At 39.2% G+C, this 72089-nt stretch overlaps 2 protein-coding genes across 4 annotated transcripts; both read right to left on the bottom strand.

The window, feature by feature from the left end:
* Positions 1-16911: 16911 nt before the first annotated feature.
* Positions 16912-21359, bottom strand: LOC307267010 (ras-related protein Rab-5C-like). Of its 3 annotated transcripts, none has more exons than XM_080049178.1 (6): positions 21222-21359; positions 20036-20358; positions 19503-19654; positions 19177-19299; positions 18941-19034; positions 16912-17878 (listed from the first exon to the last, which is right to left on the bottom strand). In XM_080049178.1, the coding sequence occupies exons 2-6, from the start codon at positions 20202-20204 to the stop codon at positions 17751-17753; spliced, it is 666 nt and encodes a 221-aa protein (XP_079905304.1). In that variant the 5' UTR covers positions 20205-20358; positions 21222-21359; the 3' UTR covers positions 16912-17750. The 3 variants fall into 3 exon arrangements, with proteins under 3 accessions (XP_079905304.1, XP_079905306.1, XP_079905305.1); XM_080049180.1 differs by having other exon boundaries at positions 20036-20354; positions 21222-21357; XM_080049179.1 differs by having other exon boundaries at positions 21208-21347.
* A 14399-nt stretch (positions 21360-35758) lies between these two features.
* On the bottom strand, positions 35759-70036 carry kcnh4b (potassium voltage-gated channel, subfamily H (eag-related), member 4b; the record flags this gene model as incomplete). The annotated part of the gene is made up of 15 exons (XM_080049740.1): positions 35759-36457; positions 37205-37266; positions 38431-38684; positions 39745-40067; positions 43958-44172; positions 44269-44518; positions 44812-45011; positions 47047-47241; positions 48620-48821; positions 50889-51046; positions 51645-51885; positions 58774-58898; positions 59266-59397; positions 60693-60926; positions 69961-70036. 15 exons carry the CDS (start codon positions 70034-70036, stop codon positions 35759-35761), a joined length of 3366 nt encoding a protein of 1121 aa, XP_079905866.1.
* Between the last annotated feature and the right edge of the window lie 2053 nt (positions 70037-72089).

The raw sequence follows: 72089 nt of genomic DNA, 5'->3' as shown, positions 1-72089 counted from the left end.
AAGAGGAGGCTACCACCACAATCACTGTGTTTACAGTTTTTCATTCAGCTTGATAGAGAACTGTGATTGCACTGGGCAGGTTTGTAATCGAAAATGGCTTCCCTCAGATGCGTGTCACTGAAAAAGGATTACCAAGTCTTTTCTTTGACTTAGTGAATGTGGCTATAATCAATACTTCACAACAACGTATTAAGTGACAGTGTGAAACAAATGTGACAACATGTCGCTCGCAGCGATGAACCTACAGAGAATGATCACTTGAATCTACAGCTCTACTCGGTTTTAAGGAGCTTTACATAAAGTTTCAGCTTATTGTAGCCTATGTCCTGTACATTTACTCTTTAATGCATTTTCTGCTACAGCAAGCAGCTGTTTTCAGTTAAAAATATCTAAAAACCCACTATACACTGCGAAATAGCCATACAAGTGTCCAAATATTAAGAGCAAGTTGATAGCGACAGTTCCTGCACTTAAAAAGCATAGTGTTATATCTGCTATATTTCCGTCGTATTTTTCCGATTATGAGCCAATATGAAGCTGATGCCCTGAAGACCAAAATGTCCATCAATCCCTGAGCTATTATGCTCCACAGGGAACAGCAGCAGGCTTCACTTCTTGCAGAATTTGATACACATACAACGTATCCTCTTATATGCACAGGTAAAAAGAATATACTTCAGTAAATGAAGCAAAAAATACATAAATCATAATTAACATGAGAATTATTCATTTAAGATGAAATTTTTTGTTTTTATGTATATGAGCAGTCCAGTGGCTTCACCATCAGCTGCCTCAGACTCTGTCAGGATTGAAGCAGACTGCACCATACAAAAGCCATGCCGTAATGGCTCCTTCAATTAACGACCATTTAATTTGGCCTGCTTGACTGGCCTTCTGTGTTCAGCAGTAATAGCCATTAGAGCGAATGTAACGCACCATTAAATGGAGGAACAAAGAGCAAAATCATTTCAGAATAAGAGACTGCATGACAAATCACGTGCGCGTCAAAGCAATTTGATCGGAGGGAAACCGAGGAGAGAAATGGTTTCAAAATGGCTGGGGGCGTGAGGGCTTTCCCCCACTATGTCTGGAGGAAATGTAAACCATTTCATCGTCTCAAAAAAAGCAGGTTGTCGTATCGTATGCATTTCTATTTGAGAGCAAGGTGCAAAAATCTCCAAAACATTCAGCATTAATAACTGTTTCGCACACACACACACACACACGCACGCACGCACAAAATGTTGATAAAATGAATGGTTTATTAAGATGCCTAAAGCTTCCATGGGTTCTTAAAGGAAATTGTTAAGCAGAGGTTGTAAACCATCAATGTGACCATGCAACCCGTCTCCAGATCAACCTTTAAGTCAAAATCATTCTTACTGATAAAATCGAGCAAAATCATATAAGTATACAATATGCTGCTTCTGAGGAATTGTGTATCATGTGGGTATTTTATTTTCCCTGTGGCCATGTCAAAGTCATGCATCTTCATAACTGAAGACGCCAACACACACACACACACACACATATCGGTGTACACACCTATATACACACACACACAAATCTGCCTGCTGTGCTGAATCTGAGCGAGCAATACAGCCACAGGGGAATTGAGAGGTAATGGACCGTACAAAAATTTGACTTCCCACACAGCCCCCAAGGTGTCCATCCCTTTGTCCACATGACAGGGACTCAAAAGAGCAGCTATTCATCAATGCCGTTACGTCGCACATTTTTGTTGTTGATTTTCTCATGATGTTATTTTTCGTAACATTAAAATGTGAAATGCAAAACACAATGTTCGGGAGACACTACAAGCATTTTGGAAAAATACTCTGGCAGCCTCACGTTTGTCATTAAAAGGAACAGAAAAAAAGTTAAGAGACTATCTGTTCTATTTAGTGTACACTTTAGCATCTTGTGCATTCATAATACATGACACGATGAAAGTAGACAGTTTTTTTGTTCCTCTGCACCGGAGGCATTATGTTTTCAGGTGGTTCGTCCGTCCGTCCGTATGTATAGGTACGTCCAGGCCACTCCTGAGAGCGCAATATCTCATGAACACTTTGAGGTATATTCTACAAACTTTGCACAATCATCCCCTCTAAATAAAGGATGAATTTATAAGCTTTTGGAGGTCAAAGGTCAAGGTTACGGTGACATCATCCCTCATGAACGCAATTTCTCAAGAATGCTTTGAGGGATTTTTGTCAAATTTGGCCCAAACAACACTTTGGTTAGAGGATAAACTGCAGTGAATGTGTACAATATTGTAGCTTCTTAGGAGCTTTGCCTTTGTTAAGACATTGCCTACCAACACAACTGTACTTTCACTGTTCGGCAATTGTATGTCTCGCAGGTGGTATTTCTAGTTCTGTTTTTGTTTTGTTGTCCTTGTTGTGTGTGTGAGGAAGAAGAAAGACAGTGCATGTGTTAAGCTTGTGCATTGTAGGGATCAATGTATCTTTGTGAGTATCTTTCCTAACAGCAAACATTCATGTTGTTTTAATCTCCTGATAGATTTAGATTCCTTCACTAGTCCAGCACGGATCAAAAAGCTTTCATGTGTTTCCCAACGGGGAAGCAAATGATCCGACCTCATGAACAACCGTTCATGCTGTGAATGCAGTGATATAGCCTATGAGCTGTAAAAACGACCTAAAGTGCGTTTAACCAAGCATTTAATTTATAGACAGAAAGTCTGTCTCTCTACAGTTTATTACTGCCCTTTGTGGGCATTTTAACATTTTCAAAGCACCTTGAAGGGTTGTTTTTTCCCCATTTGCCTTCAGCCAACCGAGATTACTTTGGTGGGGCTGGGGGAATCAGAAGAAACTAAGGAAGGTGGTTTTATCCCAGAGTATTTGTATCTAGCCAGTCAAATAAAGATCCCAGTTATCAGTCCGGTTCAAGCTGCCACTGTTTGAAGGAGACCGTCATCTGACTTGTAATGACAAGAGCCCGAGAGCCATTATGTCTTTGATAGGAGACTTAAGCAGAAATCCATTATGTGAGGTGAGGGGGTGAGGGGGGGTGGGGGTTAGCAAAAGCAATCTGTTGTAAAAAGGTGTAAACTACAAATCTACTGGTGGAAACCGTGGTTTATAATTTCACCGACAGTTTATAATTAAAATAAATGCTAAAGGTTTTTTTTCAGGTTAGTCACACGGAAGTATTTAGTCAAACATTTGTTGTTTTAATTGTCACCACTTCCATGCTACTATCAGACAGCTGCAGAGGAAATGTGTGTTGACAACACAGGCAGGGGGTGCAACAATTCACTCCTGGGTAGAAAATGGCTGCTTTTCGAGCACTCAGAGACCACAGTATTCTGACTTCAATAGTACTGATCATAAGCAGCCTTTTTCTGCAGCTACATTTTCAATCACTCTCATTTTTATATATCCGAAAAGGATAAAAGGGTTCAATAGAAAGAATTATTTGACCAAGAAAATGAATTGGGAGTTATCAAGGCAATTGATTAAGGTCTCATTTTATAGTCTTAGCCTCTCAAAATCATTTTTTTTCTGTCTTTCTCTGTTGTATTTAATTAATATTTAAAATATTTGCGTCGGTCAGTTATATTAACAATTTGGAGAACATAATCAAAATATTATTAATTTAAAGATAATAATCTTAGTTGCAGGGACATATTACATTTATTATATTATATTACACTTTCCACATTACATATAATTATTTTGAAGTTGGAACTTGATCAAATTATAGGGCCTTTAATAAAATAGTCAGTTCATCTAATAACCATTCAATTTGGTCTTACAGCCAACATACTGAGGTTGCTTTGGCGAGGAGTTTCCTGCCTCCTATTGGTACGACTGCCCTGACTGACTGAAGACCAATGGTCCTTGATGCCACTAAGCAGGTGGTAAACTCTATCTGGAAACAACCCTGTTTTAAGCAACATCTAGAGTAAATAGTACTTCAACATAGATGAATACCTCAGACATGATGACTGTATCTGTAATGGATAGCTGTTGTTGAATTAACTGCCACACAGTAACAGTGAAAAAACATGGTCATACATTTATAACTAAGACTGAGCCTGTTTTACTGTTACACATATTTAAAAGAGATAAGCGGCACAAACATAAACGGATGAATAATTTATTTTTACAGCTTTAAACTGGCTTGTTTCAATACATTGTGTCACTGAAGTGTTAATTACTTGCATTTAGAAGGCAGAACTTCATATGTGCCATTCGAACTGCATTGTAATTGTATTGGCGTTACTGACCTGCGACCATGATGAAGTCCATTCTCTGTAATTTGGTTTGCATTACATTGGATGTAAAGAAAGATGTTATGACAGTGTGAAAATAAGAGGTTGTATAATATTCCAAACATATTATTTCTACAGGGACTTTAAATGGATGTGTGGGATCAACACATTACATTTGACCTCTTAAACTCTTTTATATCAAATATAATATACGTTATTCAAATGGCTGATAATTTGATTATTATTCTTTACTCTTAAAATTGCGCATTCTATATACGGAGATATAATTATATATGATAAAATACTTCTCATGGGATTTCAGTGCAATGCCATCGTTGGGCTTGTTTCATTTTTATGGTTTATTTTCCTAGTTGAATTGCATTTTAACTTTCCAGAGGCTCCCCTTGGATAATTATTGTAAATAAAAACAAAAAAACAAAGCTTAGTTAGGTCATGCCCATGACAAAAAGCAATATTCCTCAAACATCAACAGAAAATTATTTTGTGGGTGATTGTTCTGTCCTTGGTGGAGTTTATCAGCAGGAGTCATGAGTCCGTAGACAGTGAAGCCGGGCTGGAGCTCAAGCTGCTCCCATCCCAATCTCGTTCCACATGATTATTCTCAATTTCACAGCTGATGGCTTTTACTGAGACAGAGGGCAGACGGCAGCCAAATGCCAGAGTACAGAGGAGAATGCTCAGAGGTGGGAGAAAAAAAGACAGGCTGGTCACTCAACTTCAACACCATGTGTTTGGGATAGAAGTAACCAGTGAATGTGACCTATTGCCAGGTGAAGGACAAAGGCTGCTGCTAGATCATGGGTCAGACACTATACAAGCCTGGCTTCATGTGAACCTGAAGAACTAGAGGAAAACACACACAAATGCACACCTATAACCCTAACCCTCAGAACTACAAGGAAGCAATGTTCTCATCTACAGATCAATGTTTGGATTCAGCTGTGAATCTACAGCATTTGAAATAAAACCGTTCCACAGATATACCGTGACGTCATGATTGAAGAGAGCTTTCTTTCCATCATTCTAGAGATTACAGTGAGCTTGGTACTGTATGTTATATTGAGTCAATATCGATACACACATCATCCTGTGGCTAAAAATAACTATAGCATCATATTCACAGGTGAAAACAGTCACCAACGAACATGCTATTTACTCCTGTTCAAAAAATATTTGCTGAAAAACTACAGTGCCCAGCTGCATAAGGGAATTGTTTGTCCTTTTTGAAAACAAATTAAGTATTCATGACCCGTTGTTTCAATATGAACTTTGAAATTAAGTATAGGCTGACAGCAAACATGAGTTTTTTTAGGGATGGGCCGAAAATACAAATATAATGTATCATCAACAAAAGTTTTCTTGATACAATTTATAAAGAGCGAGTGCAGACTAAAAGAAACATTTGCTAAAAAACAACGATTATCAAAACTCTTTGAACCGAGACCAAAGCCCAGTTAAAGGAATGAAGTGAAAATATTGACATTTCACCAAATTTACAACGTACCATTTTGACACATTGAATGAATCAAAAAGCAACTCAAATAGAACTGAAACTAACCATTATTTAACCATAGAATAATATTTTGGATTAATCAATTAATGTTTGGTTTATTGAATGCCAGAAAAAATGCTTGTTACAATTTCCTAAAACCAAAGGTGGTGTTTTTAATAGTTGTTTTGTTTAACCAACAGTCTAAAATCCAAAGATATTCAGTTTACAATCCCATGAAACAATGATAATTAGAAAATCCTCACAATTTTAAGGCAGAACATCAAGGATTGTTTGTATTGCATTTAAAAACATCAAGTGATTCCTTCATTTAAAAAAAAATGTAAGTATATTTTGATAAACTGGTTGACTCATTAACTAATTATTTCAGCCTCACAGTACATTTGCAATAGGCGCGTAAGCAGCCCTGCTCAAAATATTAGCCACTGAATATTTAAACTCTGGGCAGGGGGCAGGTATGACAGGTAAGGTTGGCTTATTTCTAGGCAGAGTTGTTCTCAAGTGCTCTATTTGGAATGGCCTTCAAGAATACATTTTTGTCCTCAAAGCACTTTGTGGCGTAGCACCACAATTTGTTGCCCCCTGCTGAAAAATCTATGAGTTAGCCGACATAGCCGGTCATTGGGCACTGGTCTGGTGAAACTGAATTTCTGATGCTGACATGATCTATAGGGTATAGATGTGCTCATTAATTTAAATAGCATCAAAGCAATTACCCTTTGCTTTTCTATTCAGTAGGTACTGTTGTTTTCTTTCTTTCATATTTCTAATTTGATGTCTATTTAACATCAGGCACTATAAGTACATATCATTATTATATTAACTGATGTGTACTTTGACACTCATGTGTTTTTTGTATGTTTCACATTATTTATTGGCTTACTGTCCTGTCTTTCTGTAACTTTATGTTGTCCTGCTGTTGTCTAACAGGTCTCTCTTGAGAATGAGACCCTGTGTCTCAATGAGATTACCTGAATAATAAAGGACCAGTCGGTTAAATTTAATAATGTTTTTAAATTATTTGGATTTATTTGAAATAAAAAAAGTGAGCTTTACCTTTCTCAAGGTGAATATGAGTCTTGATGCTGCGAATGCTTTAGCCCAACAGAATCACAAAGTTTAAAAAAACACACACAACAAACTCTTGGGGCCTCGCACAGGGGGGATGTGCTATAGTGAAAATTACAGCATCACCCTGGAGAGTGGGCAGTAGGAGGTGCGGGATTTGATGAATCAAGGACCTTTTGTTCACAGCGAAAATGACTGCTCACATGCAGTTGGAGGGAACATCTCTCAATGCGGTGCCGCTTGGCAGGCAGGCGAGCGGGTGGGAGTCATTTGGAGCCATTTAGGTTTGATGCTTACGCAGAGGGGGACGGAGGAAAGCAAGGTCATTTAAGAGGATGCAGAAGATGATGATGTGGCCAGTGCGGGGTGTTTAAGTGGGTCTACTCTGCTTGAATTGAGAAAGCAGCTGAATATGCCATGGCAACCCTCACAGCAACGACAGTGAGGGACACACATAACTGAACTGAAATACGACAAGCAAGGCTGACACATAATATGTAGTATGAATATGCACATGTGTATACTTGAGACTATAAGTCGATTGACTTGATTAAGTAATCAATAGAAAATGTATTAGTAACAACTTTAATAAACTAAGTGGCAATCACATTTGGCAAAATGCCAAATACTAAGGGATCCCATCCTCTGATATGTGAATAATTGTTGTCATCATTGAAAGAAAAAGTGAATACGATTTGGTTTAAAATCTTGAAAGTAGGGCTGAATGATTAGTCAATTTAAATCTGCAACTTAAAAACAATGGGATATACATATATATATATATATATATAGGATACATTTGTCAATTGTAAATGGCAAATTCATACAATCCTCCTCATATACCAGCCATGCTAACCAATCAGAAGAGGCCCAGGGCATGAATACTCCAATCATCAACGAGTACGTGAAAGATAAGGAAAACGTTTCATTTGTGGTGCAGAAAAATTACCTGAAGCTGTTGGAGAATTTGTGACTGTCATTATGCACTACCTAGCAAAATACATGATGTCTATCAACACTGTGACAAAGTGAATATTGACTTGAAGCTTGACTCTAGACAATTATATTGTATATCTGTCAAAATAAAATTCCTATTATATATTTTTGCCTCAATGCTCAGCCCATGGAAGTAGGTTGAATTGTGCCAGAAATCCATACTCCCACCACCACCTCCACACACACACACACATATATTCACAGGGAGTAATTTGGGGGTTAGTCTTGCTCAAAGAGAATCGAACCACCAACCCATGCGAATAATGAGCAACGCGCTCCACCACCTGAGATACAGCCCATCTAGTCCTTCAAGAAAAAAGCAGTAAAGGACTATGGATATTTGATGGGGCTCTTGTAAAAATATAAAGACAAAATGTCCCTTACTCACTAGAAAGGGGAAAAACACTGAAAACTGGTAAGACAGGGCAATATTTGTCAAAAGTACACAGAGAAAACTGCCTGCAGTATCTTTTACAGTTAAGTTTTTTCTTATTTGTGATCAACCTGCCTCTCTTTAATTTCAAACTTCTTTCGCATCTGCACACACACACACACACACACACACACACACACACACACACACACACACACAAAAGGCTACAGTGTGAACATGTTCACAGGGACACAAACAGGCCGTAACACCTTGACTGAGACTTCTGTAGGCAGAGACAACAGATCCTTGAAACCCCTAGGTTTTATATAATTACTCAATTCATTAACGTGGTTAACAACATTAGACCTTCATAAGGAAAAAATACATATTTTGAAAACACCAAAATAAATTCTCTGAAACTCTTCTTTTTCTGCTAGAAATGTTTTATATTGAAGACAACAAAAGTTGCTTGTAACTTAACTCAAAAGAACAAAATTTTGCCATCCAGTCACAAGCATTTCGATGACCACATTATTGAAAACATAAAAAGTAGGGTAGCCTACCTATATGTTGTCAATATATATAAGACGCACTGCCGTGTAGGGATAAATTAAGGATATTAGATATTTTGTTCACACTTTGGTGTAGAAATATTTAGCATATTTGATAGTTTTTGACAGCTTTAGCCAAAATAACTGCAGTTTTACATCAAAAAGACAAAGAGAGACATATTGTAGAAACATTTAGTCGACAGCCAAGAGTAAACCGAACGTCCCCAAAATGAAATACAAGTAGAAACAGCTTCGACATGGAAAAATTAAAAACGCTTTCCGACCTGTGCAAGAAGGTTTCACGGCTCCTCCGTTGTTGCTGTCCATAACCCGCGGTCACAGATTACAGCGCGAGCTCAGCTGCAGGCGTTTCAGTCCCGCGAGTGAGTCAAGGAAAGATAAACCACCACGCGGATAATGTGCGCGCGCGCTGTGTGCCACTGCCGTCTGCGCGACAGAGATACCAAATCACTGCGCGCGAGGATGAGAGAAAGGGACAGTACAAATGGAATCAATTAAAAGCAACGGAAGCCAAATATGAAACTGATTTAAATGTAAAGAAAAAAAAGATATTCTTAAACCAACATGACTAACTTTTTAAAGCTGCATAAAGGACTGTAGCCTGCATGGCTGCGGTCCAGTCACAGCAGTGATGTGAATAGAAAATGTATAGGATAATGCAGCATTTCAAAGAGTTTTCAAGATTTATTTTTCATCCAGTACATTTCAATTTGTTATACTCAATAAACATGGATTTAGTGTTTTAGTGTCTTTAACATGGTTATAATATACACAAAAAGAGACAGCAGTTAGACCCTGAGTGCACCAGTATTATTATTATTTAGTACAAATAATCAGATTTAAACAAACATGTTGATAAGGATTCCTTATATCCCTGTGAGTGGGATATAAACGTGTCAGTGTAATCTTTCATGAACAAACAATTTGACATGTGGAATGTATGAATACATATAAGGCCTTTCTTGTTACAAATCAGACTGATACGCCAACACCAAAATATCTACAACAAACTTATATTAGCCAATCTGCAGGGCTGATCTGAGCTCTAGTCTACTTAATAGTGTAAAAGATTTAAAGAGCAAGTTTAGTATGCTTCAGGGATTTAGCATTGCAGCGCCATAAAGATGGGAAGAACATTTGAAATTGATGCAGGAGAGACTGAGATATCAGGAGTTTTTAGTCCCTATGATGGATCCTACATTTCCCACAATGCAACTTGATAGTTTTTGTTAGAACCTCATAGACATGACAAGAAAACTAGTCAAATCTGTGGAGAAGCCTTTAAAAAGAGCCTTTTGAAAATGTAGCTCTTAGTTTATAAGTAAAGATATAGCTTTTCTGTTATTTACTCATTTTGTAAAGTGTAATTATATGTTAAGTCACTTTTAGGTCAAGGCTATGTAGGACAACTACTGGCATTCCAAAGCCGTGAAACAATGCTAATGTTTATCCGTAAACTGTTTTTTTTTAAACCATCTACCACATAAATGCCACTTGCAAGAAGATAAACTGAGTGTGGGGTCAAAGGAAAATGTTGTATCAGTCTGACATGTCAAATCCTCTCTACCTTTAAGCCCTGTTTGTGTGCTGGGTGGCCTATCACCGGCAGTCACTCCCTAATCCCACCCCCTTCAGACCCCCCTCATTAACATTGTTGGTCCGTGTTCAAAAGCAGATGCCTGCGGATGAATCCGGCAGGACAGTGACACGGGCAAATGCCTGTATGCGCTGCAGCCGACCTGGTGGTGTGCGTCTGGGTTCAGCTGTCAGCCATACGGTGATGAATGCACTGTGGAAACATACTTGGAGTTTGAGCTATGTCCTTCTCATTGAAGTCCTTTGGCACCCTGCTTGACCCCGCCACAAGGCAACCGCCCCTAAAAATAAAAGGTACACATGTGCCTGTGTGCACAAGCAAGCAGAGATGGGATGGGATGTGAGATATCACCACTCTTTGACAGATGTCCCCTGCTTGTGGGCATGGGTTCAAAAAAACACATATGCAGATGCACAAAGCTATTGCTCAAACCGGAGACTGCCACAATAGTAGAATCAGCCTCCTGCTGTGAAGGTTGGATGAAGATTTATAGGCTATATCCAGTTGCTCTATTTCCACAAAGCTTGAGTCCAATCAACATGTACACTGCATCACAATTTTGTACCAGCGCTCAGCTCTATCATCATCTTGAGTGCTTTCATTAAAGGACACTTCTATTCTTCTGGTCCCAGAATTGTAAAGACCTGTGCATTTCAGTTTAACCTGGTAACTATGACAACGTTTAAAAAAGAAAATGTATTCACTCTGTCTTCTGACTTCAAAGTTTGATTGAGATAGCACTCAAAGGCTCCAAGTGGTTCATTTAGAAAGACACAGCGAGAATGTGAAAGAGAAGTATAGCAGCATTGTGAAAGCTGAAGTCAGATAATGACTGCGGCTTGAACTGTGTAGGCCTACGTAACCATCGGCAGTGAAAAGCGTTTCTACAATAATCAACTTCTGACTCAATTTGACATACAGAAGGGATGGTTATAAGTCCACTGCAGCAAATGCGGCATGTATTTATCAGAAAACATAAGTGATTGTTTTGTCTTATTTGAATTTACCTCCATTATCGCATCATAATGCTTAAACCATCTACAAAGTCAAGGTTAGACAGAACACTGAATTTATTCTCCTCGATGTGACAATTGTCTGGAAATGAAAAGGACGTTTCTAAATAGTTTTGTTGTTTCCCCAAACTTTAAAGTATTCTGAACTGATTTTTATGTGGTGTTTTAATCTTTACAATTAACTATTTGTGTTGTTTTTTGTTTGGGAAAAACATATTGTATTTGATGGAGTGCATTTGTTCAAATTTTCTATCTCTGCAATGAATGAATCAATCTCACTTGAACTGTTGACTTGTTGTGTATTTAGCTTTTTCTCTAACACATTCACAGTTGTATTACTGTTTCATTAATGAATGAAACTGAATGATAAAGGATCATTCACGAAAATGTTCTTTCTGAAATCTTACGCACACGATACCAGCAGAAATTATGAACAAGGATTACACTTTTTAGTGATAACACTTTTTGGTTAAGGGAAGAAAAGCTACATGTGTAGCAATAATTGTGACTATTCATTTGTATTTATTTACTATTTTAAATAATTATTATCTATTATTTATATACATTTACAGCATAAAAGTCCAGCCAGTCGATTTAGAAAAGGTTTAAACAAACCATATATGTGCCACTGATTCGAACATATTAGACATTTAAATATAATACATCAGAAGACAGTAGCTCGTTTATCTGTAAGTGACTATGCCCGACCTTGTCTTTTTTATTCTTTCTTTTCATTTAACCTGCATTGCTTCGCATCTCTCAGACACAAACAGAGGATAGGACGATGATATAAATAGATAAAAAAATTACGATGAAAGTTTCTCAGTAAAGAAAATTGTAAAAGATCACTATGCATTCTAGGTAGCAAGTGCTCCGTGACTACACCAATGTTCTCACCCCGCCTCTGTCCTTGAGGGTCGATGACACATAAGTCCACTAGAGTTTTCCCAGTAATAGGACTGTACTCGAGATGGCGATGATTCCCTGAAGAAGAAATGCCAAAGGGAGGACACCTAGGGCTGGAAAACACAAGGGAAATTCACAGCTCCAGTCATTATTATTTTTTTTTTTAGTTTGTGAGACTCTCTTTCAAAGACTATTTAAAATCCAGGAAAGTCACAGAAACACTTGCTATTGTTCATACATCATAAATAGACCTTGGTGACAAAATGTAAACAACAAAAATCTTGCAGTGTGAGCCAGGTATAAGCACTTCAATAGATTTCCCGTTATAAATGTAGGATACCTTGACTACCTCTGTCCTCTTGATCCTAGGAAGAGAGCAAGGCAGCAAACAAAGCTTAGCATTAAGACTGGAAACGGAGATAAAGCTAATATTATCTCTCAATATTATTTAGGCTATAAGCATGTAATATCTCGCTTGATTAATCCATACAAAAAACCTGTGTTAAAATGTAAATTATTATGTATTATGTGAGGACTATTACTTGTTAATAGTCTCAGCCAAGACATATCCCCCCCCCTTAAAGCTATCGTGAGTAACTTTTTCATATGAATGAGGGTTGGTTACATTCAAGCCATCGCCCAATGAGTTGATACTAAGTAAGACTATTTCAGCTTGAAAACTTTTTTTTTATATATATAATTTTTGGGCATTTTCAAGCTTTATTTGACAGTACGGAGTTGAAATGGGGAGACAGAGAGAGAGAGAGAGAGAGAGAGAGAGAGAGAGAGAGGGGGGGGGGTGACCTGCAGTAAAGGTCTGCGGGTCGGATTCGAACCCGCGACCACTGCAACGAAGGCCGGAGCCAATATGGTACGCGCTCTAGCCACTACACCACCGGAGCGCCCCACAAAACTCAGTTTTTCTCAGAATATCCAATGGGGGCAACAGAGGTTACGCACTGTAGCTTTAACACCGCAAATTGTTGTTTTACTGTACAGATTAATGATACAAAAAATAAGATAAGTTTGAAGTGCTGTTACATAGATTTAGCTTTGAGCAAAGATAGGCTAGCTGTAGCCTACCTTCATATTCATTGTACAGATGTGAGTGGAAATTCTCATCTTATCCTCTGATTGAAATTGGCATATTTATCAAAGAGTCAAACGATTCCTTTAATATTTGTCTCTCTGTATCAGGTACCAAGAAAACAGACCCAATCTCTAATATGCCTGCAGGCTGCTTGGTCTTCAAATCAAAGAATGTGTGATTGTTTTACTGAGACTGAGTGTTCAGCAAACAAGACATGGGCGAATACATTACAACATAGGCTAATGCAAGATATTTAAAAAGAAAAATCATTACCCTTTCAGCACCTCGCTGGCTAGCATCCTATCTGCTGGCAACACAGTTAGGTTTCAATTTGAGATAAGAGACAATTATTGTACCACATCACACTTATTATCGCTATCAGCAGAAATCTCAAACCACAGAAAGCTATCCCGATACCACGTGTCCCTGTGCCCTTGATGTTTAATGACATTTCTTTCTGTGAAGGAAGATAGAAGGAATCCATCAGAGCCAGCATTTGGAAATGTTTAATGGTTTTCTCTCTATTTGAACTAGGCCCATGCTATAACAAAATAGGCCAGTGATTGGTCAGGCTAAAAAACATTTACAGGACTACAGCTAATCCTAAAAAAAAAAAAAAAAAAGTGTTGTAATGACAACCACACCAATGCAAGGTTTTTGGCCATTTTACCCGTTTCAATAAACAAAAAATAATTTTAATGTGTAAAAAAGGTTTGTGACTGCAAATCTTTTTCATTGCATATTTCCCATTTTTTTCTGTAAACCTCGTCCTAGGCAAACAGTCGATTTTCATTCCAGCTCTCGCACCATTATGATTCACACAGAGACCAAGTATGAAATTAGTTTCTTTCTTTGACGGAACATATCTTGATTGACAGCTCAGCAAATGAGAAATCATTTACTGTGAACAGAATGGTCGCCTGCTTTTTGGCAGAGATGCTGTCTGTTTCTGAGGCACGTGTATGTGTGTTCAAATGGCTTTAATAGCAGCTTTAATGTTAGGTCTCAGGCATGAAAACCACAATAGCAGGGCTGTCAGCCCAAAAATAATTTTTTTTACACCATTTCCAGTAGCCCTCAACAATGTCTTCAAGGAGGGTCAGACCAACAGAGCACACATTTATGTGTTCTACATGTTGGTGGAACACAAAGCAACCTATAAAAGCAAACAATTGCCTCATCTTTCATTTACGCTGCCTCTGGGTAAAACATTAAAGGGTCCATTAAGAAAAAAAACCCAAGTGGCCATAAGGGACACTAACAAGATAATTGTAAATGTTGAAACACTATGTAACAGTAGCAAAATCTAAATGTGTTTTTTGAAGATTAGCCAACATTAACCAATAACGAAGCTAATTTAGCTTCTCGTCATAACAGACCAAGACAAGCTGAACCAGCTAAACTCTTGAATTATGTAAGGGTACATTATGTTGGTTGAATTGAAAATCAGCATGATTTTTTTTTCTAACAAAAAGAAAATTGAGAAGCTGTCATTAAAAACACAACAGAAACGGACTCAACAAATACATCCTCTCTGATGGAACATGTTACATGTGACTTAAATGTAGAGACGACAAATAGAGGCACTGTAGTGGACGGAAACAACAGATCTGAGAAGATTAAAACCAATACATGAAATTTGACATAAATTCCCTTTTATTATTGTGTTTTCCAGTTTGAGGTACGTTCGGCGCCCTTTTAATCTTGTCACTTTGTTGCACCCTGGTAATATTCACAACAACAGTAGATGGAAACATACTGTAAAACCTATTCTTCTTTAACTTTTTTACTGGATGAAATTTGGGACATTCTATTGCTGACCATGAATGCATTTTGAAAAAACACTATTTAACATTGAGATTCTTTAAAATTGGCTTAATTACTCCCACATCCACTTATATCAGTTATTTTAATGTGTTACCTCCAAAATTGTCATAAAGTTGAACACCCCTTTGAAACAGACTGCATTAGGTTTAGCTAGATAGGTGCATATTAAAAAGTGCAATTATCAAATGCTCAGACTGCTGCAACAAATACAATTTTAAAACCTTTCCAGACTGAGAACATCTCATGCACTAGGACTCCATTTGATACATTATAAAGTAACTTAAACTATTATATGCAAAAACCCTGAAGAGCTTCCTGCACCTCTATTTAAAGGTCACTGTTCATCATTACAACAAAGAGAACTGCTACTAGGAACCTGGCTTTAAAATGAGCTGTGAAATAATCAGGTGAGCACAAAATATAGCACACTTTCCTCACTCTAGCACGTAATGGCTTTCTGCATAGTCAATTTAGCAATTACATTGTGGGTTTCCACCACTTTAACATGGTAATATTTCAACTAAAAACTATACTACGCAAAGATCCACACACAGTGTTCAAATTTTGGTTTGAAAATTAATTTTTGTGAATTGATTATCAAAATAGTTTCAGATTCATTCATTGTATGTTAATTAACTAATTATTTATTACTAACATCATTAAACTCTTAATCTTACTGTTGACACTTAATTGAGTCAAGTCCCTTTGATTTCAAGTGTGATGCTACCATCTAGTGGTTGGAAATATTGAATGCTTTTGTTACTGCTAATCTGATCATTTTAGGTGCCCACAAATGTAGATTTTAGTCTTCTAATCGTTTTAAAACTGTCTTCCGTGTGACAGAACCCTAGGCAAAATATCGGACTGAGAATTATTTTTTAGGAACTGGATTAAGGATCTGTTCCATCCATTTGCCCATTTTAATCATGATGACTACTTTTCCTTGGCCCAGAGCTCCGATAATTGCTGTGACTCACACATGAATTTGGGAAAAACAAAGCTTTATGAATAACACTGGTTTAGAATGACGGACAGTAAAGTCTTTGATCCAGATCTGTGCATATAGTCTGGAAATGTATATTTAGAATTTTAAAGCTCCTTTATGCTCCTGGGTTTTGGATAAGATAAGAGGTAGGAGGATAAGACATGAGGATACTGGAGACTAGCCTTAGGGAGAAGACATATCTCTGACTAACCTGCCAAACAAGAGCATTATATCAAACCAAAAGAGCATCCAGCAAAACAATACATCTGACTAAAGTAGCTTGTTATCAATGTGCAGAAGACATTCAGGTGATTTACTGCGCTGTGTGGAAACCATATTTTTGGATCAACACACACTTTGTATATACAGTTTTTCTTCTATGATAACAACAGACATTGGTCTGCTGATTCAGGATCATAAAAGGTGAAATAATTCATACAACAGTTTTAATATTTACGACCAAATACTAAATACTTTTCATTGCCGTAATCGTAGTTTTACATAATAAACGTGCATACTAGCATTGCACATACTGACATTTGCATATGATAAGGATGATATACGAAGAGAATTAAGAGATTAGGTATAGAATATAATACAGTCTTGATTTTAAGACAAGTGGTTTGTACCCACCAGACAGCTATCCAGCAAATTATCACATAAAAACACCCAACCATACCACCACAAAACCACTCAAAAAGAAAATAAATCTTGCAGGTTATTTATTTATTTTTAGATTTACAAGTTATTTTCACATTTCTTCCATCTTTTTTTCTTATTTTTTTTAAAAAGGGTCGAACAGCTCTCTGGTGTTACAGGTATCAATACACAATAAATGCAAAACAACTGCATTTGTCGCAGAAACATCTTCAGATGCGTAGCCAATGAAAATCATGACCCGCTTCAACAAGCAAAGTCTTGCGCTTTCCTTATAACCAGGTCCCTAAAAAGAACAAAATGCTGTGATCTAGATTGCAATAAGACAAAAATCTTAAAATTAATTTCTCTTTTCTTATTTGCAATTTCAGCATTAAGAGTTGGGTATTCGCATCTTTCATAATGATGATTAAGTGGAGGGAAATGACAAGAGTAGAAAAGTAAACTGCCAATATACATGTACGTGTATGTGCTATTTACATACTCATACATCACATAGACACACACACTCAAACAAATAGGAGAAATGGCATAAAACCTCAGCATCACCATCCAAATTAAAATCATTTAAGACAGAATTCAATCGACTGAGACAGAGGCTGAAGATGAACAGGGAGGTAGATAGATGGATATACGGGGGAGAAAGACAGAAGAGAAGTCATGAGGGATCTTGGTAATTCCCTCTAGCTTATGATTCTTATTTATTTTTTTAAAAGTTCCTTAAATCAAAGAGGGTCCAGATAATCTCATCTGTAATCCCAGTTTAAGTGCAGTGGTGGGCGAGTGGCTTTGCCCTCTCCTGCCTCTCTGGGTTTTTTTTTTTAGCTATGTGCTGTCCTTAAAACGATGTTCAGGGCTCGCTCACTAAGTTCATGGTTTTGTGTACTTGCTAATTGCCCCCGCCGCAGCAATGGCTGCTGCGGCCCTGAGGAGCTGCTTCTTGTAGATCCACTCCCGTCCTGGTCCGCCCTCCTTGTCCGGCTCCACCCTGAGGATCGCTCTTCGGTAGCTTCTTGGCTGCAGGGACAGGATGGCAGGTGTTTAAATACTGATCATTTAAGACATTTAGAGGTGTCACATGCAGAAACAAAAGGTTTTCATTGACACTCCAGTAACCAGGGAAAACAACACAAAAAGGGGTGCAGCAGGAGTCCTGGGAAAAAACACTACTTCTGTGAAATAGTTTTTTAATTAGAAGGGATTCTTGTTGCATGTTATATCCCTACTCTTCATGTATATTAAAGCTGCCTATCTCAACACTGTTTACTATCAAATAAAGGCAAGATAGTTCAATTAAGTATTTATACTCTTTAATGAATGTCCAGTATTTTGAAGTTGTATGAACTTGAGTTACAAGTTGTGGTAGCTATAAAAAAAGCAGTCTAAGCAGCAGGCTAGTAGTTGAGGGTTTTGGTGCTTAAGGGCTGTACCACACCCGTAAGTATAGTTAGCTCCCTTTGTTCGCACCAGATCCGAGAATGACACATTGGTTAGTTTTTCCAACAGGCCCTGATCTCTTTCACATCTATTGTTTCCTCTGGCCCGATGAGTTGCGGCATGAGACATGCGAGAACGCCCTTCACTCATTGGTCAGATGTGTCTTGGGTGGGAGAAATAACTTTATTCCTGACAATTGATCAGAATTTCGATGCGGCAAAACTACAGAAACAAACTACAGGAAGTAGATTATTTTCCTCATCTCATAACTCGGATCGTAACTGGCTACGGGAGCTTATTACGCAGTATTTCCTGCAGTTGGGTCGGACTCAGTCCACTTTTGTTGCATACTTTAGGTGGTTGAAGCAATGCACACATTGGTTGGATTTTTAAAAACTGTTGTGTTATCGTCAACATCTTTAAAACATGGTAAAACTTTTAACTTTAAACAATATTGTTTCCGATAACACCTACTCGTCTCCAACCATCTTTCCAGCACATATTCATGTAAGGTCGAGAAAGGTTGAGAAAGCTGGGTCAGGTTTCTTTTTTTAAATGTGCATGTAATTCAACTTCGTTGCAGAAATATGGGGGTGGTAAAATTGAAGTGGAAGATTTGGCTAGAGCAAATGACACACTTACCAATAGCCATAAAAATTTCATTGACATTCATGGCAGTCTTGGCCGAGGTCTCCATGAAGAGTAGACTGTTGTCATCAGCGTATGTTTGTGCCTCCTAAGGATATCAATTACATATCAAGGAAAAAGTTAGACATTTTCTGCACCGACAAGTTTAATACAATTTTTTGGTATAAGGCTTTGAATGTGTGAATTAATTTTGCTGTACGTGCATAGTTGATTTTTCTTCATCTTCATACCTGAAGCTCTACCACTCTCTTGTTTGCAATGTCCGCCTTGTTTCCAGCCAGAGCGATCACGATGTTGGGACTGGCTTGCCTCTGCAGCTCCTTCACCCAGTTCTTTGCTCGTGTAAAAGTATCCTTAAGCGAGAAACAAACTTTATAAATATTGCTCTCACGTGAAACGTTATATTTAACACGGCAGAACATTTTCAATCATACGCAAAAAAAATTTAAACAGTTTTTTTACAGCCACAAACCAAAAGAAAGAAAGAAAAAAACATTAAAGTAAAGCACAACTAAACGTAAAAAATGAATAAATGTTGCCCTGCATTAAAACCTACTGTGTTGGTAATGTCGTAGACCACGATGGCTGCCTGAGCGCCTCTGTAGTACATCGGAGCCAGGCTGTGGTAGCGCTCTTGACCTGCTGTGTCCCAAATCTCAAACTTTACTGTGGTGTCGTCCAGACAGACAGTCTGAGTGAGGAAGGCAGCTGAGGAGGAGCAAGACAACACAAGGTCAGTGGAATGTATTAGGAGTGACCATAAAGCTTTCTTTCCCCGTATTTGACTCCCATTTTAAACTTGTTTTGTTTTGTTTAACCAAGTATAAAAGCTCATTAAAACTGTCATTGACTGTCCTGCCAAGTCTGTAATCTTCTACACTTATTCTTTGATTGAATAGTTCCTGATTTAAACCGAAGTTTTGCCAAAATTCAACTTATTTAATGTAGGCGATTTTCTTGTACAGCTGCTTGTGTTAACATGTTTGCACTTATTCATCTATCTTAAGTATTGTATTGGCACTCATTTTGATACTTTTAAAACAATCTTTAACTCTTTTTAAAAAGGACTAGAGACACCTTATCCTTTACCTCCTATGGTACTCTCCTGGAATTCATGAAACTGGCCTTTGACAAAGCGCAGCACTAAGCTGGACTTGCCCACCGCCGACTCTCCCAGCAGCACCAGTTTGAACTGGCAGATTTTGTTTGCTACTGCAGCGCCATTAGGCCTGCTTGCTCCTCCACCGCGGCCAGCCATGGACAGAGAAAGAGAATGCTATGGATGAGATGGCCTGAAAAGGGATTTCTGAAGTCTGGAAACACAGGCACTGATGGTGAACGAGCTCAGTCAATAAACTCCTGTGACCCGGTCTGGAGGGTTGTGGTGGAGCGATCAGGGTTTCCCAGGCTACCTTCATAAAATAAAATAAAAATCAGTGATCAGAAGATTAGTGGATCTACTTCGAAGAAGACCGACAAAAAAACATCTTAAAAAAAAAACATCTTAAAAAAGCAACAAAAGACAAATCTTTTGGTCTGCTGAAATATTTTGTCAAATAACAGAAAAAAGAAAGAGAATTATTATAATAAATTACGAATCAATGTTTATCTAACATGATTCTGTCAATTAAGTGGTTAGTCAGTTGCCAAAAAAAATCTGTCAACTTTTCATTTACCTTAATTAATTAATATAAAATAATAATAATAATTGATAGGATTTATATAGCGCTTTTTTGGAGGTCACTCAAAAAGCGCTTTGACATCTGACATTTGAATGAGAAAGCAATCGTTAAATGAATCGAGAAATTAATCTGCAGACTACATTTATGCTACATTTTAAGATTATAGCAACCTCTGTTCTAACCATAAAGATATTTACTTAAGATTTATTTAATGTCACGTTTCACTTTTATATACACCTGCCCCTACTAATTTAAAACAGTATACTGCTTGGAGAAAAGACACAGCTTTTATCATGTTGCTTCTCCAGCTTTAAATTGACATCTTTTAAAACATTATAATCACGTATAATTAACAAAGTCTGGAGAATAGACAATACATATTTAATTCCAACTGAAAAAACCCAACAATAAAAACCTCAAAACAAACCAGTTACATCACAAACCTGGCTAAACCTGCCGATGTTGACTCTGACAGTGTAACGAGACAAAAACAGAACCAGCTGGGAGTTAGCTCCGAGGCTAAAGCTAACGCTAACCTCGGCTAGCAAAGACCAACAAATAAAAGGGACCAAATAACACCTTGACGTTCGTACCAACAACCGACACCAATGTCCTCTCCGCCCTTCGAATAATGAGTTGTGACCGTGTTTCTTTTCGTTAAGGACGTTTTCCACCCTAAAAGCACTTTCGGGTTCACCAAAGTATACGCTTCCGCCTTGTGTAACCAAAATACTTCCTGGGTGCGTACGTCATGTGAGGAAAAGTCATGACGAAAAGTCACAACCAATCAAACGGCCGGATAGCGGACCGTCAGAAGCAGTCTGTGCATGGTTGAGGACAGAACACTGAAAAATTTCCTTTTACCTAGGCTACTTGTACTACTTTTTGTGTATACTGTTATTGTCCGCATAATTCATTGTATTGTTAAGAGTAGCCTAATTACAATAAAGGAAAAGAAAGGAAAGGACAGAAGAAGAATAGGCCTAAATAAATAGGCCACAATTAGCCTATCATACGGACATAGTGATACATAGCCTAAATAAATAAATTGAGGTGAACAAAAATGTAAATATAGATTTAAGAAATGTAATTATATATTTATGTAGGCCTACTTTCAGAATGTACTTTTTTATTTGTTTTATTTGTGTCAGTAATTACAGTATAAGTAGCCTATAGTAGCCTATAACCTAGTAGGCTAGAGTAAAAGCTTTCTATATGACAATCATTTTATGGAACAACACATTAACGTTTAGATATATGTTTTTGTGGAAAAGAATTAGGCATACAATAAATTAAATATGATATATAAAAAGTGAGAATGGCAACAAATGGATATCAGTTGCACAGATCAGCTTCTTCAAATGAAAGTAATGACTGGGATTTGGTCCAGGTAGTGTATTTTAATTTTCCATATAGATTGGGAGCTGAATAGCACACTGAATAAAGCACCAGGATTTGTACTGTGATCCTGAACAGTGATGATGCCTTGACAGACACGTTTTAAGGCTTCACCATGCAATCATCTGCAAACTCTTTTTCCACCTGGCAGTATTGAGGGGGATATCGTTTGATTTGTGGTCAATTGTGCTTTTTGTTTTACCTATAAGAATGACAGTCTCATGCCTGTTTACCAATGATCTGTTTGTTAATAAAGCTGAGGTGGAAAAGTGTGAGAAATCAGATGACATATTCAACTGGTCATGATCCATATATTAAAAGATGTAGCGATATCTCACCTGTTAAATTTCCCTATGGTGGTTGTGTGTGTGTGTGTGTGTGTTTGTGTTTTTTTAGCAATCGACACAAATCCAGTGTATCATTAACTCAAAAACAAGTATTTCACTCAAAAACAGAGTGACTGATCAAGGTCAGACAGGGATTGAGTAAAACCCACTATGAGTTCACTGACCACTTGGGGAAAATATAAATATTTTTAGTGTCATATTTGTGAGAAATAAAACAAGAGTCAATGCTGATATTATCTTTAAAAGGCCTGCCTATTTAAGTATTTTTCCTGCATGAAAACATCTGTGTTACTGCTGTTTATCCTCAGTCTTTTGTATTCATTTGCCAGTTGAGTTGTTTTAACCTGGTTATGAAAGCCTTGTTAGGAATAACTGTTGAATTGTGAGTGGGACAAGAGGTCAAATCTAATTTTGTGTCTTGTGTTTTTCCAGAGCTTAAGTTTCACAAAATGTTGTTGTTGTTGGCCTGCAAAGTCATTGAGACACTGGGTAAGATTTTGGATTGATTTTCCATTTGAGAACAAGACACTGAGTGATTTGATGTGCACTTCCCAACGTTGCCCGCAGATGGAGCCACCTGTTTATGTAAACACCATCACCTTAAACTATTTCTTGTTATCAACCATCTGATCTGCATATGATCCAAGTCGCCCTTTAAAAACTGGTCAAACTGTAAAAGTGGATCATAGTGAATATGGAATCTGCTCACATTTTGAGCTAGAGTTGGTCAGTTTGCTGTCATGCCATTATAAGCCTTTATAAAGAATGATACATACCCCAAATCACTGTATATAAAAAAGAGAAATTGGAAGAAAAATAAGAAAATAATGAGGCACAACAAGTGCAAAACAGCTGGATATCAAACACATTGCTCTTTATTATGAAAATGGTAAAATAGACACTAAATGGTGGCAGCATATGAATTCATCAGAGAATGTGTTGATGATGAAGATGATGGGGTTCATTTATCTGTTGCACTGATCAGTACTGCAGCAGGTGGAAGATGATGTACCTGGACGGTTCATCAGACTGCAGTCTCTTGATTTCATGCAACCCTGAAAGTAGTTGGGAGCTGTGAAAGGACAAGGTGGAGCATCAGGGAAAGGAAAGGACAGAAGAAGAATAGGCCTAAATAAATAGGCCACAATTAGCCTATCATACGGACATAGTGATACATAAATAAATACATTGAGGTGAACAAAAATGTAAATATAGATTTAAGAAATGTAATTATATATTTATGTAGGCCTACTTTCAGAATGTACTTTTTATTTTTTTTATTTGTGTCAGTAATTACAGTATTTAACAAAGTAGCCTATAGTATAACATAGGCTAGAGTAAAAGCTTTCTATATGACGATCATTTTATGGAACAACACATTAACGTTTAGATATATGTTTTTGTGGAAAAGCATTAGGCATATAATAAATTAAATATGATAAAAAGTGAGAATGGCAACAAGTGGATATCAGTTGCACAGATCAGCTTCTTCAAATGAAAGTAATGACTGGGATTTGGTCCAGGTAGTGTATTTTAATTTTCCATATAGTTTGGGAGCTGAATAGCACACTGAATAAAGCACCAGGATTTGCACTGTGATCCTGAACAGTGATGATGCCTTGACAGACACGTTTTAAGGCTTCACCATGCAATCATCTGCAAACTCTTTTTCCACCTGGCAGTATTGAGGGGGATATCGTTTGATTTGTGGTCAATTGTGCTTTTTGTTTTACCTATAAGAATGACAGTCTCATGCCTGTTTACCAATGATCTGTTTGTTAATAAAGCTGATGTGGAAAAGTGTGAGAAATCAAATGACGTATTCAACTGGTCATGATCCATATATTAAAAGATGTAGCGATATCTCACCTGTTAAATTTCCCTATGGTGGTTGTGTGTGTGTGTGTGTGTGTGTGTGTGTGTGTGTGTGTGTGTGTGTGTGTGTGTGTGTTTTAGCAATCGACACAAATCCAGTGTATCATTAACTCAAAAACAAGTATTTCACTCAAAAACAGAGTGACTGATCAAGGTCAGACAGGGATTGAGTAAAACCCACTATGAGTTCACTGACCACTTGGGGAAAATATAAATATTTTTAGTGTCATATTTGTGAGAAATAAAACAAGAGTCAATGCTGATATTATCTTTAAAAGGCCTGCCTATTTAAGTATTTTTCCTGCATGAAAACATCTGTGTTACTGCTGTTTATCCTCAGTCTTTTGTATTAATTTGCCAGTTGAGTTGTTTTAACCTTATGAAAGCCTTGTTAGGAATAATAACTGTTGAATTGTGAGTGGGACAAGAGGTCAAATCTAATTTTGTGTCTTGTGTTTTTCCAGAGCTTAAGTTTCACAAAATGTTGTTGTTGTTGGCCTGCAAAGTCATTGAGACACTGGGTAAGATTTTGGATTGATTTTCCATTTGAGAACAAGACACTGAGTGATTTGATGTGCACTTCCCAACGTTGCCCGCAGATGGAGCCACCTGTTTATGTAAACACCATCACCTTAAACTATTTCTTGTTATCAACCATCTGATCTGCATATGATCCAAGTCACCCTTTAAAAACTGGTCAAACTGTAAAAGTGGATCATAGTGAATATGGAATCTGCTCACATTTTGAGCTAGAGTTGGTCAGTTTGCTGTCATGCCATTATAAGCCTTTATAAAGAATGATACATACCCCAACTCACTGTATATAAAAAAGAGAAATTGGAAGAAAAATAAGAAAATAATGAGGCACAACAAGTGCAAAACAGCTGGATATCAAACACATTGCTCTTTATTATGAAAATGGTAAAATAGACACTAAATGGTGGCAGCATATGAATTCATCAGAGAATGTGTTGATGATGAAGATGATGGGGTTCATTTATCTGTTGCACAGATCAGTACTGCAGCAGGTGGAAGATAATATACCTGGTTGGTTCATCAGACTGCAGGCTCTTGATTTCAGGCAACCCTGAGAGTAGCTGGGAACACCTTGAAAGGACAAGGTGGAGCATCAGGGAAAACAAAGTATTGTTGTCTTCTTCTTAGTGGTAACTGAGTCATTTTATTGGGACTAAAGGACTTACTGGATTCAGCATGAAAGGAGACGGTGACGCAGACACTGTCCGTACCGTAGCAGGTCTCCTCGGAGCCCGAACAGTGCTTTCGCCCTCCACATTTACACTTCAAGGCGTCACCTACAAAAAACAACAAAAATACATATTATATATAGTGTTCACCGTCTTGATCAAAACTCTGGAATTTAAAGGTGGAGTCAGAGATTCTGGAGACAGCTAAAAATAAACAGTAGGATTGTAGGTGAACTCACTCTGGCTGACAGCCAACAATACAAAAAGAGCAAGAATCACAGTCTTCATGTTTTCAAGATGTCGATGTAAAAGTACAAATCTCTGTAATTCTATTAAAAAAAATAGTAAGAAAAGCGTTAGAAGAGTAGATGTCACAGCTTTAGAATCCACACATTTAGAAAGTTGAAAGATTCCTCACCTGGTGAATCGTCCTACTGGAGCCTTGATGCCCTGGCTTCCTTTTTATCCACTTTTGTTTCGCAATCTTCACAATATTGTTGCAAATTCAGTTTATTTTAAAGTTGTGAAATTGTCTCCTGGGTTTTCCTCACAGAGTGACTCGTCACTGTGGAACCACTGACTTACAGGAAAAAGCACTGCAGTGTGTGGTAAATGATTACCCCTCCAGAACACCATAGCCACACAAGCAATATCTATCATGACTTCTATAATAATAATGTTCCCAGCACTGTAATAAGTGCAGTCATCACAAGGTTTGAGTAATAAAGCAATTTTTTTTTTTTTAAGATATTTTTTTTAGCATTTTATGCTTTTATTGATAGTGTAGAGACAGAGTTGCAATGGGGCAGAGAGGGGAGTGACATGCAGAGAACGGCCGCAGGCTGGAATCGAACCCAGGTCCACTGCTGGCTGAGGCCCATGGGGGGGACGCCCTACCAACTGAGCTAAGGGCGCCCCTAATAAAGCAATTTTAACAGAGTGTGGTTTGAGAGTGTGACATAACATTGAGATGGTTACACATTTTCCTTTCGTCTTTGTCTCTTAATGCCAGTGAAATAAACAATTTCAGCTCTCTGACTTGTTCCATGTAAAATCAAATGTTGGAATAATCTGTAAAAACAGCACTGTTAGAAGAAAATTATTGTTTTTGTTTGTTTGTATTGAAATCAGTGTGGAAGGCTGTACTTTTTGTGTCCTCCAGTGTGTTGTTGACATGAGGAAACTGCTGAAACGGAGCCAGAGGACAGGAGACAAACACAAAACAAACACGAACCATTCATTTTTTTATCTTTCTTTTTTGGGGAGTTTCCTTCCGTTTGTGTGTGTATGTGTGTGTGTGTGTTAAAACCCTAAATGAGAAAAATATTGTTTTTTACTGTGCTGATCTAACCGAAAGCGCTTAAAATGTAGCTTATGTCAACCAGAGTCATTCACACATTTCTCTCTAATCAAAAACTGGACTATTTCTTGTTATCAACCATCTGATCTGCATATGATCCAAGTCGCCCTTTAAAAACTGGTCAAACTGTAAAAGTGGATCATAGTGAATATGGAATCTGCTCACATTTTGAGCTAGAGTTGGTCAGTTTGCTGTCATGCCATTATAAGCCTTTATAAAGAACGATACATACCCCAAATCACTGTATATAAAAAAGAGAAATTGGAAGAAAAATAAGAAAATAATGAGGCACAACAAGTGCAAAACAGCTGGATATCAAACACATTGCTCTTTATTATGAAAATGGTAAAATAGACACTAAATGGTGGCAGCATATGAATTCATCAGAGAATGTGTTGATGATGAAGATGATGGGGTTCATTTATCTGTTGCACTGATCAGTACTGCAGCAGGTGGAAGATGATATACCTGGACGGTTCATCAGACTGCAGTCTCTTGATTTCATGCAACCCTGAAAGTAGTTGGGAGCTGTGAAAGGACAAGGTGGAGCATCAGGGAAAGGAAAGGACAGAAGAAGAATAGGCCTAAATAAATAGGCCACAATTAGCCTATCATACGGACATAGTGATACATAAATAAATACATTGAGGTGAACAAAAATGTAAATATAGATTTAAGAAATGTAATTATATATTTATGTAGGCCTACTTTCAGAATGTACTTTTTATTTTTTTTATTTGTGTCAGTAATTACAGTATTTAACAAAGTAGCCTATAGTATAACCTAGTAGGCTAGAGTAAAAGCTTTCTATATGACGATCATTTTATGGAACAACACATTAACGTTTAGATATATGTTTTTGTGGAAAAGCATTAGGCATATAATAAATTAAATATGATAAAAAGTGAGAATGGCAACAAGTGGATATCAGTTGCACAGATCAGCTTCTTCAAATGAAAGTAATGACTGGGATTTGGTCCAGGTAGTGTATTTTAATTTTCCATATAGTTTGGGAGCTGAATAGCACACTGAATAAAGCACCAGGATTTGCACTGTGATCCTGAACAGTGATGATGCCTTGACAGACACGTTTTAAGGCTTCACCATGCAATCATCTGCAAACTCTTTTTCCACCTGGCAGTATTGAGGGGGATATCGTTTGATTTGTGGTCAATTGTGCTTTTTGTTTTACCTATAAGAATGACAGTCTCATGCCTGTTTACCAATGATCTGTTTGTTAATAAAGCTGAGGTGGAAAAGTGTGAGAAATCAGATGACATATTCAACTGGTCATGATCCATATATTAAAAGATGTAGCGATATCTCACCTGTTAAATTTCCCTATGGTGGTTGTGTGTGTGTGTGTGTGTGTGTGTGTGTGTGTGTGTGTGTGTGTGTGTGTGTGTGTGTGTTTGTGTTTTTTTAGCAATCGACACAAATCCAGTGTATCATTAACTCAAAAACAAGTATTTCACTCAAAAACAGAGTGACTGATCAAGGTCAGACAGGGATTGAGTAAAACCCACTATGAGTTCACTGACCACTTGGGGAAAATATAAATATTTTTAGTGTCATATTTGTGAGAAATAAAACAAGAGTCAATGCTGATATTATCTTTAAAAGGCCTGCCTATTTAAGAATTTTTCCTGCATGAAAACATCTGTGTTACTGCTGTTTATCCTCAGTCTTTTGTATTAATTTGCCAGTTGAGTTGTTTTAACCTTATGAAAGCCTTGTTAGGAATAATAACTGTTGAATTGTGAGTGGGACAAGAGGTCAAATCTAATTTTGTGTCTTGTGTTTTTCCAGAGCTTAAGTTTCACAAAATGTTGTTGTTGTTGGCCTGCAAAGTCATTGAGACACTGTAAGATTTTGGATTGATTTTCCATTTGAGAACAAGACATCAAGATTTGATGTGCACTTCCCAACGTTGCCCGCAGATGGAGCCACCTGTTTATGTAAACACCATCACCTTAAACTATTTCTTGTTATCAACCATCTGATCTGCATATGATCCAAGTCGCCCTTTAAAAACTGGTCAAACTGTAAAAGTGGATCATAGTGAATATGGAATCTGCTCACATTTTGAGCTAGAGTTGGTCAGTTTGCTGTCATGCCATTATAAGCCTTTATAAAGAATGATACATACCCCAAATCACTGTATATAAAAAAGAGAAATTGGAAGAAAAATAAGAAAATAATGAGGCACAACAAGTGCAAAACAGCTGGATATCAAACACATTGCTCTTTATTATGAAAATGGTAAAATAGACACTAAATGGTGGCAGCATATGAATTCATCAGAGAATGTGTTGATGATGAAGATGATGGGGTTCATTTATCTGTTGCACTGATCAGTACTGCAGCAGGTGGAAGATGATATACCTGGACGGTTCATCAGACTGCAGTCTCTTGATTTCATGCAACCCTGAAAGTAGTTGGGAGCTGTGAAAGGACAAGGTGGAGCATCAGGGAAAGGAAAGGACAGAAGAAGAATAGGCCTAAATAAATAGGCCACAATTAGCCTATCATACGGACATAGTGATACATAAATAAATACATTGAGGTGAACAAAAATGTAAATATAGATTTAAGAAATGTAATTATATATTTATGTAGGCCTACTTTCAGAATGTACTTTTTATTTTTTTTATTTGTGTCAGTAATTACAGTATTTAACAAAGTAGCCTATAGTATAACCTAGTAGGCTAGAGTAAAAGCTTTCTATATGACAATCATTTTATGGAACAACACATTAACGTTTAGATATATGTTTTTGTGGAAAAGCATTAGGCATATAATAAATTAAATATGATAAAAAGTGAGAATGGCAACAAGTGGATATCAGTTGCACAGATCAGCTTCTTCAAATGAAAGTAATGACTGGGATTTGGTCCAGGTAGTGTATTTTAATTTTCCATATAGTTTGGGAGCTGAATAGCACACTGAATAAAGCACCAGGATTTGCACTGTGATCCTGAACAGTGATGATGCCTTGACAGACACGTTTTAAGGCTTCACCATGCAATCATCTGCAAACTCTTTTTCCACCTGGCAGTATTGAGGGGGATATCGTTTGATTTGTGGTCAATTGTGCTTTTTGTTTTACCTATAAGAATGACAGTCTCATGCCTGTTTACCAATGATCTGTTTGTTAATAAAGCTGAGGTGGAAAAGTGTGAGAAATCAGATGACATATTCAACTGGTCATGATCCATATATTAAAAGATGTAGCGATATCTCACCTGTTAAATTTCCCTATGGTGGTTGTGTGTGTGTGTGTGTGTGTGTGTGTGTGTGTGTGTGTGTGTGTGTGTTTGTGTTTTTTTAGCAATCGACACAAATCCAGTGTATCATTAACTCAAAAACAAGTATTTCACTCAAAAACAGAGTGACTGATCAAGGTCAGACAGGGATTGAGTAAAACCCACTATGAGTTCACTGACCACTTGGGGAAAATATAAATATTTTTAGTGTCATATTTGTGAGAAATAAAACAAGAGTCAATGCTGATATTATCTTTAAAAGGCCTGCCTATTTAAGTATTTTTCCTGCATGAAAACATCTGTGTTACTGCTGTTTATCCTCAGTCTTTTGTATTCATTTGCCAGTTGAGTTGTTTTAACCTTATGAAAGCCTTGTTAGGAATAATAACTGTTGAATTGTGAGTGGGACAAGAGGTCAAATCTAATTTTGTGTCTTGTGTTTTTCCAGAGCTTAAGTTTCACAAAATGTTGTTGTTGTTGGCCTGCAAAGTCATTGAGACACTGTAAGATTTTGGATTGATTTTCCATTTGAGAACAAGACATCAAGATTTGATGTGCACTTCCCAACGTTGCCCGCAGATGGAGCCACCTGTTTATGTAAACACCATCACCTTAAACTATTTCTTGTTATCAACCATCTGATCTGCATATGATCCAGGTCGCCCTTTAAAAACTGGTCAAACTGTAAAAGTGGATCATAGTGAATATGGAATCTGCTCACATTTTGAGCTAGTGTTGGTCAGTTTGCTGTCATGCCATTATAAGCCTTTATAAAGAATGATACATACCCCAAATCACTGTATATAAAAAAGAGAAATTGGAAGAAAAATAAGAAAATAATGAGGCACAACAAGTGCAAAACAGCTGGATATCAAACACATTGCTCTTTATTATGAAAATGGTAAAATAGACACTAAATGGTGGCAGCATATGAATTCATCAGAGAATGTGTTGATGATGAAGATGATGGGGTTCATTTATCTGTTGCACTGATCAGTACTGCAGCAGGTGGAAGATGATGTACCTGGACGGTTCATCAGACTGCAGTCTCTTGATTTCATGCAACCCTGAAAGTAGTTGGGAGCTGTGAAAGGACAAGGTGGAGCATCAGGGAAAGGAAAGGACAGAAGAAGAATAGGCCTAAATAAATAGGCCACAATTAGCCTATCATACGGACATAGTGATACACAAATAAATAAATTGAGGTGAACAAAAATGTAAATATAGATTTAAGAAATGCAATTATATATTTATGTAGGCCTACTTTCAGAATGTACTTTTTATTTTTTTTTATTTGTGTCAGTAATTACAGTATTTAACAAAGTAGCCTATAGTATAACCTAGTAGGCTAGAGTAAAAGCTTTCTATATGACGATCATTTTATGGAACAACACATTAATGTTTAGATATATGTTTTTGTGGAAAAGCATTAGGCATACAATAAATTAAATATGATATATAAAAAGTGAGAATGGCAACAAGTGGATATCAGTTGCACAGATCAGCTTCTTCAAATGAAAGTAATGACTGTGATTTGGTCCAGGTAGTGTATTTTAATTTTCCATATAGTTTGGGAGCTGAATAGCACACTGAATAAAGCACCAGGATTTGCACTGTGATCCTGAACAGTGATGATACCTTGACAGACACATTTTAAGGCTTCACCATGCAATCATCTGCAAACTCTTTTTCCACCTGGCAGTATTGAGGGGGATATCGTTTGATTTGTGGTCAATTGTGCTTTTTGTTTTACCTATAAGAATGACAGTCTCATGCCTGTTTACCAATGATCTGTTTGTTAATAAAGCTGATGTGGAAAACTGTGAGAAATCAAATGACGTATTCAACTGGTCATGATCCATATATTAAAAAATGTAGCGATATCTCACCTGTTAAATTTCCCTATGGTGGTTGTGTGTGTGTGTGTGTGTGTGTGTGTGTGTGTTTTTTAGCAATCGACACAAATCCAGTGTATCATTAACTCAAAAACAAGTATTTCACTCAAAAACAGAGTGACTGATCAAGGTCAGACAGGGATTGTGTAAAACCCACTATGAGTTCACTGACCACTTGGGGAAAATATAAATATTTTAGTGTCATATTTGTGAGAAATAAAACAAGAGTCAATGCTGATATTATCTTTAAAAGGCCTGCCTATTTAAGTATTTTTCCTGCATGAAAACATCTGTGTTACTGCTGTTTATCCTCAGTCTTTTGTATTCATTTGCCAGTTGAGTTGTTTTAACCTTATGAAAGCCTTGTTAGGAATAATAACTGTTGAATTGTGAGTGGGACAAGAGGTCAAATCTAATTTTGTGTCTTGTGTTTTTCCAGAGCTTAAGTTTCACAAAATGTTGTTGTGGTTGGCGTGCAAAGTCATTGAGACACTGGGTAAGATTTTGGATTGATTTTCCATTTGAGAACAAGACACTGAGTGATTTGATGTGCACTTCCCAACGTTGCCCGCAGATGGAGCCACCTGTTTATGTAAACACCATCACCTTAATTAAACTATTTCTTGTTATCAACCATCTGATCTGCATATGATCCAAGTCGCCCTTTAAAAACTGGTCAAACTGTAAAAGTGGATCATAGTGAATATGGAATCTGCTCACATTTTGAGCTAGTGTTGGTCAGTTTGCTGTCATGCCATTATAAGCCTTTATAAAGAATGATACATACCCCAAATCACTGTATATAAAAAGAGAAATTGGAAGAAAAATAAGAAAATAATGAGGCACAACAAGTGCAAAACAGCTGGATATCAAACACATTGCTCTTTATTATGAAAATGGTAAAATAGACACTAAATGGTGGCAGCATATGAATTCATCAGAGAATGTGTTGATGATGAAGATGATGGGGTTCATTTATCAGTTGCACAGATCAGTCCTGCAGCAGGTGGAAGATGATGTACCTGGACGGTTCATCAGACTGCAGTCTCTTGATTTCATGCAACCCTGAAAGTAGTTGGGAGCTGTGAAAGGACAAGGTGGAGCATCAGGGAAAACAAAGTATTGTTGTCTTCTTCTTAGTGGTAACTGTGTCATTTTATTGGGACTAAAGGACTTACTGGATCCAGCATTAATGATGACGCTGGCGCAGACACTGTCCGTACTGTAGCAGGTCTCCACGGAGCCCGAACAGCGCCTTAGCCCTCCACAGTTACACTTCAAGGCGTCACCTACAAAAAACAACAAAAATATATATATAGTGTTCACCGTATATAGTGTAAAGGTGGAGTCAGAGATTCTGGAGACAGCTAAAAATAAACAGTAGGATTGTAGGTGAACTCACTCTGGCTGACAGCCAACAATACAAAAAGAGCAAGAATCACAGTCTTCATGTTTTCAAGATGTCGATGTAAAAGTGCAAATCTCTGTAATTCTATTAAAAAAAATAGTAAGAAAAGTGTTAGAAGAGTAGATGTCACAGCTTTAGAATCCACACATTTAGAAAGTTGAAAGATTCCTCACCTGGTGAATCGTCCTACTGGAGCCTTGATGCCCTGGCTTCCTTTTTATCCACTTTTGTTTCCCAATCTTCACATTATTGTTGCAAATTCAGTTTATTTTAAAGTTGTGAAATTGTCTCCTGGGTTTTCCTCACAGAGTGACTCGTCACTGTGGAACCACTGACTTACAGGAAAAAGCACTGCAGTGTGTGGTAAATGATTACCCCTCCAGAACACCATAGCCACACAAGCAGGATCTATCATGACTTCTATAATAATAATGTTCCCAGCACTGTAATAAGTGCAGTCCTCACAAGGTTTGAGTAATAACAGCACTGTTAGAAGAAAATGATTGTTTTTGTTTGTTTGTATTGAAATCAGTGTGGAAGGCTGTACTTTTTGTGTCCTCCAGTGTGTTGTTGACATGAGGAAACTGCTGAAACGGAGCCAGAGGACAGGAGACAAACACAAAACAAACACGAACCATTCAGTTTTTTTATCTTTCTTTTTTGGGGAGTTTCCTTCCGTTTGTGTGTGTATGTGTGTGTGTGTGTTAAAACCCTAAATGAGAAAAATATTGTTTTTTACTGTGCTGATCTAACCGAAAGCGCTTAAAATGTAGCTTATGTCAACCAGAGTCATTCACACATTTCTCTCTAATCAAAAACAGGACACTGATGGTAGGCTGTACTGTACATTCACTTACATAATCGGATTGAGAGTCACGACAGATCATCCAGAATAAAAACAGGGGATAAACCAGCGTTCACCCAAAAAACTCATTGAATTCACAGCCACTAATGAGAGAATCAACAGCTGCAAATCCTTTCTTTTCTTTTTTTTAAGAAAGCCGACTGGAGAGCTTGTGTTCTCACCAGATATTATTCAACTTGCAGACATTTTCTTCTTTATTGTAAAAGGATGAGTGTAATCAGCTCAGTGGCTGTGCAGTTAGTGAGTTTGGGGTTATGTTAATACCAAATCAATATCACAAATAGCCATTTGCCTCAGTGGGCTTCACATTCCGTAAAAGTTGATTGAAAAGAATTTACAAATTTTTCAACTTGACAGCAGCTCAAAAAGCTTAAGGATGGCTTTCATTTGAGATTTTTTGTCAAATATAAGATTATATTTTAGTTCAGCACAAGGAGGCAGGTCTAAAGCGCAGTCAACCTTCGACCTCTCCATTGAAAACCCATTTTCCCACATCCCTTTTTGTTCACTTGTCCGATATGTTTCACATTCAGAAGAAATTATGAACATCCAGTGTGACACCAAAGTAAAGCACACAGTGATTTTTTTATTCTTTATTTTATCAACCAAAGAGGAATCATTCAAAAATAACACATTTATTGAATACTCTGAATATTGTGAGCTAATGTTTCTTTACTTCCCTGGAGGCATTCACATTTGTAAAGTAATAACAGTACTAAATATTTCATGGAACCCACATTTCAGCAAAATATGTCTACTTATTTAGTTTTCATTTTTCCTCAGATGTATCCTGTTTATAGAATTGTGGAATCTTGTGAGAGAACTTCTCAAGATTTTATACATTTAGTGGTAAGAGCAATTCAACTCATTTCACAGCGCTATCTTTAATGCCTTGGTAAGGAAAAAACTCTCCTCAAGGATTCTTAAGGAGAGTGTAAAACTAGAGATGATCAATGGAATAAAAACTGAAATCATAAATAATGTACTATGTACTTAGTGGAGTTTGGATGTTAGATATCCATAGTCAAAGAACTCCCAAATAAAACACGTTTAACTGAGAAAGACATTCAACTCAAAACAAGAAACCATCGTATGCTGTGTGATGCACTCTATTCCCTGTCTGCAACCTGACACATGTCATTTCTGTTCCTCTGCTAATAAAACAGTATCCGTGTATACAATCAACAGGTTGTCATATAGAATGCTTACACATTGATTTGGAAACATTTTCCTTAGGAAAAAGAATAAAAAACTTTACCATGCAAGGAGGTAACAGGTATCATCAACTGCATATTACTCTACATATGTTGGAAAAATTTACAATATATATACTGGAAGCCACAATTCAGTTAAGCCAAGATAATGCACAGATGACATGCTTTTTGCATAGAAGTGGTGTAAGTTGAGTTTGACAAATATGGGAGCCCAGGACTTTTGAGGGGGAACTACACACTGAGGATCTCCAGCAGAGTCTCTTTAAACACTATCAGAAGTCACATGTAGGTAACGCTTTAATCGTTGAGTTCCAGACACCATGACTGGTCCGAGCTCTGAGTCTGGAAGCCATTGCTGGACCTCCGTGACGACTGGCTTTCACTGTCCCTGCTATCTGTGGAGCCCCCTAACCCCAGCAGGCACTCCAGATTGGTGTGTTCCACTGCAGCTACGTTGCCCACTGGAAGTTGACCTGGCATTGTGGGCGGAGAGGCAGACCCAGGGTGCAGGTTTTCAGTGTGTAAAAACATGGTTTCCTGGATCAGGTTATGAGATCCCGGTGCGGACATCAGAACACGAATGTTCTCATGTGTGACTGGTGATAAGTTGAGATGAGAGTCGGGTGGCAGGCAGAGATGCGGGTAGGTACTGGGTGATGAATCCAACAGGCTGCGTGTGGACGTACCTACAGTGGGATGGGACTGGCTGATGGTGGTCGTGCTAGCACAGAGACGTCTGTTGTCAGAGTTTACAAAGAGGGGCAGGCGGGGTTGAACGGGTGGACTGGACGATTGAGACCGACCGCGGCTCTCTTTTTGGGTTTCAGCATTTCCACCGTAGCTCTGGTGGCCAGTAGGCGGGGCCATTTGGACACTGTGAGGCTGTGATGGGCTGGAGGCTTGGTGGTGATGCATGGACACATTGGCCTGGAGTAGATGTACTATGTGGTGCAGGCCCTTAGTGAGCTCAGATACTTCCTGGTTTAGCATGCCCATCTGTGGTAGAGAGAGCACACAATTTAGCGGTGACATTAAAAGACTTAGATCATTTCTATCCTACTTTGCATAATTCCTAATGTGGTAAATTACACAAGTACAGCTTCAAAGTACAAAGAGGGAGAGGAAGTTAGGAAGTTACCTGGCAGCAGGTAGTTAGGTTTTCATATTTTCTCTCTCTCTCTCTTTCTAACTCTTCTGATTGTGGAGTCAGCACTCCTGCCTATCGTCTGCATTGCAGAAGTGCCCTGCTGATAAATTAATATAAAACTCAGACAGCACCTACCTGGGCCCAACTGGATCCTGTCTCACTGCACCTGCTTTCACTTTATTTGCATCCAAATTAAGAGTGCAGACTGAGATGGATCATGAGGAGATATTCACTGATTTTCACAAAAGGTAATATTGACAACAAGCTTTCTCCAGAATAGCTGACTCCATCTAAAATACCAGTACCAAACCATAGCTGATTTACGGGATGAGATGCCATAAATGTAACTATGAGAAAAAACCTGCTTATTTTGTTGATCCGCACTCATGTCAGTGAATCCTTTTCTAACGACTAAAACAGGTAGTCATATTTAAATGTTGAAAAAGAAAGTAGGTTGTATTTTTCTTCCTGTAGTTCATATTCAGTCCATCCAAAATACGAATAAAAAAGAAAGGCTGATGAGATAGTTAGAAAACAAAGTTGATTCTACATCATCTTTGCTGTAATTAAATTATGGTAAAAGGTCTGTACTATACCTTTTGGTTGAGTTGACAGATGCTCTGGCTGACCTCCTCTGTATCTAGCAGCAGAGTTGCATCTGAAATAAACATAAAGCAGCTGACATAGTAGCACAAAACTCGGACATATCAATATCAATACAGCGTCAAAAAGGAGTCAATAGATTCTGTGATTTTTATCGAGAATCTATTGCAATAAACACAAACAAATCAGATAACAATATAAATACAAGCAACCGAGTCATTCAAAGCAGTTACAACCAGGGTAGCAGACGGTAGTCAGTAAGGACCCCAAGGGTTGGTTCTAAGTTGTCAAAAGTGACAAGTTGCCCCAACAGCAGTGAGACAACTTGCCCCAAAGTGACATTGGTGCTATTGCTCCATACAACATAAGTAGTAAGTATCAAAATACACCTTAACCTTCCTTTATTCTATTCACAAATAACATAATTGAACATACTTACTTTATCAAAGTTTTATTACATACATTATGCAGTTTTGTTTTTTATGTTTATGTTTGAATAAAAAAAAAAGTGGACAATTAGCATTATATTGACTTAACTGAATGTAAAGAGAAAAATGAGTTCGGAACATTGAGTTGCACATGATACTGTTAAGATTTCTTTCTTTCTACCCTCTTGTGATGGAGATATGACCATTGTGACAACTTACCCGTGTGACAAGATTCCCCGGTCTCCCCTACATGTAGTTTTAAGTTCTGTTATACTAGACTACATTATACATGTGATATTCTGCAAATCACTCCAAAAAATGTTTGATAGCTATTGAATTGGATATTGTTTATATTTGTATGTCTATCCTTATGTCTCTATATCTTAAGAAATGGTTTACACATGCTTCGTAGAAAGTGTCTTGACAATGTCATGTTTCTCCAGTATGTTTGGCACTACAAGAAGGAAGCTCGTGAAAACTTGACCAGTATGACAGCAGACAGAGCAGTGTGAATCATTAAGGCAGAAACTTGAAAAATGCTAAACAAAACGCAAGCAATCCTCCAGAAGGTACTATAGGATGTCTAAAACTGGCAAACTGTATTGTAAATAGATTGCTGCTATTATGTGCATCTCTTTCTATACTAAAATAGTTTTTATACTGAAATAAATGAGTTGGAAGCTAAACTAACTAAGCTGAACTGATATTATTGAATGATGTTCAGTGAAAGCTCAGGTCAGGTGATCTGCACCTTGCTTTCACCTCAGCTGTCCTTTAACATGTTCTCTGACTCTTCGGACACCTGGCTGTCATGTCATTCCTCTGCACTCTCTCATATTTCCCCAGAAGGAGGCAGCGCGGCATTGGAGTATCCACTGCTTTGAACTCTTTGAGTTTACCTCCAGCCATCTGGCACCCGGGTGACCCTCGCCGCTGGAGGTGGTTTGGCTTACCTTGGGAGCCGCCTATTGCACTGGCGTCATGCCCTCGCTGCTCCACGTTGAAATGGAACGTGTGTTCATTGTCTTCGATGCCGTCTACGACCCTGGTGGGGAGGGGTGAAGAGGAAGGGAAGCGCAAGTTAATGTAACAGTAGAGCTTTTTCAATTATCGTCGGAGCCAGCAGGCGACCCGGGAATGTGCCATGAGAGCTGCGGCTGGCATGGGCCCATGCGGGTTTTGAACATGAGGAGAAGAGCGCGGTACTGGAGGGGAGAGGATACCTGAGCTCTATGAACCAGCACTTACCCATATCCAGGACTTGCTGGATCTCTTAGGGATACATTATGAATACAGATGGTTGGGGCAGGAGGATAAGGTGCTCTGGTAATGAAATGCAGTGACATCTGTTGAAATATGCAATGCAAATGCACTCCATTTACATTAAGTGGATGATGCAGGTTTTTTGTGGCATGACTTTAGGTGTCCATTACAACGACATCTTCCTTAGATAATTTTAGACGTTCTAAGGCTTATTACAAATAAGGCTGAATATCTAGACATAACGTGGTCAATGACATCCAGTGGGATGCATAGAAAAGGCATTAATTGTGAAGCAATTAATATCACAGTGAAACATTGCCTCAATACTTTGAACAGACCAGATCAGGTTGAAACAAAGTGTATAAGAAAGACGTGATAGTAGGTGTACGTAGTTAATAAAAAATTGTGTTTAAGAAGAAGGAAACACAATGACTATGTAACTAATCTTCCCAACATATTCCCAGCATTCCAATCCCAATACTTCCTTGCTATTCAGTATTGAATAAAAAGATTTAGGATGTCCCACTTTTTGTGGTCAAATGCAGCATGCCGAAAAATACCCTACATCCGGTCGTTATTTTTAGTGTCGAAATGAGCATGTTTTTTGGGCGATTCCGACCCACAATCCAGTGCGCACCAGAGGTTACGTCACATTGACGGAGCCTCCGAGTGAAAATAACAAGCCATGCAACGGATATACTAGTAAGAGGCAAGTACAAGGTTATGATGAAATTAAGTAAAACTAGGTCCCAAGTGTGTGCCTGCCTACCGAATGGAAAAAAGAAGAAGAGTATGTGATTTGGAATGCAGCCATTGTTTTGAAATGATAGCTTCCACAATACCTCGGACTGAGATCAGGGGGTTCAAAGCAAGTGAAAGTCGGGATGAGCAGCTTGAAAGGCTTCTGCTCAGCCCCTGACTCTCCCTGGGCTGTGGGGGTGCTGTGCTCTTTCTTGGCTCGGCTGAGGTTGGGTGAACGGCAGAGTCGCAGGGGGTTGAGCTGCCGCAGCTCTTCACCCAGGAAGTTCCCCAGAGAGGTGCGGCGCACAGGGCTGGCGAAGTTGGGCAGCAGGGTGCGACGTGAGCGGGTCCCCGGAGAGAGGTGGGGGCTATCGTCGGGGTCATTCACATTTGTTCCATCTATAGAGGGGGGGAACTTGGGATCCTGCAAAAACAGCAAAATACATTAGCATTGAGAACTGTACACTTTACTTTACACTACAGATAGGTGCACGTATCCTAAAATGACTGATTTGTGTTCGTTAGTGAAAATACCAACCCTGACAAAGCCGTCAGTCAATACTGGAATAATAATGACATGACTATTCAATTTATTTTAAATATTGTAGTAATAATAGAATATCTTATTTAAAATGCGACTCACATTACTTTAGGTGGCACATAGAAATCCTATTTATTTAGATAGCTGCTGATAAATACTAATAATTGCGTCTTTAGATTTGAATGAGTTACAGCTGATACATATTTTAATCACTCAACTTGTTTCCGCTAACAAATCTGTTACACTCCAACCATGGATGCCTGTATGCCTCTGCATAAACGAAACTAATCGTTTTTCATATTATATTTTATTGTTAATAAAAGCGCAAGAAGAGACAAATTAGGGCAGGTCGATCAGCATACTCAGTACATACGGTATAGCAGTGAGAAAAGTAGCTCACAAGGTTCCCCATTATCAGAGCTACTGACCCAGTTAGTGAGCTAGCTCCAGGGACTAAACGGCTCTCTCCGTTTCCAATGAGTTTCAAAGTGTAGGGGAAGTCCTTGCACACACCCTCCCGCAGTACTCACTAACAATACAGGATGTCCCAGAAAACACTGGGTTTTTTTACCTTGAAAAAACAACTAAAAACCAGGCCCACGCCCACTACAAAACTTTGCGGTGATCATGTCTAGTCGAATATCATTATTACCACAATGTACAAGTATGTTGAAAACAAGTGGGAAAAGATAATTGAATTTTAAATGAACTCACTTGAGAATGCCTGCTTGTTTTTGAATACCTGCTGAGGCACTGCAGGGGAAAAAAGAATAGAATAAAAAAGAAAATCAGCCCCATAGCACTACTAGAGGCCAAAAACTCCACAGGGAACCTTTAATCAATTTCAGGGATGTCTTTGTTTGAACAAAACTGTTCACATTTTGATTATAAAAAATAATAACATGTGTTATGTTGTACTGTTTTATCCACTGGAACAGTTTTCCAATTTGCCTCTATTTCAAAGACCTGGACAGTGATACAACTGTTATACAAGCTGAATCACAAATCCTTTTTTCTACACTTTCTGCTGGTGTGTGTATAAATTGAGTGCAATTTAGCATAATCACAACCAGCAGGATAGCAAATGAAAACTGTGGTGGTGTGAATTCTTCCCCGTGTGTGTGAAGAATATGCTTCTTACGACATGGCTCAATGTGACAACACAAGCCACAGTCTGTCCCTCTACCAGTAAAGTGCCACTAACGCTATTCAACACAGGAAGCCAATTCACTGAGGCTACTACTCATTAAATGTAATCCTTCATTGAGCCACAATACTGAGTTTATAAGTCATCACCACTAAAAGGCAATTAAAGCAAAAATATAACCTTAGCTGTGACACTGAGCATATCTTCAGACGGTGGAGCTGTGTGAGAGAAAGGGGACAAATCTGTCAATCTATTCATAGGCAGCCACAAATTCTCCTGAGAAAGAAAACTATCCCTGGAGCAACGTGGAATGATCAACTAGCCAACGAGCGATATTGGTGCCAAATTACGTTAATTGAACATCGATATCAATTAATGGAGCACTAATGCCACAAGGGTCCTACATAGCAAAGTGGGCTTACAAGGATTTAATTGAGGAACTTTTTCCTGTCACTCACAAATGTGCTATCTTTCCAGAACACATCTCGTGTGATCTGTCTTTGTACACTGACTAAAACTTACTAAAACTATGGCGTATGTTTATGATGATGTGCCTTGTGGCCTCACATAACCCCATAACTATATGAGCTAAAATCTAAAATCGATCTAAAATCAAGTGTTATAGGTAGAAAATAAAGCATAATTGAGCGATGCTTGGCTTTGTCTTCACAATACATTAATTTAGAAACAGGTGTTGGTGGATAATTTGGGACAAAAACCACCTGGCACAATTGATATGACATTTTTTCTCATCTCCTCTCTGTACTCATTCAGCGCACACCTGGTTGGTATTGTTAACCCATCCAACATGTCAAACACATCGAGCTCATCTTGTCTGGAGCTTTCAAAAACATCCTGTTTTTATTGAACTCCCAACACTGGTCACCAGTGGCTGCCTTGATCAATTTTGTTCAACTGTTGTTGTCATATGAGGTTCCTTTGCCATGGAATGACCTTCCCCCTCTGCCCAGGAAAGTACAGTCACATTTTTACAGTCGTAGTTTTGAGATGCTCCAGGTAAAACACTTGCTATGATTATATAAGAAGTCTTTAAAGAAATAAAATTATGGAGTTGACTAAAGGGCCTAATTTTCTATCTGGCAGTCTGTGTCTTTTCCCTTTCAGACGATAGGCTGAGTCTATGTCATAATACCTTCACTGCAATAGGCTTCCCTACAATCTGTTTCTTTGGCTGTATTTCCCCAGAATTGACTGATTGCTGTACAGTCAGCATACAATTATTAAGTGTCTCTCAAGTGTCGTAACTCCCATCCTAGAGAAACCCTCATATCAAACCACACACAGTGAGGATATGTGTGTGTGTGTGTGTGTGTGTGTGTGTGTGTCTTTGGGACCTGGCAGTTCAACCAGGTAGCTGAGCACTTCCTCATCCTGCAAGGGAGGTTCCTATGCCCTGGCTTTGTGCTTGAACATCAACTCTGAGCAGATGGTGTGACAAAAGTAGAGAGCTAGTAGTCACAATCTGTCACACCAGACAGGCCTGCTTAAATCAGAATTAAAGGCTGTAATAACTCTTGTATTGTAGGCTACATGGCATTGACACATCAAACTATCTTTGTTCACAGAAACGTATAGTTCAATACTAATAACATATATTAATAACAATAGTTCACTTTTCTCCAATAATGACTTTTTTTTGTATTTCATGCATGGGTTCTGTAAGGTACCTGATTTTATCTATGCTGACCAGTGGCACAACTCATACCCAACTTTAAGACCTCATTAATACAGGTAAGGTTGTTTTCCCACAAAAAATGAATAAACTACTTACTTAGCAAACAAAGGGAAAGGCAAGTACACATTTTTTTTTTTTTTTACTGTCTAGACCATTTGACAGGACTGTGTGGGCGTGGCCATATCAAACGGTCTTAAATGCAACAGTCATTATTTTTATAGAACTTTCCGGCAGATAACTGCGGTGATTTGTTCAAATACTTATTGTGTCATAACAACCAGAGCAGTGTTTGCCTAATCTCAACAGAATTTCTGTAACGTCTATCAAATGTAAATGACAATATCTCTAATTGAATTTAAAAATATTCCTAACTCTTTTCAGATGCTTACAATCGTGCAACTAACAAATTACATAGTTAAAAGGATTTTGTGGATTTGGGTTTACAGGGGCTTTAAATAACTGAGAAGAGGTCAGTGTCTGGGTGTAATGCCATCCCCCTGTGCTTTGGGGAGGCAACAGGAAAGCGATATGGCCGCCTGACAGTGGCACCCACGCGTGGTAATTGGTGTGACAATCATCCACTAACAGCCCTTTGGTCGCTGTGGTAGAACAAGTGTCAAGGAGAGTGACAAAGGCACCTTAGGGGCACAAATGTGTCGCCTGGAGTGTTGTAAGCTCTGTTCCATGGTCAGACAAATGTAAGGGGGGGGGGGGGGGGGTTTACAGTTAGGCTGTACAGTCTGTTAAATGGAATAATTTAACACATACTTTGAGTTAAACTATCATACAGGCTTGAAATCCAGTGGGACAGTAGGAACAAATATTCAGTAGCATTGAAATGCAATGAAACAACACATGTTGAATTTCTGAGTTCTCTAGGTTTGATCATCACCAGTTTTCCGTTTGTGTGTGTGAGTGTGTTTGTAGTACCTCGCCTTGGCTGCCCTCACGCAGGTTGTAGGTGAGGTTGTTATGGATGTCTGAGGCAAACACACTGCCGTACTCAGGGTAAAGGCCCAGCACTTCTCTCAGGCCACGCACATTGATATACTGGAGGTCGCAGTAGGTCAGCGCCTTCACGTCAGCATTGGTCTTGATCACCTGGTCTATTCCAGGCAGGTCAGAACCAATCAGGTCCCCCTTTCCTATAATGGAAACCATAAATATTCACATTCTTTCTATTACCCCATAACAAATTTAAACATAATGCCTTAAAAAAAACAGTTGGCTACAACACAAACCTAATAATGCCAGCACCATGCTGTCTTTCAGCACCTCCAAAGACCCGGTGCAGACAAAGTAGTATGCATGCAGTGCGTCACCCTGACGAATGAGGTACTCTCCAGGGATGCAGAAAGAGGTTTTTATATGGAGGGAGAGTGACCGCATACAGCCCCGACTGGCCCCCTTAAAGACAGGCAGCTGGAGGATGTCCTTATTCAGATGCATGGCGATGTCGGCCCGTAGCTCATCAGGGAAGTCTTGCAGGAGCTGGGGATGTGTGACAGATGAAATGAGGTGTGACACTGATCGGTAACTTGGGAATGGACTGCGCAGCCACCAGTTACTCTCCTTTAAATTTCTATAGGATGTCACCTGATTGTGTACAGCAGCCATGTGTTATGACAGATCATAAACAATTACAGGTGTAGAAGGTCTTGAATAGATCATACAACAGATTTCAGGGCTCAAATGTAATTTAAACACTTCCCTGGAGTTTCTGTAAGGCAAAAGCACTGTGAACAAAAATATTGCATGTCAACAACAGTGAGAGGGACTCCTACCTGGTGGGCATCTATACCATTGTTGACAGACCAGGTGGTCTGGAAGAACTCCAGCATGCGCTGTTTAATTTGCTGGGGCAGACGGTGGACACGGATGAAGTCTTTAAGGTCCTTTATGCGTGTGTGGTAGAGAGAACGCCGTGAGTACATACGCTGGATGATGGCCGATACGTTACCGAAGACCAGGGCGTGCATCAGCGCTGTGGGAGTTGGAAAAGAATAGCATGAAAGACAGTAATTGATAATAGCTTGAATGCTATTTAAATTTTTTATCCAGTTACAATTTGGATAGGTTGAAAAAACATCTTGAAGGTTACTTTTCCTGCTTTTAATAGAACATGCACATAAGGCCCTTATCACTACCAATATTGGCTGCGTTTCCCAGATTCAGTGGGTGCAGGTGTGTGTGTGGCAACAAGTGTATCCAAGTAGTAATCAAGCCCATTAGCGCATATATACCCTGTGGCCGTGGATATAGGCACACACGTGAGAATGGAAGAAAGCGGCAGCAAAAGAAACAAGCGGGCACCGTCGTTTACCGCGGAGGAGATGGGCGTCTTAGTGGACGAGGTCTGGCAGCGCCGGGGAGTTTTATTCGGGGGAACAAGGGGCAAAAAGAACATCACGGTGAAGAACCGTGTTCGGCAGGCCATAGCCGAAAAGATGTCCCCCTCCAGCCCATGTGGCCTGCGTGACAGGCGCGCTGTGAGGAAGAAGTGGCAGGAGTTCCAGACCCAAACAAAAAGGAAGAGTGCGAAGGTTTCACTAATCAATCTCCCTTCGTTGCAGGTGATGCAGACGCCCAGTGACAGCGCGGAGTCACCCCTCCCCCATATGGTTTCAATAAACTACTTTGGTTTCCTTTTCAACCATGTATTGTGTGGATAATTTTGCATTGAAATGAGGGTATCAAACCTAGCAACAAAAAGTCCCAGGCAATTTGTAATTTATCTAAGCGTAGGTTAATGACGTGTGCGTATTGTGCGCCCTTTCAACACAGCATGTTTTTCCGCTAATTTCCCACTTGTTACATGGTCACCTCAGAAACGTGGACACTATACTCCCACATACTGTATGCAACAATACTTTCAGGTAAAGCACCTGGACACTGCAGCAATAATCATAGTGTACAGGACGTTACATGTAGCCTACATCTGCTGGTTCTGTTTATTTATTTCAGCCTGGTGTGGTGGTTGTGGGTTTATGGTTTAGTGCTCAGTGCTTGGTGACTGGTGGTGAAGAGGTAGGGGCTGGGGTTGTTGGACCTCAGAAAAGGTTGATATGTTCCTAAAAACGCTGTGCAGCCAGGGGCTGCATCTTCGGGCTGAAGGGAAAATTGCAGCGGGTTGCTCTGGATGTGTGGAGACACCAGAGTGATCAGCCGTTGGATCTCCGCACGGGGCAGTACTTTGCCTGGACGGCCTGGTCTGATAGCACGTCCAGTGGGGAGATGTGCCGAAGCACGTATGCATTTATGTAAAACGTCTGGCTTCGCGCACGGCGAGGCTGTTGGTTCGCAGCGAGAATGTGTTGTATTACAGCCATGGTTTCTCACACGTGTGGACTTTGGCAACGCCTTTTTAGCAGGTGGAGCCGCTCTGGATGAGGTTCAGCTGAGTTCAATTAAATCTGTTTCCTTGATATATGTGAAATGCCACAGGGTTGTTGATGTTTTTTTATGTGTAGTACTATAAACTCATGTGTGTGGAAAACGTAAACGTGTAATTCATTAAAAACATTTTTTAGTCTATGTTTATTGCGCCAGTGGTCCGCATTGAGCATTGTTTTATTTTATTCGAAAAGTGGAGGAAATAAATTTCCCTGACGCGGCATGATTTGGTCGCTAAGAAGGTTGTAAGAGTGGGTCAGCTCCATCTTACAGTTCCGCTACTTTCGCTAAGAACAAATCTGGGAAACGCATTTTTCTTTCACAGCGTTCTTAGCGCTCCAAAGAAGTACTTAGCCCAAAGAGGCTCTTAACGAATCTGGGAAACGCGGCCATTATTAGTCTGAGAGCATTAAGAAAATAAATAATGAAAGAAATATCTTTTGGGCTGTTGCACCAATAATTGCCACCTCAGCTAAAATGATCAGTGTATAAGTATGTAAAATATGGCAACAAACTGTGTATGACTGGCCAGCCAAACCATCCAACCCACTTCTTGCTGAATTTTGTTTCACTGGCGTGCCAAACAGACGCAGTGTAATGCTAGGATGCCAAGGTGTCAGACTTACCGCCAACAAGCATGGTGCAGATGGAGAAGATCTTCTCAGAGTCGGTGTTGGCACAGACATTGCCAAAGCCCACACTGGTCAGGCTGGTGAGTGTAAAGTAAAGGGCAGCGATGTAGGAGCTGCGCATTGATGGCCCGCCCATCGTGCTGTTGATGTAGGGCGTGTCCAGACGTATGCCAAGCTCGAAGAGCCACCCTTGAATGAGGTGGTAGAGAATGAGAGAACAATGTCAAAAGGTTATAGGTAATGTTTACTTTTTGTTTGTGTATCTTCTGTCAACTCATGGTAGTGGCAAGTTGGTACTGCAACTCCTGGTTAAAGAAAAGGAAGGTGAATGTTTGGATCTATGTGTATGTGTGTGTGTGTGTGTGTGTGTGTGTGTGTGTGTGTGTGTGTGTGTGTGTGTGTGTGTGTGTGTCACACAGGGAATACAAATACAAATACAAACACACACATGTTGCACAACAGACTGGACATGCAGTATGCCACAGTATGGTTGTGTAGAAATCATATACTGTACTTTATGGCTGTTAAGAAGCAGGAGTAAACTTACCACTTGTTTGTAGTCATTTTGTTGGTTATATAATTCTAAACATGGTTATACTATTTATTTGGTCTGACTAAGGCAGTCATGGAAGCCAGTCGGTTTTTGATAATGTTTATTTCTTTTATTATTCATGTTGAACCACTTTCAAACAGTGAAACAAACAAGAAATCAGTGTGCTGCTTCCTAGCAACAATTCTTTTACACCAGCTTTTGATCTGGTGTCAGACAGTCCTCATTAGAGAGCCACCATCTCACCACTGAGCAGAGCTAGACATCCCAATAGCCCAAGAGCCACAACTATTTATAGCTGTGTGCGGACACAACAAATGTCTATTCGCTGTATTTGCAAAATCAAATCAATGGACCTATTTAAACAAGGAAACAACTAAACCAAAGCAACACGGTCACTGAAAGTCTGGATGGCAGCACTGTAATTAAGCTAATAATTTAATAGTTTAACAAAATATTAGATTTATTTCCTGCCACGAGACACAGTGAAAACAATGAATAAATAATGGAACATTGTTCAAATCAGTTGGAATTATAACTACATGTTTCCTTACCAGAGACAGAAGATATTATTTTTTCTACTTTTGCTGGATATAAACATTAAAGCTAGAGTCAGCGATTCTAATGAAAGCTTGTTGTCAAAATCACTTTTTGGTCAAAATCAGTGAATATTTCCTCACGATCTGCTCCCTGTCCGTACTGTGTGTGCACTGAAAAAACTCTGGTGTTAATACACAGCCTAGGCACTGTAAACTGGTATGTAAACAAAGGGTATGTAAACAGGCTAACCCGACATAGCTGGCAACATTCCCATTTACAGAGCCTAGGATATGTATTAACATTAGATTGTTTTTCAGCACACACACAGTAAAGGACAGGTAGCGGATCGTGAGCAGATATTCACTGATATTGAAAAAAAGTGATTTTGGAAACAAGCATTATCCAGAATGGCTGACTCCACTGATGTCCTTTATACTTCAGCAGCATCCACTTCAGCAAGGCTTCAATCAGACTCACCAATGTCCCAGGTCTCCTTGGACTTTAACTCATGGCGTCCAATCATGAACCAGATGCACGCCATCCAGTGGGCCAGCAGGGCAAACACAGACATCAGTAAGGTCAGCACCATGACGGTGTACTGGGAGTAGCGGTCCAGCTTCTGAAGCAGACGAAGGAGGCGCAGCAAGCGTACACTCTTCAGCAGGTGGACCAACGAAGACTTAGGAGGACAAGAACAGTATGAGGGGCATAGTGACAGGAAAAAGAAAGTCAATCCTCTTACACACAGATTGACTGTACATATACACAGCTGAATATCCCAGCTTGGAAATGCAGAGACTTATTTTGATCAAACGAATTTGATCAGCTTGTGTAGAATTCACTATTCAGGGAGAACTCATCACCAGGGGCTAGATCTAGTCATTTTGGGACATAGGGCAAAAACACAGGCAATGGGCTCTTCACCTTCTTTTTTCTCTCCACCTCTATGTAGATTATTTTCTTCAAATTCAAATGCATCAAAATACAATTTGTCCAATGGATAGTTCACAATAATAATCAGTAATGTAAACATTAAGATTGAACAAATTAAGATTAGATTGAAATGCATACATTCCCATTCATTACATTAAGATTTATATATATACCTATATATATATAGATAAATAATATACGTATATTAATGGCTGCTGCTCTTTAGTATTTTGTTGTTGCCACTGTGAAACGGTTGTTAGTTACCTTTGGTAGTTATGATAAAAATTGTAATGGGAAATATTGCATATTGTATATCTCCTGACTGAAACGTTAGAATGCTTATTAGTGCAATGAGAAATATTGTATTTCTTTGTATAATACTGAAACAGAAATCTCAGGCCCTGTTCTCACGGCAACACGAAACGGTGCAAACGCGGAAAAATTCCTGCGGTTGCACTATATCATGTCCATGAAAACAGCAAACGCAGGCATGAAACCGCAGGTTTTTGAGATCTACTCCCAGGGAGGATTTTTTGGAAAACACAACGGTTTTGGTTTCATGTGAACACGAAAACATTTCCCCTGGTAACGCTGACGTCACGGCTCCACTTCACGTATGCATAGTCTATAACATTTGCTGTCATATACCCACACGTGAGTTATAAAGTTAGAAGACACTATAACGTGCAGGGCTTAAATAGGCCTATAACACTCGCCAATTTAGTCTGTAGTCTATTAGTAAGTTATTGATACCATGCACGCGCCAGATTTGTGCTCTGCCGCTTTTTCTAGCAAAATAAACGTGTGTACACGGCTCTCTCTACATTAAAAAACACTATCCATAGTTCAGCGCGCAGCGGTTAAGTTACTGTTCAACAAAAGGAGCATTAAGGCTACGGCTTCACAGTAAAAGCATTTCACTGGCTAAACATTAACAGCATTTCACCGGACAAACGTGAGTTGACTTTTATTTTGAAGTACGCCTAACAGGAAAAGTAGCCGCCCACAAAGCCCCTTCACTATCAGCATGTCTTCTGTTTTCACGAGTTCAATGCGGTGAAATAAGAGGACAGAAAGCTTGTCATTTACAATACTTGTAACCCCAAGCTTACACCAACCGCTTTATGAACGTTAGTGGCATTAATTTTCGGTTTCAGTAAGGTTTTATGCATCAAATTGTACCGGAAAAGCTATCTACTACTACCTTGTACCGCCCAATGCTGGCCTGGCATGCTTACTACATCGATTTCGTCCCGTTTCCTCTGAAAACATGTGCACGGGTGAAGATGTCAGATAAATTGTGTCCGAACGGCCTCAGAGCCTCCCCCCTTCCCCCCTCCCTCATAGGACGGGCCAACCCATAAGTAAGCTGACTTCTGTACTGAACTTTGTCATTCTTACCCAGCCACCAACCATGCTGTCTGGATCAGTTATGAACCTTCATGTTCTGGGATCCACAGAACATGAAGCCTCTATTTGTTTGATTAAATACTCTTTGCTTGATTGTTTACAGCCTTATGATCTCAAGTTTCTCACAACAAAATGTTTGGTTTGTCTCATGCTTCTCTGATGCATTCTGATGGCATTTTTGAGTATGGATTGTTGGAAATAAATCATTAATTAGCATAAAGTAAAAATGAAAAACAATCCCCAAGATAAGTTTAAGAGGCATTTTATGGGGCCCCTTGGTAGCTTGTTGGGGCACAAAGCAATTGCCTACCTTTGCCTAATGAAAAGTCTGCCCCTGCTCGTCTCAAGGCAGGCAGTAAATAGCAGTCTTGTGGAATGCATATCATTGAGCTGTTGTACTCACCACTGAGATTTTAAAGACATATAGCAGGTCGAAGGGCAAGGCAGCCATCAGGTCCACAAAGAACCAGGAGGTGGAGTAGTGAATGAATATGGAACGCGCTTCATACACCACCTGCCCTGACTCATTCACATAGGTGGTACGGAAGTTAAGGATAATGTCTGCAAACACAAAGGAAAGGAGAGCTCAGGCATATTCATGTAAATAAAACTGGAAGAGAACAGGGTAGTATTATTTAAAGTTAAATTAGTCATATTACACACTGCACTGGTAAAACACTAGAAAAATGCTCAAGAAGATAAAACTCAGTTTTGGCCAAACCAGAGGAAATTATGAAACATCTGGTATATGTCTTTGTTTTTTTGTTATTTTTAATAACCTGGTGTAGTGCTCTAACCACTACACCAGGAGCACCCCCTCCATATGTCCAAGTTTTACGGTATCTATATGGATGAGTGGGTCTAGTAGACAGATCATCAAACCTTGGAGTCAGAATGTGTCTAGCACATAACAGGCTTTTGAAACAAAACCTCATCTGTCATTCAAGCAGTCAATATTTGCTGAGATGGTGACTCATCATCACTCTATACAAATTTAATTAGCAAGCTAAGCTAAAAGTAGGTAAAAAGAGGATGCATTTTGAGTGTCAAACCGTTAATTTCCAGCCTTACCTCTTCTAAATATAGAGGAGGATATATCCCCTGTATCCACCCAGAAATCTACGCCATTTTTTTCACCTTGGCGTATTTAAACACTCACCTAGGACAAAGAGCACTTCCACAGTGGCATCCAGGATGACAGCGAGATTTGTACTTGTGAACTCATCGGGGTACGATGTGAAGCTGACGTCGAAGGGCACGGTGACGGCCACGTAGAAAGTGGCAACCAGGATGAGCCAGTCCCACAGCGCTTTGGACACACTGTAGTGGAGCAGGATGAAGCGCGACTTCTTCACCGATGCCACCTTGTACTCCGGCATCGAAGGCTTTTCTATCATGGACTGGAAGAGAACATTTAGATGTCATTGTGTGGGGGCGTAAAAAATACACACCTAGACAGAGATACACATGCACACACCAACCGCCTCTTGAATTTCAAGCTTATGTTGGTAAATACACAAAATACCCAAAGCATATAAGAAAATGCTGCATTAATAACTTGATAACCAGATATTCATGAATTGGATTTTTGTGAAAATAAATGATAATCAGAGAGGTACATGTCAGCCCCAAGATTTTGCAGAAACAGGCTAAATAAATGTCAATGATGATTTAGTATGTTAGGTAACTCATGTGAAAGAGATACGATAATCCTGCTTGTTATCTATTTTTGACAGCCTCCTATAGGCAGTGATAAAACATTGTAATGGTCATGAACGTAAAACACAAAATAATAGAGATAACACTGTGGTCAGTGAGGGGGAAACTCATTTCCAACAATGACACCTAATAAATATACATGACTTGGCCTTGGCTTGAGTTCATCCTTCCAAATGCCATTACTGCCTTTCAGTGGCAGGTGGTACAGTACAAAAGGTAGATGAGCCATTATCAGGAAATGAGGGAAACTAGAAACCATCAGCTGATTTTATTTTGGACGGCGGTCACACTTATTAATCTAATTTTTTATTGAGAAAATCCAATTTCAGAAAGTATGAATTGCTTTTGCCAATGTGGGGAATCCCTTCGGTACATAGATGAGACTGAGGTTCTCCAAAAGGGGCCACGCACTTGGCACATAATAGCCTGAACCATGTTTGGGAGACAGGAGGAGAAGCGATTATACCTTTGACAGCCGTGAGAGGGGAGGCAGAAAGAGGAGACAAATGAGCAGTAATCCATCCAAGAACAATGTGGGCACTTCAGAAACAGGTGTAGGCTACTTAATGAAGTCTTAACATGAGAGTTGCCTCACTCTGAAGCTGCATGCCTGCTTGACTTGGAAGAAAGTAATTGGGACACAATGAAAAACCTTTTGATGCACTTCGAAAAGGAAGAACAACGCCAAGGAGCCACAAGACTACACTCCACTGAGTGAATGAAGCTGAAATTGTTCCCAGTGAAACGTGTGCTAGTATATTAAATAATATTGTGAGTAAAAATTTACAAATTGTATTATCCCTGAATTGCATCTGAATGGTCAAAAGATAAAAAGATTGGTGAGTTCAAAAAAGAAAAAGGCTTCTGGCCTTGCTGACTGTCATCAACAGCTGCAGCCCTTTTAAGGATAGTTCAAGCAATGCCAGCAATTTAAACTGGGACCTTTTTCTTCTTCTTTTTTTAAAATGTGCCTTAAATCACAGAGATCAGGACGCCCACAAGACCTTTGGCACTCTAGCCAGACACATCTAGATGATTAGAAAAGAAAAGCCTGTCACCGCCGGGAACACATGGGACCAAATGTCACACGGCTACAGCTGGAGACCAGAGTTTACTGTTACACAACTACATCTCCCAGCATGCCTCGAGCTAAAGCACTGATAAAATGCATCAAGACAATCCTCTGCTGTTAATTAATACCCATAATTTGTTAGCATTAAGTTAAATATACAAATAGATTCAACCCATATAAACCATACAATACAAATATATACGCCTCCAGATAGAGCTATTTTTCTTCTTAATAGCTATTTGACACTAGTGCATGAAAGTGAAAAGAGGCATGGCTCTCCCCGTGGGAAATGCTTGAAATTAAATTTGAGCTACTTGTCAGTGTGCCTTGGAATGGTTACAGTAGCTGATACACTCATGGGTTGACTGAATCAAAACTGCCAGAACAGACGAAAAAAACTACTCAGCCAGAACATTTATGTTTTGGTAAAGAGTCTTCAGTATCAAGCTGAACCATTTATTTCGAAGGAGGAGATGTGCAGTGGGTGATATGACCATTTATAAAAGTATGCACACAATGCTTTGGCACTCCTGAAATCAGTTGATTTTCATTTGTGATTTACGTATCTTTGCACTTTAAATGATTGATACTTGAAGCAGACTTGCCACCTCTTTCTCCCTGTCAATGTTGTTATGCCTGCTGTGCCTCTTATTAAAAGATATACTGTATAGTCAGAGTATTTGTGGCTGGTTGTAGTGTGGAGGCACAAACACATTGTCAGTCAACTACTTCTACCACTGAAAGATGGACAAAGTGAGAGAAAGATGGAGGGGGAAAACAGAATAGGAAAAAAACTTATGGCATCGGTGGAAGAGCAGGTAATGTGATCCATTACTTCAATTAAAGTAGCATCTTTTGGGGCGCCCTTAGCTCAGTTGGTAGGGCGTCCCCCCCCGCCCCCCAGGCCGGGCCCAGCAGCAGACCCGGGTTCGATTCCCGCCCGCGGTCGTTCTCTGCATGTCACTCCCCTCTCTGCCCCATTTCACCTCGGTCTCTTAACACTATCAATAAAGCATGAAAAATGCCCAAAAAATATCTTTAAAAAAAATAAAAAAATAAAAATAGTATATTTTATTCATATTCATATATTGCACTGAATAATCGACAGTGTGACACACTATTTCGGTTTATATTGAGCATAAACATGAGAAATAAAGAAATATTGAAATCTAGCTATACGTTGTGTATCCAAATGTAAAAAAATCGTCCTTACAAATGTAAAAGGTATTATCAGTAAAACATATCGAGAATACCAAAAAAATTTCCCTTGTCAGTGTTATATGATTATTTGGTTATATTAATTAGCATTTAAGTTGCAAGTTAAAGAAACAATTACATAGCAAATGTAAAATATAATTTAAACTAGAAACCAATAATAAATAAATAAATACAGATAGACATAAAACAAATAGAAACAAACAAAAAAATAACCAATTTATTTTCATTTGTTTAATTATTGCTACCCTTATAATTAAAAACAATTGGGAGTCTTTTCAATTCCATCTGGTATGTTCCCTAGAAGCAGACACACTGGGTTTTTGTTAACAACAGTAGGCTACCAAAGATTATGGAGATTTATTTTACCAAAAACTTTTCATCACATTACATGACCAAAATACATGAAAGTGATTTGCTTTCTCTTCACCACATTCTCTCCAACCTTTAAGTATGGTTTATTTGATTTTCCTTTGACTTAACTTTGAATTTGTGGTGCTATAAAATACCTAATCAAAATCTTCCATGAATATTCTCTCCAATAATTTGAACGTGTGTCATAAAGGCCTATATTTTACACATTTATTGTTTCCAGTTCATTCTGAGATTCTGATTCTCCCACTTTTGAAATATTGAGTAGTCTACTGGAGGGTTGGAATTGGATGTAGGGCTTCAATATGTGCGTTGTGCAAGGCAAGGTATGATTGAATAGTTCAAGAAAATATGGGCTACTGAGTGACAGATACAGTCGGGATCCTGAGGGATGGAGTCAAGAGGAGCTGAGAGGGAGCGGCGGAAGAAAGAGAGACAGCTTGAAAAGCAGCAGAGAGGAGATGAGAGGTGAAGGTACAGAGCATGCCTCTCGATTTTCCAATTGTTAAAAGTTACTTTTTGGATAATAATGACTTGGTTAAACCCCATGGACATATAAACCCCCATATGCCTGGTGAACGTGTCCGGCTGGGTGTCGTTAGCGACCAGTCAATTAACTTTGCAAGTTAAACAGTAGCTAGTTCAGAATGTAGGCTTATTTTATTCTTACTTACTTGAAGCCATGTTTTAGCACCGCTGGACATTTTCCCCCTCTGCTTTTTCCTTTTAGTAATGAATTTAGTTCGGCGTAATTGTTGTACCGGTATTCAGTTTTCTACAACTAATAATTAGTTAAGCTAGCTAACTGGCGTTCAGGTTCAAATGTTGCTATGGTTACCTACGGGTTCATCTAACGTACGAACTGATTTAGAACGTGGTCTAACGTTTTTTTTTGTTAGTTTTTTTTATTCGTTTTTGTTTCTTCAGAGACAGTGCGGAACGCGTCATAATCGGAGGCCACGCCCATCGTGGGGGAAAACAATACACAGCGCTCCATTCACTTTATATTGAATGATACCCGTATTCGGCAAACAAACTTAATAAAAACGTAATACGACATGCCTTTCACAAATACACGTTACTTTCTTTAAAGCCATGACTCTTGTCTGTCTATACGAGCTGTTTTGGTGAAAAAGTATTGAGTAATTTTCAATATCGAGACAAAACTCTTAACTAATGTATGCTAGGCTAATGTTAGCCTTCTGCTGTAGGCTAACCATAGGCTAATCCTCACGGACGGGAAAAAACACCTCAATATTGAAAATTACTCAATAATCTTTCACAAAAACAGCTCGTATGGACAGACAAGAGTCGTGGCTTTAAAGAAAGTAACGTTTTTTGTTAGATGGATGTTTGATTACGTTTTAATTAAGTTTGTTTGCAGAAGACAGGTCTCCTTCAATACAAAGTGAATGGAACGGTTTTCAACGGTTTCCCCCACGATGGGTCCGACCGGACAAAAACACCTCAATATTGAAAATTACTCAATAATTTTTCACAAAAACAGCTCATATAGACAGACAAGAGTCGTGGCTTTCAAGAAAGTAACATTTTTTTCTTAAATGGATGTTTGATTAAATTTTAATTAAGTTTGTTTGCAGAAGACGGGTCTCCTTAAATACAAAGTGGATGGAGCGCTGTTCAATGTTTTCCCCCACGATGGGCGTGGCCTATTTCATGCACTGTCTCTATATAGGCCTACTTATTTGACTTATTTACCCTACAATATTGTCTATTGTTCTTAACCCTGTTGTGATGGTGACAGAGGAACTGGTGCAACAGTTACATTTATTGGGGCGTCTTCCTAACATTTCCTTCTTTATTAGACTATCACTTTACTGCCAGCAGTGTGAAAAGGAGAGGATACGAAAGACAGGAAGCAGGCTCCTGTGAACATATTAACTCTGCTTGTTAAAATGGTCTATGTGTGTGTGTGTGTGTGTGTGTGTGTGTGCGTGTGTGTGTGTGTGTGTGTGTGTGTGTGTGTGAGAGAGAGAGAAACGGTGTTAGTGTCAAATAACAGACTCGTGCTCAGAGCGGAATACATTTGAATGATAAATATTGTGCATCTGATTCTTATTGTGTTGACGTTTCGCCATATGCTTCTCTCTGCTCTCCTCAGAGGGCAAGCAATTATTTATTGTCTGTTGTATATGTGTGAATTTTTTTTCGTGGAAGTGCATGAGTGCCCACTATTATAACAGGTGTTGTGTCAATGAACAGTTCCATTATGTGAGTTGGGATTGGAAGTAGAGCAGTGGTGGTGGGGGGGGGACAACAACAATGATTCCCACTACAAGGCCTCTGAACACAACAGCTAAGCTTTAACGTTTATCATTTATTAATGATATGAAAATGAGAGAAGCAGCTAATCCTAGAGGTTTTTAATGAGACTATGTTTTAATTTCAGAGATGTGTCAATCATAAAAACTTCTACCTTTCATTTTAGTCAATTTTGTCCTTTAAATCCCTAGTTACGTGTATTTTCATTTATAAATGTGCCTTTATTAGGAACAAAATGTCTTATTTTCTTCATTCCTGACAAAATGTGCTATTCTGACATTCACAGTTTTTTCTGTGTATAATAAATGGCTTATTGATGTATGTTGTTAACATGTCTAGAGTTCGCAAACACTTTTCGCCAGGCACTGAAAGTGTCCAAAAGGCCATTTTCAAGTCAGATTCTCAACCTGTTTTCACAGGTTGTTTCAATGTCTTCATCAGCACTGTGGAGGGGAATCTCAGAATTTGCTTTCAGGTAAGGAGCATCTCATTAAAATGGTAAAGGCACTTTGAAAAATAGTGCCTCTTCATGGCAAAATTGTTTTGGGCTTCTCAATATTTAGTGCCAAAATGAACTAGTGCTTTAGTTTCAGGCATCTAAAATGTTAACGAAACCCCCCAAAATACACAACAACCTATCTTTTAAATCAGGGTTTTAATTTTAAATGCCCCATGAATTACACCTGTTGCACACTAGTTATTAATTTAGTCTTCAATTGCTTTGTAGCCCCCTGGGATGAAACGCCACATTGTGAAGGACCAGTTTGAGCACAGACCCGGTTGCTAACTGAGCCTCTGCTATAAAGGGAGCGAGATTATCTCAAAATGTTGCTCTGCTAGAAAATAAAATGCTCCCATTTGTGTCAGAGTGCAAAAAAAACAAGAGCTCGTTCTCATGATTTACATTGATTAGAGCTTGGCTTCTAACTTAAGTATTCAAAGTTAACAAAGGTCTATCTATTTTACTAGAGCAAATAGCCTGTTAATGCACTTGAAACACCAAAATACAACAAAGACAGAAAAAGCAAGTGATTGCACGGGCAACATGACACATGTATCTGGAATGGGTTGAAAAAAAAGAGGAAAATCTTAAAGAAATAAATCAAAATAAATTTGATGCAGCATAGAAATATTAGGCAATTTAAGGCAACACGGTAGTGCTGGTGACATAATGTCCTACATCACGTAGCAGCTCCTACTGGCGAATTGTCGGCATGTCGAGACAATCCCCAGCAAAAAATAGTGACGGTGATGCATCTAGGCTTCCCCTACGGCCAAACAAACCTTAACAATCTTGTGCCTCGGAGCCTACCATTGCTGCCACAGTCACCATGTCCATTTAAAGTCACCAAGCAACAAAAAAGAATAAAACCAATCAGGAGACTTAAAGTAGTAAACCCATTTGATGAATTCTCCACTGAGATAAGCCACACTCTGAGCATCTCTGTCAAAAGTTCAATCATATTTTCCCGCTAAAACCTCTTTTTATTTTAGATATCAATATTAATAATCCAAGCTCAAGATTGAGGTTGGGGCATGTCTAAGTAACTCCAGAGTGTATATAGGGAATGTCACGCCACACATAAAATGACCATCTCAGTCGGTAAGTATTAATAAAATGACTCACGTTGTCAAGGCCTTTGCCCCCACTGGAGAAGGTGCTGGTCAGGTGGTACAACATGGTGCGTCCTCGCCTCCGGGCCTCGCTGAAGTGTGTGCTGCCCTTTCTCCTGTGCCGCTTGTCATCAAAACCTGTTGTACAGTCACTTAGATCAGTGTAGGGAAACTTTGTACTTATTTTTTCAAAGTGTTTATATAAAGAACACATGATGCAAATGTAGTGTATTTGAGTGAACTCGTTTAGGTTTTTTATGCTGACTAGATTCTCCTGTTACAGTAAGGCTGCCAGAATCAAACTACCCAATGTAAATGTATTGTCTGAGTTCAGCAGACAAAAGGTAGCCCAAACACAATTGCAGGGTAGAATGTGACAGTGATGAACAAGAGCGCACGGACAAAATGAAAGCCGGGGGCCCCAAGTATCACCCGCTCATAAATCATCCCCAAAATAAGCAAATAACCGGACTTTATTTTTTGTAAACAAGGCTTGTAGTCTTACCTTCCTTTTTGCTGTTGTGGAGGCACCTTCCATAGGTGTCGGTGATGTCCTTGAATGAGAAGAGGAAGAGGACCATTTCGCCCTTCTCGTTTTTTATGGGCACTATGTCTAACAGACACCAGAAGGCCAATCCTAGAAACAAAAAAACAGAAATGTTTTTCAGTTAAATTTTCCTCCAGTTTGGGGAAATTAATGCAAATCCTGGATAGACGCACGCACCCTAGGCCTGCAATTTTCCACACCAGGTCAGCACTGACCATGTCTGAGCCCCAGATACCTGTCAAGTATGGTGTAACCTTTCTAAAAATATACCATTAACTAGATAGGGATCATTGTTCGGGAGTATTGTGCAGAAAGTAGAAGAGCAAGAGAGACGGAGTTGGTTATGACAAGGCGGGGAGGGAGCACCATAGATCCAAGACCTTGCCATAACCCAGTATGCTCATTAGCAACTCTGCAGAAACTGCTCTGCCATTGCCACCAAACAGATGTTTGACATCTCTTAAAGCGTCCCTAGTGTGCTTTTGTGTGTGTGTGTGTGTGTGTGTATGTGTGTGTGTGTGTGTGTGTGTGTGTGTGTGTGTGTGTGTCAGGCATAGAGAGAAGAAAACAGTGTACATGGTGGCGTTTTAGCACAAGGCTCTGGGTGTGAATACATGAAAAGAATCTATTTGTCTGTGTTTAGTGCAAACAAGTGGGCATTATTATATTTTTTAGGGGTTACAAATGATCTTGGTGATTGTAGTGGCAATGCCTCACTGTTACTTACGTACAGCACTGTTAGAAAAACAAGATGCATTTCTCACCTACACTTCATTTGGTAATCCATCAGCATTATTAGCGGTTCTCACACTAACGCTGCAGTCTCTTTTAAGGGAACATAATCCTGTGTGCCCATCAGAGAGGCTTAAACAGTGTTGTATGTTCCCTTTTCATGCGTGACAGCTTATTTTGCTGATTAGCTAGACATTCAGGTTTCAAACACACACACAGCGACAGGATGTAGCAAATGACTTGTAATTGAGAGTGACTTTGAGCTTGTTATTCCAGCACACAATATTTCTCCATTTAGCATCTTTTACATGTATTTTGAACAAATCACTAAGACTTTAAATTTTCACTCGATCCAATTGTTTTTTGGTAATGCTAATGAGCACTAACTCAACCCAAAAAGCCAGTATTGCACTTCTGACCTGCTATAAAATTTGCCTTGTGGAGATTCATAATTCAACAGAAATGTTCGGCTTCAACTTAAAAACAAGTGTGCTCTTTATGATAATGAGGAATACAAATGTTTTCAATCAGAATTAGAATATACCAGAATAGGAACATTATTTGCCAGATAACATTATACTTTTAAATGAAGCAAATGTATATGTGTGCTAACATCTACAAGTGAAAACAAGTAGAAAAAGTTTCCCCCGCACCATCTTTCTTGTAGAAGTGGACCTCGGCCTGGTACTCCTCTCGGCCCTCTATAGCCTTCTCCATCAGCAGGGCCACGTGCTCGCTGGTGTCAGCTCCGTACAGGAAGCTGCAGCTGCAGTTCTTCTGCATCACCTCGGTTCTGGTGAAGCCCGTCAGTTCACAGAAGCCATCTGAGCAGTAGACAATGGGGTAGCCGCGTTGACCCTGGGCATTACCCAACAGGAAGTTACTGTCTGTGTGTGTGGAGATGAAAAAGGGGTTAGCACCAAGTAGCAGGAATAACTGAATGTCTGGACATTTAAGGCCAATGTGATGAACCAGAAATGTGCACTTATTTAAATGTTTTCGGTAACACTTTATAATAACTATCCGTTGTAACTCGTTAATAGATCATTAGTAAACTCTTAATTAATGATTATTAATGATTTGTTAAGTGTTCGTTAGCAGTTTGTTAAGGATTTATAACAATGGTAGATAGTTAATAGCTTAATAATTGAATCAGTTCATCTGGGAGGTAATCCGAGATACCGACGAGGCTGAAATAGGCTATAGACTATACACAGTGCATCGGCAACTGAGGGCAGCCCCATTTTCAAATATTTTTAAATAAACTCAATACACACTGTGCATGCCATAGACTTGAACGTGACGTGATCAATTAATCTCGGATTACCTCCCAGATGAACTGATTCAATTATTAAGCTATTAACTATCTACCATTGTTATAAATCCTTAACAAACTGCTAACAAACACTTAACAAATCATTAATAATCATTAATTAAGAGTTTACTAATGATCTATTAACGAGTTACAACGGATAGTTATTATAAAGTGTTACCATGTTTTCATCAAATCTGCCTGAACTGCCATTGAGTTACTAAGGTTTTAGTCTTAAGTTTGTTGCAAGTTAGTTCTTTTCACCAGGATCAAAGTCAGTTAAGCGCTTTGAAATGATGTCAAAGCTTTGGGAGTTTAGTTTAGCTAGTTTACGAGTTCAAAGTAAAACATGAATCAGACTTTGACGTTGACTCAATTCTAAGGCTCAATTAATTTCCCTGGGCCAACATGTTGCTGGTGGCGGTCAGGACTCCTGGGTTGCGCACAGCACGATATAAAAACAGCTCACTCTAGTTTTGAAAACTCACCAATTTCACATATTTGTTCCTACTTACTGTCCCAAAAGTTTGTACTGAACTGGGGAAAAGGGCGTTTGGTTATGCTGCTCCTTTTTTATGTTTTCAAACTATACAACATAATTTCACTGTAAAGCTTATGGAAGTAGCTTCTCATTAAATATTTATTCAATTCAGAGACAGACTGTTTACTGTTGCAGGGGGGGTATCCAAGGGAGGGGGGAGGGTTGGGGAGGTACAGTCTGAGTACTCTTCAATACACATTTGAGGAATTTAACCTTAGACATACAGGAGTAATACAAGATAAATACAATGTTTCCTATTACATTAATAAGCATTCCAACATTCAATATCTGCCACCACAGAACCCAATTTAAAAAATCCAATAAAACACTGGATTATTGTCAGCGGCCTCTTTTCTTTTTCTTTCACCTGTTCATTGCATGTTCGGCTGATATTATATCGAAAAATGTCTCCATGGCATATTAATCTTGTGTGTGAAGGTTTTTAATATCATGTGAATCATATGATGTGGAAATGGTGCTCCACTTATCCTGTTCATACAGCAGCAAAATATCTTTGCTTTGCCTCTTCATTGTTTCTTGCCCTGATTTCAGCACCTTGGACAGTTCTCAAGCAGCAGGCCTATATGCATGTACCATGTGCTGTGCTTTTTTGAGTTTATTTTGGGCTGTATTTTGCTACATTCTGTCTGCTGGACATAAACTACCAACACCAGCCCTCTTTTCTGAGATCTAATCCCAGTAACTTCAGGCTGCAGCATTCACAGATATTATACCAATATTTTTATCCATGTGACAAATGTAGTACTAGTTTGACTTCCCTTTTGGCCTCGGTAGACTTGTGTGACCTTGATAAGCCAAAGCTGGTTCTTGCTACAGTGTGGCTTCTTTGTATGCCAGAGCTACTGGAGGAAGGATCTTTGAAATAAAGTACACTGTAAGCGATGGCTATTCACTTCTTCACTTTTAACATTTCAAAGCAGAATACACAGCAGCATGCTCAGTGGTGCAAGAACAACACTAATTGATCGACTTCCACTTCATTAATTTTGCAGTATTTAATGATCAAAGCATACCCTTCACAGAGAAAATAATATCCCACAGCTTGATAAATGGCCAGATACAAAAGCTGAGCCAACAAAAACACCAGCTTTAAACTTTAGAAGTTAATTGTTTTGTCCTGTTATTTCCATTATCTGCGGCAACAGCATGGATAAAATAAAACAGACATTCCCAACCTTCTTCTGTCTGATGTACTCCCACAGCCCCATCAAATGGGCCCCAGTACAGTACCCTTTCATCTTGCCCCTTTTACTTAATGCTTGTGGAAAACTATTTAATCACAGAAAGACACAGTGGGCTGTGCCGGATCCATGGTGGCACGTGTGAATCCATACAAGACATACTGTTGTGATGCTGGAATTGGCAATGTTTGGACATTTCTCAGTTTTTTCTTTGTTTTGGACACAAGCGGTACATTTCACACGTATATAAATCACCTTTAGTAATTGACTGCTAGCCTGCTCACTCGTTTTTATGCATTAAATTGTTTCATTCAGTGTGTTAAGGTATTGAAAATATCTCAAAGTGTGCAGTTAACCTATGCAGCTTGAAGGGTGTGTTATTGTGTCAATACATGTGTGAAGGTAATAAAATATAATTTCATCACATATTCTCTTAAAAAGGCCACCCATTTGTATATGTAAGGTTAATTGTAATTAAATATTAAAATAAATAGCGATGCATAATTCTTTGCAAAAGTCAGTACTACTGACACATCAAACTTCATCCCACAGTAACTGACTTTTTTCTACCGCTTAACTAAAAAGATTCAGACTCCAGCTTTTCTTGAATGCTGAGCTGAGAGGCAGCGCACCACACACAAAGACCAGTTTGAATTCTACCGACTCCGCGGATAGCGAGCGAGCCTAAGAAGGAGGAGTATTAAGCAGCTGCTTTCCACCATCTAGCACTTTAATTGGCAGGACTAAGCAGAAAGCAGTCCATAGGGGATGTCTATTCTGAGCGGTGACAACTTTTCTTGGGTGTGCAGTGAGCAGCAACTAAACTGTCACTGTGGAATTACAGGAAGAGACAGGCATTAGTCGGATCCATCAACAGGCAAGGACGTTGTTATGCCTTTGCTATGCTTTCCTACAGTTGCTGTTCCTCCAGACTTCAACATGGAGAAACTGAGATATTTCTTCAGTTCTTTAGCCTGGAGCAGATTTTTGTGTTCCATTGGTTTCAACTGTGGCTTTTTGTGACGTATAAGCTCTTTTCTATGATATGTTACAATGCTCTGGAACTCTGTCAATTTTAACATCACAAAAATTCACAAAATAATTGCTCTGGAAAGAATAGCTAAGCACATGTGATAACCGGTCCAGTTGAAAAAAACAAACAAACATGCCAAACATTCTTTTTCATTTTCTATATAACACTCAGTGAGCCAGCATGTGTTAGAGAACAACCACATCCATCGGTGGTTTATGTGATGCTACCTAAGAATAGTAGCATCTCTACTCAGCATCCGCTAAATCGGTTCTCAAATAGGTCAAGTGCATGTGTAGTCATTAATCACTTTGTAAGGATGTTTTAAAACCAACAAGCAACAATGGTGAATAACTTTTATGCTGTGTATGGAGGAAAGCAAGCTGCACTGCTTGAGATGAGTGAAGTTCTCTGCATGATTCAGAGCAGTTTTATTTTAGTTGATGTTTGAAATTAAAGACTTTATATGATTCAAAGGTTTTAGCTCTTTTGATGTTACACTAAAAAAGAGCAGAAAAACTGATTTTGTAACATTTGGACTAAGACAGGCTATATGCTCCCCCTATTTCCAGTCTCTGGCTGTTGGCTCCAGCTACATATTTAACGTACCCCACATGACATCTTCTAATTTAACTCTAGCAAAGAAAGCAAATAAACGATCTTCCAAAATGTAAAAAATATAACTGTAATTCCCAAAGTCATCATTAAGATGTTGCTATTGAAAAAAAACAGCATTTTACTTCATCTTCTACAAGGCTATACTTATTTCTCCTCCGGTAACTTTGTACACAAGCAATTCAGCGCAAATGTGTGTGTTTGTGTGTGTGTGTGCCTGTACGTGTGCGTGTATGCGAGATTGTGGCTGCCTAAATTCTTAGGCCATAATCCTCTCAGGGATATTGCGTTGACTGTCCGCTGCGCCCGCTTCCTTAATTACACATCTGTGCTGACTTGCTACAACTTAAATCCGACATGATGACGCTACATGCTACGGCTAACCACAAAACAAGCCTGCTGCCTTATGTCAATGTTGCGTGAGTTACTCTAGTGTATGAAAAGGACAGTTGAAGCCCAAGAGGCTTGGCCACTGCCCCAGCAGCTAATTTTCTACCAGCAGCATGTAATTACTAATTGGGGCAAAGTGCAAGGGGAAGTGGACCTGCAGGGGAAAGGGACTGCAGACATGAGGAGAGTCAGTGTAAATCATCAATCACTTGTATATTCTGCTATCTAGCAATTAGTAATAGCATTTCCTAAACATAAGTAGATCATTCAGGGCTTGTTTGACTAATGTATCTGTGCTGTCGTGATCTGAATCCTAAAAAAAGACAGCATGTATAGTGCTTTTATTCTGAAAATGGCGCTTTACAAAGCGTCACACCCACTCACACCTACATTCCCACAGCCATGGAGGGGGAGATGTCATGCAGGCAAGATGCAGACATGCACCTCAAGAGCAGATTTAGATTTTAGTGTCTTACTCAGAAACATACAGGATCCAATGATCAAACCACCAAATCCTTCAATGACTGCATGATCTGAGTATCAGTTAAAGACTTTCGGATGAGGCCAAATCAATGCTTAGAGCTAACTGAGCTCCTGTGAAACTAAAATATCTGGAGATTCGAAAGAAGCAGCAAAGAAGAAAAAGCCACCTAACTGCTTCGGCTATCCGCTGGCCTCTGTGTGCAGTGTTCTGGCCTTTGCAGCTGCCTATTAAGACCTGTTTATCATCTGGGCAACAATGAGCTCCATAAGGTTATATCTGACAGTTCCCTCGTCTCCTCCTTCGGTTATTTGGTCGTTATATGACCGAAGAGTGTTTTAGGGGGAAAATAAACACGGTTCTTATCTCTGCCTGCAGCTGCCCTGTGGTTACACAGCACAACATGGCGAATACTGCTGTCAATTTAAAATTGCTGCTGGGGAGGTCTTGTAAAGGAGCTGTGGGAAGTGGGGATGGGTGCAAAGGACAGCCGTGTATGCTGTTACACACACACACATCCACACACATACACACACAATTGTGTGAGGACACTCATTGACATAATGCATTCCCTAGCCCCTTAGCCTAACCGTAACCAACAAACTAAATGCCTTACCCCATCCCTTACATTAACCCTAACCTAATTCATACTTGATAATAATAGCTTAATACCTTTTTTTAACACCCAAACAGCCCTTTAAAATAGACAGAGACACACACACACACACACACACACACACACACACACACACACACACACACACACACACAAAACAGGATTGCTGACATTGCTGTGAGCCTAATGCTGTGCTGTGCAGTGCCAAAGGTTACTGACTGAACCTGTTCTGACATTTTGCTTGTATAGAGCTGTTAAGCGGAAGTCCCTTACTTCCGGGGTATGGGGCCTATCGGCTCGAAAAATTACAACGGTAGTCAATGGAAAGAAATTTATCATTTTCTGGTCCCAGTCATGAAATGCCTTCGATTACACATATGTTTTGTATGGATTTAGATGGTATTTTTTCGTGCAAAGAATGGAACAATTTAGGGAGTAGAAGCTGGATACGGTCAGGTTTTGTGCAGAGCGCTTTTGTGGACTACAGCTCTTCGCTGCTCTTGACGCTTATGATATACGTCACCACCACTTGCACCGGCTTAGCTCCGAAACATGGCTGTCAATAATGCACTTCACTGCCTTCTTTCAAGGACAAGACAAAAGTCTTCAGCGTGGCGAAAACCACTACACAAGTGGACATGTGGAGAGTTTCAATTTCTCGAGTGGGGAGATTGTTGGCGTTGTCCACGCCAGCCATTAGCATTAGCATTAGCACTGTCAGTCGAGAAGTGGAGGGAATGTGTTGAGGTGACGTCACAGAGGCAACAAGACTTGTAGTTGTTCTCGTAACATTTTTTCAAAAGCCGTTAGACGAATAATCATACAACATACCGTCAAACTCTTCACATGAAAAATTATCATTTAGACCCATACAAAACATATATGTAATCCAAGGCATTTAATGACTGGGACCAGAAAATAGTAGATTACTTTCCATAGACACCCATTAATTTTTTTTCAGCCGATAGGCCCCATGCCCCGTAATTCTGCCACTTCCGCTTAACAGCTCTATATGCCACACACACACACACACACACACACACACACACACACACACACACACACACACACACACACACACACACACACACACACACACACACACACACACACACACACACACACACACACACACACACACACACACACACACACACACACACACACACTTTTTTCAGTTGAGGAACTTTTAAACTAAAATCATCTTAAAATTGCTTTTAGTTTTTTTCAACCTCAGTCTGATCAATATTTTTGTGGGCTTGACTAACTGCTGCACATAACCAACAACAAACCAACAAATGCCATGGAGGGGCTTCCTTCAAGTTATGCTCTGCACAGTGTGGTGCTGTCTGAGTAAGCATAGGGATGGACACACTGCTAAATAAATGTAATTGGATAATTACATTACATTAATAATCTTTTTGTATACATTTTACCTTTTAAAAATAACAATACTTTTAAGAGGGACTCTGTCTTTAACTGCTGCTCAGTCAGCAGTTCTGACAAGTACTTAAACTGTGTAACAGAGGTTATGTTTGACATATTTTGGATTTCCAGGGTAACTGTTTACCCTACCGTTAACACTTTAAGTTTATTTCTTGCTCCTGGAGGATTCTAAGTGGAAAAGAAAATTTAATCAAATATTCAAAGACTTTCAAGGTATGTTTTACCCTACTTTGAATTGTAATTTGTTGAGTATTGTTTCCCCCTACTTAGGTTTATGTATGCTGTATACTGAACTGAACCGTGATTCATTAATCATGCTAATTGGTGCACGACTGAATCTCAGATATTAGTTGTGTAAAAAGCAGATGGATGGTAAAACCTCTAGTGCAAAGCTTTCAGTCAGATATCCAAGCACATTTTTTTTTAATGACGGGGGACTTGGGGATTATATATCTAATAAGAGTTTTAGGGCTGTTTATCGTGCCAAATTGTTGTTGGTAAGCAAACCTTTAGCTGCAGCAGGTTTGACTATATACTGAAAAGGGATCGCAGCTGCACGACCCACAATGCCACTTGTTTTAAGATGCGCCTTTCCGAAAAACAAGAGACCAGCTGCATTTTAAAAGTCCTTGATTGGAAAGCAAGTTTGAGTGTTTTCTCTTTAGCGGACCATCTTTTTCCAAAGACCAAAGTGGTCAAGCATCATTCGTGTCAAGTGGTGGGACCCTGTCGCCCTGGCAACAGGAAGGAAGCTATTTTCAGCCGCGGGCACTTTCCTCTAGGAACCCCACAGTATCTTTGGGAATGGCTTGGAAAGTGGCAAAAACTGGTACGTAGTTAGTTGCAAGGACGTGTATCCTGCTGCTCAAATTAGTCTTTGTCTCAGCTTCCTATTGCTCTGCCTTCATTTGTCTATTTAATCATGAGCGTGCAGGAGAGTGCATGAACAAAACGCCAAAGTAAGGCAGAGTTTTAACAGTCTCCATGACTGTTGACAATATTTAATCATTTGTAGCAGTGTAAAATTGACATGCAGTGGTGGATGTGGGCCCAACTGTACTGTCCAGTGCCACATAAGTGCCTCAGGACTGTTGATATTCAGGGCAGAAATACCGCAACCCATCCTGTCACCCTTGTTTTTAGATATTAAGATCAATATCGGATAAAAGACAGATCAGGAAAGTTTTGATAGTGCATAGAAGGGCGTTACTAATAGATTCTGTAGTTTGTTGATACATGGTGTTACACATTGGAAAAGACACTGAGCCCATAAGGGAAGTGTTTTCTTCTCTTCCACTGGGAGTTTCAACCAGTGGAGTTAACAGGGAGTTCATGTTTTGCTCAAGGGCTGTTCAGAAGGCAAGATGCAACATGGGGGCACGGCCTCTGGACCCCCAGCTGAACTGTGCAGTACTTATGTCATCTCTTAATTCAGTGTTTGTGCCTTCCCATCTCACAAACCTCTTCATTTATACCTTGAACTACAGTCAGTGTTAAAGATATGAGGACAATTCCTGAAGAGCAATGTGTCAGTGTCTTTCAGGCTCTTCAGAGATCCCCTAACACCTCATTATAATGGCTGACACACAAGTGAACGCTATAATTGCACACCCAATGTATCAATTACACAGCGATAGCACCCTTTTCCCTGTGTTTGTTTGGCCCAATTTGAACCTAGACGCAGCTCAGAGAGATACTGCGAGCAAGCCCGTTCATTCAGGCTGCCTTGACTAGCAGAGGGAGGACGGGCAACATTGAACTAGCGTGCAAACACAGACATCCCTACGGTTTACAAACGAGCCACAACCTCCCCTGAGATGGCACAAGGTTCAAAACAAGAGTCACAATGCAGAAAGCAGAAAAGAGCAGCTTTGTAAAAGAACGGAAACCACGACAACTTGAATGACAACATTTTTTTTTAAATTAAAACAAAATTCCCCCAAATACAACCACACCAGGAGATATTGCTTTAGTCATTCAGTGTTTTGCTAGCGGGCAAGTCTTTCCTATTTCCTGGGATGATATCCTTCCTAAGTGTGAATGTATTCATTTTCATTCCTTTTTTTACAGTATTTTTCTGCCGTCATTAGATAGGATACACTGCAGAGCTTGCAGGTAATGAGGGAAGAGGTCATGCAACAAATGTACCTTGTCGGAATCAAAGCAATTGCATTACAATTACATCGGCAGCAAAGTGAACTCCTTGGTCACCCTGATTTCACTCATGTTGACAGGAGCAGAATAAGTACCAAAACAACGCTTTGGCAGAGTGTTTCCATCGTACTTACGGGTGCCGTCGAATCGCGTAGCGATGGTGTCCAGAAAGGTGTTTTGAGGGGCAAGGAGGCCCTTCATCACCGGCATCTCAACCCAGATACTGGACGGCCAACAGTTGGCTGGAGGTCACAGCATCCCAGAGGCAGGGCAAGTTGTTTCAGTGGGGCTCTCAGCAGGTGCAGGAGGAGACTCTGAGGGTGGCAGTCCAGTGCTGGCCACAGAGACACACATTTACAGTAAAGGAAGCCAGCCCTCTCCAGGCAATGCCTCTCCACCAAAGACAATAATGCAGTCTGGAAATACTAAAAATAGTTCACTCCAACCTAGCCGAAGTTCATGAGTGTGTGTTAAAACTCAATGAGTGGAAAATGAAAAGAAAGAATCACCGGCAGCTGCTCAGTCCACGAGGAGGTCCAGGTGTCGTGAGATCCAGAGGGCTTCAGATCAGTCGACCCAGCTGTTGATCGTCTGCACCTGTCAGACAAAGAGCTCCTTCCATAAGCAACATGTAGGAAGTTACCCTCTAAGTCTACCACACTTTTCATCTATATACCAAGAATTTGTAAGAGGAAAAATGACATGTGTATGTGTCCACATCTCTCAGCTCAGCACTCTGCCCATGATGCTGTGGCAGAGTAGTTGCATCTTCTCTCTCTCTCTCTCTCTCTCTCTCTCTCTCTCTCTCTCTTTCTCTCTCGCTCCCATACACTCCTGTGATATCCCAGCCAATGAGATGCTGGCATCCTCTGAAGGGACCTGTTTTCATCACTGGTGGGGATATAGACAGAGAGAGTGAAAGAAAGAAAGGGAGAGGCAAAGGAAGGAGGGAGGGGGTGCTTTTGGAGCAGCTGACAGCAGCATTACACCCCACAGTGCAGCTATCTGCACATGGCCTTTGTGTGCATGACTGCAAATCAAGGAAAGATGGATCACCTGCATGTCGGTCTATGCAGGTTGTTGTATTCCGTTGGACCGTGTGCTATTGTGGGCTTTTTTTCACCACGGAAGTGTAACACCGGGGACATTGTGAAATTGAGGATAGGTGGGGGTGGCAAATTCAGATTATATGTTTTTCTTGCATATCTTTGCAAGGATTGTATAGCCCTTAAAGACCATTCCTAGAGTATTGCAGCTTGAAATGTGTCTCTTCTGGTATGAGCTGCTGCCCTCACGGGCCCTACTATATTCTCCATGAGAAGAATTAAGGCTCTGGGACAAAAGATGCTGAGAGCAGATTAAAAGGATAAGCCCTGAGATGTTTTTCACCAAGACTTGATGCTAAACACACTAAAGAATCGTCGCGTCTTAACTCACTTTGACCCAAGCAGTCTCCGCAGCTCAGCCAAAGAGAGAAATGCCTCTAGGGAGAAGTGAAAGTGCTGAACAGGAACACTTTCTTACTATTAAATCATATCTTGTCCATTTATTTAATAAATGTTTTCAACATCCAATTAGATACAGTTATCCAAGAAAGACGATGACATTAAATATTTATTGGTGTAGAAACCTGATAATTAGGGGGATGATTTTTGAGGTGATGACTTGTTCTTTTTCCTTTGAATAAGTTAAGTGTGATCCATGTGTTAACTGACAGCACTTTCAGCACAGGTTTAAATGCAATTTATCAAGATAATTTGACCTTTTTAAAATAAGCTTTTTGGAGAAAAATAGGCAGAAGACTGAACTGATTCTGCTTGCTTTTAAATGCACAATAACGGGAGAACGAGTGTGAGTTTTAGCTTATGTTCTTTTTTTTGTCACTGTTATTTATGTGGAGCTTGAAGATGGAGCCAGCAATGGTGCTTGGGTCAGTATATATTAATGCACAAGCCAGAAAAAAACTATAACTATAAATGTAATCTATAATTGTAATAAATGTTTATACCTTACACCAACCTCAACTCCATATCCAACTGAGCATGACAGCCAAGACTTATTCAAATAGCAAAATAAAATAACGTGTGACATCATGGGTATGAAACTAGCATATTTCTATTCAATACCTTAAAATAAATCAAATATTCTCAATATATTTCTCAAACCATTCATCAATTGTTCGGCTTAATGTGTTGATTCGGATAAATACTGTTTGGATAGCATTTTCTGAACTCATTAACACACTGTTATGCAACAAAAAAAC

Source organism: Ammodytes marinus (genome assembly GCF_949987685.1).
Source record: "Ammodytes marinus genome assembly, chromosome: 20".
Lineage (NCBI taxonomy): Eukaryota > Metazoa > Chordata > Actinopteri > Uranoscopiformes > Ammodytidae > Ammodytes > Ammodytes marinus.
Note: the sequence above shows the minus strand (reverse complement) of the source record. Positions and strands in the feature narration are given on the sequence as shown.

Coding starts and splice junctions, on each gene's coding strand:
- LOC307267010 (XM_080049178.1), bottom strand. CDS start 20,204: ATGGCTGGCCGCGGTGGAGGAGCAAGCAGGCCTAATGGCGCTGCAGTA. Junction 19,300..19,502: donor TCTACGACATTACCAACACA/GTAGGTTTTAAT, acceptor TTCTCGCTTAAG/GATACTTTTACACGAGCAAA. Junction 19,035..19,176: donor AGAGAGTGGTAGAGCTTCAG/GTATGAAGATGA, acceptor TGATATCCTTAG/GAGGCACAAACATACGCTGA.